The sequence below is a fragment of the Sesamum indicum genome, linkage group LG10 (assembly GCF_026168435.1).
Source record: "Sesamum indicum cultivar Baizhima isolate 11 linkage group LG10, ASM2616843v1, whole genome shotgun sequence".
NCBI lineage: Eukaryota > Viridiplantae > Streptophyta > Magnoliopsida > Lamiales > Pedaliaceae > Sesamum > Sesamum indicum.
This window is the reverse complement of record NC_142666.1, coordinates 6810098-6882186: the sequence shown is the minus strand read 5'-3', so window position 1 is coordinate 6882186 and position 72089 is coordinate 6810098. Positions and strand designations below refer to the sequence as shown.

General features: G+C 34.7%; 2 protein-coding genes across 3 annotated transcripts; one reads left to right on the top strand and one right to left on the bottom strand.

Annotated features, from left to right (window-relative positions):
- The first annotated feature begins 17993 nt into the window (after positions 1-17993).
- Positions 17994-34629, top strand: LOC105172265 (uncharacterized). Its single transcript, XM_011093639.3, has 9 exons — positions 17994-18309; positions 20148-20212; positions 24430-24478; positions 29615-29709; positions 29865-29950; positions 30030-30089; positions 30244-30325; positions 33961-34074; positions 34292-34629. Exons 1-9 carry the CDS (start codon positions 18123-18125, stop codon positions 34460-34462), a joined length of 909 nt encoding a protein of 302 aa, XP_011091941.1. The 5' UTR covers positions 17994-18122; the 3' UTR covers positions 34463-34629.
- A 6474-nt stretch (positions 34630-41103) lies between these two features.
- On the bottom strand, positions 41104-64896 carry XRN4 (exoribonuclease 4). Of its 2 annotated transcripts, none has more exons than XM_088885766.1 (22): positions 64425-64896; positions 63757-63859; positions 63606-63682; positions 63326-63517; positions 63031-63150; positions 62817-62879; positions 62559-62711; positions 62281-62445; positions 61972-62049; positions 60575-60661; positions 59321-59401; positions 58550-58645; positions 56189-56259; positions 55644-55772; positions 55470-55546; positions 55353-55393; positions 55188-55262; positions 44289-44428; positions 44080-44184; positions 43922-44018; positions 42435-42517; positions 41104-42200 (listed from the first exon to the last, which is right to left on the bottom strand). In XM_088885766.1, exons 1-22 carry the CDS (start codon positions 64629-64631, stop codon positions 41468-41470), a joined length of 2973 nt encoding a protein of 990 aa, XP_088741892.1. In that variant the 5' UTR covers positions 64632-64896; the 3' UTR covers positions 41104-41467. The 2 variants fall into 2 exon arrangements, with proteins under 2 accessions (XP_088741892.1, XP_088741893.1); XM_088885767.1 differs by having other exon boundaries at positions 43922-43997; positions 64425-64894.
- Between the last annotated feature and the right edge of the window lie 7193 nt (positions 64897-72089).

Here is a 72089-nt window from a genome sequence, read left to right as displayed (position 1 = left end):
GACTCGGTCTTTAGTCGTTAGCTTCTCCCACTATTTTTTACAAAATCCAACCACTCTCAAGTGGGGTTTTGGAAAATCCCGTCCTAGTGGGCGTGGAATCCACAAGAACAATTTACGATGCTCCGATTTTACGATTCACATGAAAAAAAGCTTTGTGGGAAGCAACCTTCCATGAGATTCCCAAGATAATTTGCCTTACCTCTTCACATGATCCCGAGGACTCCAAGCAAATCATGTTACTCGATGCTAAGTCTGACCTATCAACCAAATCATACCTCAATTGTCGCTTCCCACGACTCGTGAGACAGGGAGACAATGAGCGTATTCCTTTCCTCATAACAACAATGCAGCTTGCCTTCTATTTCGAATGTCCCATGACTTGTGAGACCACATATAGATAGCGGTAGCTTCCTTATGATATTATTATGGATGAAATGCATGAACAAATCGAAATGCCATTTCAATCCAAATTCATTTATGGGCTTAATATTTAAATAGTGTTGGGCTCAAGCCATCAATCAAATCACACCTCAACTGTCACCCCCCATGACTCGTAAAACAGGGAACGAGCAAGCGGATGCGGTAATATAAAATACGTAAATTAAAATAAAACGTAATAAAACCATAATTTCAAAGGGTGTACCCTTGGAGTTCCCGAGCGTTCGATGTAGTTAATCATAACAATAATAATATAAATAGGGCTAATGGTTGAATGAAAAATGAGAGGTACATAGATCATAAATCAAGAATTACCTCTTTGATTTGATTTACTTCAATTTGCTAGAAAAGAATTGGGGAGAAAAACACACCAAGTGTTTGAAAATGGGGGTGTGACGCCCCAAAAATTATAATATATAATTGGGGGATTAATTGATAAATTTTTGTAAAACTTAGTTAATTAGTACATAAATTATGGGCCATAATTAGAATATAATAAAATTTGAATGGATTAAATTGGAGTTTGTTATAGTATTTGAAAACAAATTATATTAATTAAGAAAATTTAGGAAGGACGTAATGGGTATTTTGAGAAAAGTCTAATAAATATATATATATATATATATATAAGAATAGTATTATGTATATATATTAGTAAATCATATATTCATATATTAGTATATGTATATATATATTAGTAAATAATAGTATATATATACACATATATGAAGAGAAAGAGAGAGAGAATTGGGTCCCCTCCCACCGCCTCACTCTCTCTTTTCCTTTCTTTCATTTTTGTTTGTTTGTTGTTCTTGGTATACACACAAACATATACACACAACACACACTTTCGGCAAAAAGAAAGAGGCAGAAACAGAGGTACAAGTTCTAATTTTAATTTATATAATTATATTATTTAATTAGTCCATTTATTAAATATTATTTGTACTAAGCGATGTACTATTTAACCGGAATATTTTGCGAGTTTGGCTATTTAAAATAATATCGAATTAAATATCAAATTGGATATAAAAATGATATCATTGGTCAATTAGATTATTAAATTTATTAGATTTGAATATTACTATAGCTAATTTATACAATTCCATCGGAATTGTTAACCAAATACGCAATTATATGTATTATTGTTCAATTAAAGAGTATAATAGCAAGAAATTGATAGAAAATTCATAGAAATATTCTGAAAATTATATTTAATAAATGGTATGTTAGTAAAGAGGAAAAATGAAGATTTGTATTTCGATAGAAATGAAATATTAAAGAATTATAAGAAATTGTACAAATGATATTGATATTATATTTAATATATTAACTATATGTGGTATAACTCATTATAAGATATGGGGGTAAAGTGAAAAGACCGAACCCCTACTATTGGATAGATAAAAGCGTTGTAAGGTCGAGGTAAGTAAATAATTAGTATTATCTATATATGTCCCCTTTATTTGTGGTTTTACTGTTATATGAATTTATGGTTCATGCTGATATTGATTTATCTGAAAGTATATGAGTGGTGAATGATTGATTTGATTGACGATATTGTGTACATGGAATGAGGAAATGCGTTGAAATATTATGTTTGTTGTTTGATGCGTTGTGGATGTTTGGAATGAGAATATGCCGATATATTATTTTACTTTACTAGTTGTTTACAAGAATGGTGATATATGGAAATGAGGGAGCGGTGGAAATTGAATATAATTGTGGTATGAATACCCCTTGATGTGTTGAAAAACCTATAAGGCGAAAATATGATATGAAAAGAGCTATGTGCGAAATGAAAGAGCTATGTGCGAAATGAAAGAGCTATGTGCGAAATGAAAGAGCTATGTGCGAAATGAAAGTGCTATGTGCGATATGAAAGAGCTATGTGCAAAATGAAAGAGCTATGTGCGAAATGAGATTGATGAGCCGGCTGTCAAGGGAATTCACTTGAATTAAATAACGGTGAGATTGAGTTGATGAAAAAAACACAATATCACCTTCTAGTAAGCAAACTAGGAAAAAAATGAAGTTTGATTGATTGTCTTGTTATGAGATAGTCATGTGGTGTAATAAAGCTAATTATGTTGGAATTAAATTGATTGTATTCCATGCGTGTTGCCTGTTCATCTTGTTTGGGCTGTGTTTGATATGTATATATAGATAGGGCTGGTTATTTACTTACTGAGTGGCAGGCTCATCCTTCTGCTAACATTTTATTTCAGGAGTAGACTTTGAGGTGTCTGACTGTTGAAGAATAGGTCTACGCGCTATACTCGAGCAGGTCGGGCCAGTATGCAGTTTTCTCCTCTTGGTTAGTTAGAGTACAAATCACATTTTATTTGTACAGAGAGAATATAAGTGTACGAATTACCTATGACGAATCAATTTGTGATGTGTGATATGCATATATATATATATAATGTTGTGAGTTGATAATGCCTATTATGACGTGTTGGGATTACGTATGCAAATTGATTAGATGGTTATGTACAAATGTATACATATGAACACAGGGATTACTATAAGTATGACGTTTAGGGTATATATAGCCCTTGTAGCGAAGAAGGTGCTACAGGAGGGGTAGCCCAATTTTTGGAGGCTCTAGTGTAGGAAATTATTTTGCATTGTTTGTTATGTATTCATTTGTCATTCCAAATAACTAATATACATATATATACCTTGTATAGATGTATTACAATGTGTCTAGCTTCATTCTATAATACATAAGGTAATAAATCCTTTGTTCCAAATAAAGGATGACTAACATGACGCTTTTCAAAAGTGAAATTGTTAGTCAATAATTTTATTTTCCTAGAATTTCCAACAACTTAATTAGGGCTTGGCCAATTTTATTTTAAAATAAAATACAAGGCCCAAATAATTTTAATTAAATCTGATTTAATTAAAGCCCACTTAATCAAGCCCGTCATATATTTAATCCAATTAAATAAATGAGCCAATGAGCCTTTATTCATTAATAAGTCCAACTTATTAAATAATAAGGGCAAACTCAATCTAAATTAATCCTATTATTTATTCTTGGGCTCCTCCATCCAATGGATCCCTCTCGTTTATAGGTAATCCAATTACTTATGGAATTAATTCCTCGTCCCTTCTTGGTGATTTGTGAGTGACTTTTTAAGTTTACCTTTTAGCTAGACTTGGGCTAGTATCAAACACTATTATTAATCAAATTTAATTTAATTAATAATTTTCGATCAATCCTAGATCAAGAAAGCCCGTCACCATATGTGGTCATCTAGCAACGGTGTATGGCACTAGAGACTAGGCGAATATTCATATGAACTTTTAGGCTCTCGAGTCCATACGGGTACAATCTTTCCATCTATCATCTCTCGGCCTTAGTTTAGGGCATGGAATTGGGTGTCGGTTCTCATCTTGGACTAGGCGTCTGTGCTTAGTACTTGAGATCGCGTTACGCCAAATTGCTAGACATAGGAACCTCTTTTTCCTATTCGATCAACGACTGTGGCCATTTTTTTTATAGAGCGTTAACGCATCTCCAAGTGTATAGGAGATACCTCTATCATATTCTGACAGGGGACGGATCCTCTTCTTGGAACTCACGGTCCTCGCTACATACTCCGACTGTACTGGATAAAGCTTATGATGATCGTGTCTATATAACTGTATTTTGGATATGTGTGAGAGGTGATTGCGTCACAAACATGATCATCATAAGCTTTGTTTAGTGCAGTCAAAGTATGTAGCGAGCACGATGAGTTCCAAGAAAAGGATCCGTCCCCTGTCATTTTGTACATATGATTGATCAGGACAAGCCTTTTTTCTTTCATTAGAAATGTGAGCCTTCTCGGTTATTTCAGCTTGGGTTTGCAAATGACTTGCTGCTATTCTGTAAAGGTGACATAGACTCTATAGGGGTCTTCAAATAGGGGCTGGACCAATTGGCTTCCTTGTCAGGTTCCGGCTTAATGTCCACAAAAGCTACCTTATTATCTCTCGATCTGCAGACGGGATGAGAGAGTAGATGTTAGTGGTGCTCGGCTTTCAGAAAGGGCATCTTCGGATGAGGTACTTGGGACTTCCTCTCCTCTTATCTAGATTATCAATAACTGACTGTTAGCCTTTATTGTTGAAAATTAATCAACGCATTAACGGTTAGGAGGGTATACTCTAATAAATATTGGCCCATATGGCATTAAGCACTTAAATGTCGTGCTTTGTTATCCAGCATTTCATGAGAACATGATCTGATATCATATCTATGACCTTCATTTAGGTTGTTGATACTTTTCCCTTTTTGGTTACAGATATGTGATGCAGTGGCGGTGGCAGGTTTGCTGAATGCTGAATGCTACCCTAGTTATTCACATATTTCACTTAAATAGTGTTTGGCAAGATTCCAAGTCAGGATGAAAATCATAAGCGAGAGATATACTCCGATGACTGGAACTGATGGCAGTTGTGCATTTTCCAATATCTCTCTTTTGCTATAATGAGCCAGCCATGATTTGTCTTGTGAAATTACTATCTTGGGTTTGGACATCGAATGCTAGTGGTCTGGATATAGGACAGTCCCAGATTGTTGTTAGTTAATATTTCCTGTTGACAACCACATCAGTCAAATATTGCAACTGAATAAAATTTTGAAATACAAGTTTACTGGTATGCAAGCATCTTTTACTGTTGAATATGATTAGTGAAACAGAAAAGAACTCATTCTTACCCAGAATCATCAAGGAACTATTTTCCGATCTAACGATCATTAACATTTGGGAAAAAGTTTTCAAACCAGATTCTAGACAAAACACAATTACAGAGGTTTCTAGGTAGCCTAAATTATGTTTCAAATTTTTATTCAAATCTTAGACAAATATGCAAACCATTGTACGATAGGTTAAACCTCCTCCAACACCATGGACTCAAGATTCACACAGATTTAGTAAAAAAAATTAAAAATGAAAATTAAAGAAATTCCCTTTTTATGTATTTGTCATCTTTCTGCACCTAAAATTGTTTAAACTGATACATTTGAAATAGAATATAGGGGCATTCTTAGTCAAATTATTGATGGAAAAGAAATGATAGTCCGTTATTATTCTGGAGTGTAGAAAACTACAATCCAACAAAATTGTCCTATTATGAAAAAGGAAATATTATCTATAGTCTTATGCATCTTCAGATTTCAACATCATTCACTAAATCAAAAGTTTCTTTTAAGAATAGATTATAGAGCTACAAAAGATATACTGACCAAAGATGACAAAAATTTAATTTTAAAACAAATTTTTGCTAGATGGCAAGTTTTATATCTGTTTTTTATTTTTGATATAGAATATATTAAAGGAACTCAAGATTATATTCCTGACTTATTTACTAGAGAAATTTTGCAAGAATGTCAAAATAGACAGAAGAATTAGAACTAAAGGTAAGTCCTTTAGCGAAAACACTATATAAATCCTCATATTAGAATATCCTTCCCTCAATACCCCAAAAAATGCACCAGAAAAACTCGAATAGTTAAAACCTCAAAGTCCTCAAAACCTGAAACCATTATTAAGGATTTGACTCGCTTCAATTCAACCAAAAACTCTTAGCCAGATAGCCTAAAATCTCTGACTCAACCAAAAACTGTTGTTCAAATTACAAAAAGATTTATCCCTTCGAATAAACCAATTCTCCTCGTCCCTTCAGAACTCACTCAAACATACAAAGACATAGTAGGAACCTCAACTACAAGATCAATCAGCACGCTAACAAATTCTTCAAATTCACGATATATTGAAAAACCAAATTTTCACCTTGATTGTGTTATCGAAGATGAGTGGATCAATGAACAAACCCGAAGTGATTCAGTTGAAATAGAAAAATGGTTCTCGATCAAAGGCACAACAAGATCTATGAGGATCCACAAAAAATCCAACAATTTTATGAAGATATCCTCCTTTCAACCAAGTCTATTTTCATCCAAATTATGCCACCAAAAAGAGCCTACAACCAACTCCTCACAAATTGGCTACCGAAAATTTTTCATAAATTTCATCCTCTCATTGTCCGATTGGGGAAAAAGTCCATATGAATTCAAGAATATTCCCAACAAAAACTTTTATCTAGTGTCTTATTGGGATTATATCAAAACTTTTCAACATTTTCTCCTCAAACAAAATAAAAAGAATGCCATGTCTTTGTACTTCCTGTTTGGCACCAAAGTCGCTCCAACCAAAATTCCAAACTAGTTTGTTAGATGGTGGTAGTACTTTGGCCTATAACCACAAATTCTTCCAAAACTAGTATAAGAATCCTTTAAATTCTTTTTAAAAACTTTACAGTTCAACTCATTTCCAGGACAACGTCTTCCCAATCTCCTCAAGTTTTATATTCAATTCAATCTTACGTGGATACTTAAAATCGAACCACAATTCAAATTCCTCTAAATTGATGAAAACACTCTAATATTTTCCCTCGAAAAAAAATATTATGTCAAATGGTGGGACAAAATGAACGCTATTAATTTTGAACGACCAGCAATTCTTGAATGGTTCCAACAAAATCTCACAATTTGCAAGACTTCTACAATCCTCTAAAAGAAATCAATTCCCAACAGGAGCAGTTTTTTACTCAAAAAATAGAATTTGACTACAAGATTGGCCAAAGCCTAAAAAGGAAGAAATGAAAAAGTTCTCCAACAAATCTATTATGACAAAGAAAATCCCCATCTCCCGTCAACCTTGGAGACAAGAATGAAGATGATTGTTTGGGGATATTCAACCCAATTCCATAAAATCTTTACTGTTGTAAAACCTCATCCAATAAAAAGGTTTTTTAATCTCTATTTTGTATCCTAAAAAATTATGTAAATAGGAATTCCAAACTTAGAAAGAAAATAAGAAATTCAAAATTCTAACACACGAACAACAAATATTATCAACTATGACAATATGATGGACAGCCACTAGTTGCATTATTGACAACATGATGGACAACCACAACATTCAGCAAAGCAATCATGTATATGGAGTCTATCAAGATTATTGAAGATCAAAAAATTCTATAAATAGAGGCAATTGGAAGAGGAAGGACACAACTCATCTTTTGAGCTTTTCACACTCACTCTTTACTACTCTTTAGCAATTATTTTTGCAAGTTCTTTTGTAATATCTTAGATTACAGAGAAAGAATGTCTTTGATAATTCATATATTTAAACATCCCTTCATTTTGTAAATATATTCAAGTTTGGAAGTTCCATTGTCTTTATCTCCAACTCTTGTTTCATATTTTGTTTCTTATTCTACTTTTATTTCATATTTGTTAAATTTCTTATTTCTATATTTCTTTCTTTTGTGATATTTCAATTTCCTAACATTTTTTCAATAATAGTTGTTATATTCCATTTCCTTTTGGTTGTGATATCCTGGTACTGATATATAAGTATATATATATATATATATATAAAAATTTAATTATATATATTTATTATTATTATTTAGTTAGATCTAAATCATTGATTCGCATTAGATGAAATCTAGTCCATTGATCTATTAGTTAAATTTGGACCTTAGATTAAAATCAAGATCCAATGATTTTTAAAGAAAGGTATAAATATTATTTTAAATTAAAAAAATAAAAAGCCCGTGTAATTCATAAAATGCATTACGGGGGTATTTTGCTCTATCTTTTATAAAACAGGACAGTAAATTATGTTTAACCTATTGCTTAACGTAGAAATTTTACCATGCAAATTCTTGAGCTTAGGGTTACTTTTGGGTCAAGTTTCATGGAATTCTGAAATAGTCCAAATTTTAGCGTTTTTCTTTCTAAAAAAATCCACCCGAAGGTGAGAGGAGCTTTTTGGGATCCCCATCCCTTCTATATTAAATTCTTAAGGAACCCAAATTTAAAGTGGGGAGTATTAACTCCCTAATATCATCTAGAAAGCTGTAAACAAGGAGTATTACTCCCTTCCAACTGTAAATATTAAAAGCGTAATAAGGAGTACTACTCCCTTACAATAAATGTATATAAAAGCATAAATAAGGAGTATTACTCTCTTACAAAAATTGTTTCTAGGCCTAAGACAAAAGTTAGTGATACTAATGTGAAGGAACTTCTTCATTGTGCTAAAAAGAATATGCCAAGTCACTGGAGGCGCTAATTTCATTTTATCACCTGCAACAGATTGCCATGCAATATTTTCCAAGTAAAACATATAGAGGATTGCACCTCCTTTGAACTAAATAGCAATCAGGCAATAAGCATAGGTGTAGGTAACACAGCATGTAAAAGGTTAGATTAGTACTAGGAATGATCCTCTCCCAAGTAATAGTTGCAGCCAAGATAGGTCAAAAGGGGAATGGAAGTTAGGAGCACAATAGTAGGCATTTATAAGAGCGGCAACTCCTTTAAGATTATATACAGAGGAAAAATTATCAGGGGCAATAGATAGACAAAAAGTTAGGATCAAACACCATGCTCCCTCGAGAGACAAAATAGGCATTGAATACATTCCAGTTAAAATCAGCAGATAGAAGGAGAGCAACTCCTTAGAAATTATGTACAAGAGCTTTAAATATATAGGATCGAGTTGGAGGGTTGAGCCACAACATAACATTAGTAATGAAAGAATATTTTCCAAGTGCTGAACACATTGGCAATCAAGTTTAACAATACCTGTAATCTTACCTTGAAGTTGGTCACAGCGAGAATGATAAGTTCATCAGTTGAACAGCCACAGCGAGCAAAGAGATCTGCAGCCTGATTTCATTCCTTGAAGATGTGAGAAGCTTGGGGTCCATAAGGGACAAGTATTTCGTAATTTTGTTGAGGGGAGTTTGGAGGTGCCAAGACCCTTTGGACTAGCTGAAGATCTAGTGGAGAGCATACATAGCATCTAATTCAGTCCAAATAATATGAAAGCCTCTGTTAAAGCAAAGTTGAAGACCTCTGAGTAGGCCGTGCAGTTCTACCATCATATTGGTAGAGTGGCCAAGAGGTACAAAATATGCAAATATCACCAGCTCAAGGTGGTCTCTAACAATTCGTCCAGCTAAAGAAACTCCAGGATTGCCTCTGGAGGCCCCATCTGAATTTAGTAACCCATTCAGGCCAAAATTTTTCCTACTGAATACTAATGTGAGAGTGAACTTTAGGGTTGGCAGGGGAGCGAACATGAAGTAGCCTTGTTGCAGTAAGGTCCCCCTTAAGGTGTTCTGTTCTCGATAGCTTGTTTCTACTTAAAATTTGGAGATGATTTAAGGTCTTGAAGATGATAACATGAGCATTAAAGTCCTTCTTTCTATGTTTAGCATTATTTCTGGAAGTCGAAATATGCCACAGGATCAACATAGGGATCAGGCTTTTGAGAGTTAAGGGACTGATTAGTGTTGCAAATCCAAGCGCTGAATGAAAGATGATATATTGGATGTGTGTGGCAATGTGAGGTTATATATGCTGGCAAAAAATCTCCATGCAGACCAAGAATTCACATTGTTAATAAAAAAATGTTCTTCAATTTCTTCTTGAGAGCAGCAAAAGCACTTGGAGGCCAAAAAAATGCCTTTCTATTTAAGTCTGGCATCCACTGGAATCCATTTATTAATGAGCCTGCAAAGAAAGACTGAAGCAGTTGGTGTAACAAGAGAAGACCAGATATGTTTAAAGATAGGAACGACAAGTTTATGATCTTTGACTTCCTCCCATGTTGATGCTGTGGAAAATTTGCCATTGTGGGATGCTTTCTAAAAAGGTTGATCCTTATGTTCTTAGAAGAAAGGTGTTGCGTCAATTTGTGTGACCACCTCTGTTGGAACAATTCTATTAAGTGCTTGAAAATCCCATGTGTCATCAGTCCAGAACCAGTTGGTGGGAATATAAGTAGAGTCAGGGTGGTTGCAAATAATTTGGAGTGAACCTTCTGGTAGCCAGCAATCATTCCAGAAAGAAACCTCCCTTAACCCAAAGCTCGAAAAAGTGTTGGCTTGAGCTCCCTGTCTTACTTTGCAGAGCCTTTTCCAGATAGCAAAATCATTTATGGAAACTTTAGCTGTGGCTAGGGAATTTCTTTTGCAGTATTTATTCATTGTGTAAAGAGCCCAGAGTAAGTTAGAAGTTCTGAGACTCCACCATAGTTTGTGTGAAAATGCCTCAGCCACATCTCTAAGGTTTCTAATTCTCAAACCACCTTCATTGTAGGATAGCAAACATTAAGCCATTTGGTCCAGTGGATTTTTTTCTGTGAATTAGTGGTACCCCAGAAATATCTAGCAAAATGTTGCTCCAGTTTTTCAATAATAGCAATCGGAGGGTCGAGTATTTACATCAGATAGATAGGCTTAGCAGAAAGGACATTCTTGATGAGCTGAAGTCTTCCTCCATGTGAAAGGTGAACATGCTCCCAACTTGAAATCTTAATACGAACTTTGTCAATGAGCTCAACATAAAGAAACTTTTTCTTCCTACCTATATAGAGTGGAGCTCCAAGGTAGGTGATAGGGAGGTCTTTCTTAGCAAAGCCTATTATGCTTTTAATCCTCTAGGTAAGCAAGTTTGCTTTCTTGCCTAGATGAAGCACTTTTAGAATGGTTAATTTTTTGCCCAGAGATTGCTTATATTGATCCAAAAAAGATATCAGTTTCATGAGGCAATCCTCCTCAGAGTTGGTGAAAATGATGACATCATCTACATAAGAAAGGTGTGTAACAGGAATTATGTAGTTTGATTGGTAAAGCACGGAGGGATTATCTCTGAATAAGCAGTCAAGCCCTTTGGAAAAGGCTTCAGCAGCCAAAACGAAAAGTGCATAGGATAAAGGATCACCTTGTCTAAGCCTCTGGTAGATTAAAAAAATCTAGCAATTTCACCATTGATCAATACAGTAAACCAACAAATTTTCAACAACATTTTTTATGAGAAAAATGAATCTATGTGGGAATCCCATTGCATGCAGGACAAAGTATAAGAATTTCCAACAAGTTCTATCATATGCTTTACCCATATAAAGTTTAACACAACATTACCTTTATTACACCTGTGATTAAGAGAGTGAACCGTCTCCTAGACAAGTAGTATGTTATCTCCAATCACTCCTCCAGGGATAAATCCACTCTAGGATGGGGATATGAGCTGGGGAAGTCCTACAATCTTGTTATAAAGAAACTTAGATAAAATTTTGTTAGTAACATTACAGCGAGAAATTAGTCTAAAACCATTCCAAATTTGAGAGGCTTCAGGTTTAGGGATGAATGTAATAGTAGTAGCAGTGAAGCTCCTAGGCGTAGGTGTACCATGGAGAAAATCCTTAACAACCTCTTCTATCTTAATGGAAACAAAGTCCTAGCATGTTTGAAAGAATTTTGAGGAGAATCCATCAGGTCCAGCAACACTCTCTTTAGAGATATGGAAAATAACTTCCTTGATTTCCTCTCGAGAAGGAATTTTGCAAAGGTGGTTGATACTGTCTACAGGCATATGAGGAAACTGAAATGGGAAATCTGGTTCAAAGAAGCTTGTTGCATCTTGATTGAAAAGGTCACTGAAGTATTCTACACCTAAAGCTTTAATACCTTCTGGATTGGTGATTTCATCGGCATTGTTCCTGATTTTGTAAATTTTGGACTTGATTCTTTTTTTCTTGGTTAAAGAATGGAAATGCTTAGTATTTCTTTCCCCAGCCTCTAACCATTTACAATTGCTTTTTTTGTTTCCAACATTCTGATTTTGAGTTAAGAGCTTGAACAAGAATGTCATTACACTTGTTAAGTTCAGTAAGGTCCCTGTCGCATGTCTTTTCTGCCTCATTAGCTGCTTGCTTGGCCTACTCCACTAAGGTGGAGATATTTCCAAAAGTCTACTTATTCCATTCCTTAAGGACCTCCTTGGCTCTGTAAAGTTTCTGCTGAAGTTTGTACATGCCATATCCCCTGATTGGAGCTTCTCAAGATTTCTTCATGGTTTCCAGGAAGGTGTGATGGTTAACCCAAATATTTTAGAACATGAATGAGGACGCTGGTCTAGTCTCATAATTCTGTGCAAGGATGAGAAGGGGATGATGGTCTGATAGCCTCCTAAGCAAATGAGAGACTCTAGTACACTTAAAAGTATCAGCCTATTCCTTGGATATAAAACCCTGCCAGCCTCTTCCAGATTCTTCTATTAGTCCATGTATGTTGGTCGCCTTCAAATCCTACATCAATAAGTCCACTCTCCATGATCATATCACTAAAGTCCTCCATTGGTCCAAATCTATTCAATGATCCTCCCTGGTTTTCCTCAATATGGAGGACAGTGTTGAAATCTCCTCCAACTAGCTATGGAGTCTTATATGTTGCAATGTGATTGAGCTCATGCCAGAGAGCTCTTCCAGGAGTCCTATAGCATTTGGCATAAACAAAAGTGCAGAAGATGCCTTCTTTAAGCAAACCGTTAAACACTTTAACATGCAAAAATTGACTATTGTCCTTGAGGATATGAATAGCAGTGCTAAAGAGCTAAAACACCAGATTTTATTATTAAGGTTAGAGCAGGCACGAGCATAACCAAACTTTCTAGAGAAAAAAGAGCATTAAAGTTCAACAAATGGTTCAAGTAAAATTGAATGTCAGGTTTATTAGAAGCAAGCATATCAAGCAGGATATTTTGTTTTTCTTTCTCACTAACTCCCCTAATGTTCCATAAATTATCTTAATCATTAGAATTGGAGAGAAGATGCAAAAGAGGAGGATATTGTACTCCTTTTAGAACCAATTTTTAGGGGTAGTATTTTTACCTTTCTTACTTTTACCTTAAGCTTTTGGTGGTTCTAGATGGTGTAGGAGAATCCTCCAGGGATTTATTCCTCTTATACTTACCTGATGCCACTGAATATGAGAAAATAGCTTCCTGGACCAGCTCTTGTGAGACAGTGTGGGTTGAGGTGGTGAGATCTTCATGAGTTTGTGCCACAGAATCAGTGGATGAAGGGTCAGTATCATGAGTGGTAGTAACTTCAGATTCTGGCTGTTCTACTTGAGGTGTTTCTTCCTCTTCTGTAGTGCTTTGGATAGAGATGGCAACGGGGTGGGTTTGGATGGACTGAAGACCTGCCCCGCCCCAGACGTCTATGTGTTCCGCTCTGCCTTGCTAAAAAATCCATCGGGATGGGTCAAACCCGATAGACCCAATTTCTACATTCTAAAAGGAAAGATAAAGAAAAGAAAGATGGAAGAGAGAAAGGCGAGGGGGCAGAGAACATCGACATCAAGGTGAGCAGTGGAGCGGAGAATGGCAATGGCTAGGCGAGCAAAGGAGGAAAGCAACGATGACGATGCGAGCGAAGGAGGAGAGCAGCGACGGTGAGGTAAGCGAGCAAGGAGAGCGGCAATGGCGAGGGCATAGCGTGGGATAAGATCAGCGATGAGGAGCGGCAACAACAAGAACTGATAAATATAGAAGAAGAGAACAAAGTAGAAAGAGAAGAAATGAGAAGAAAATGAGAGAAGTGAGCGACAGAAATGAGAAGATAGAAAGAGAAGTGAGGCAGTGGTGGGGGGGGGGGGGGATGAACAAAGATTGGGGCAAATATAAAATATAATATATATATATGTTCATACATTAAATTTAATATAATAGGACCGAGACCCGTCCCGGTATCTATTTTATGGACCCGAACCTGGCTCATTAGGGTCGGGTCCGCAGCAAATTTTTGCGGGTCCGAGTTGAATTGTCATCCCTAGTTTTGGACAACTTTGGTCATCATGTTATGCTCTTCCAACTCAATCATCAAAACTTTGGAATCTGTTAGAAATTGGTTAATCTCCGCCTCATCTTCACTAGATTGGCAAAGCTCCTGTATTTCCAGGATATCCATATCTAAAAGATAATGTATATTCTTATGACTTTTACTGCTTTCCCCTCTAAAAATGGTTTTTGTCTTTGTAGTTCCCTTAGCTGTCTTGGTAGGATTTGGGATTAGTCTTTCCTCAGAACCAGCAGCTTTTCTTTGATTCTTTTGTTTCTGTTTGCTTCTTTAGAGGGTAAGTGTGTTTCAATCTGTTCTGCTGCAAGTGATCTCTGTTATGGAGTATTCCCAATGTTTTACTTCTTTTTCAGTAATTCAACAAGAAGAGGATCTCCATAGTTAAAATCATTTCGACTATCTGAGTTTGAGGATTCATTTAACTTACGAGCTACTTGTCCCTGCAAGTTGCTAGCAGGCCAAACCTCTGCTCCACTTACTCAAGCACGTTTTTATATTATTATAGGAAAAAATACAAGCAACCCCCTTGTGATATCGCAAATTAGCAAATTACCCCCTTATGAAAAACAAATAGCGATTTATCTCCCTATATTTTTTAAAATACAACAATTTATCCCCCTATGATTTTTAAAATAAAGCAATTTACCTCCCTATATAAGGAGGTAAATTGCTTCACTTTAAAAAGTATAAGGGGGTAAATTGCTATATTTTTTTCATAGGGGGGTAATGTGCTCATTTCCAATATCATAGAAGGTAAATTGCTATTTACTCTATTATTAGATAAATATGTTATTATTTAATTTTATTATTACATATTATTTTCTCCAATAACGCATAGTAACAAAAATGTTAGGCGTCAAACCAACGCTCTATATTTCTTTTGTGTTTTCCTTTATATGTTCATGAGAGCACAAAATTTTTTCCACTTCTTTTGTTCCCAAATGGTTATCACGTTTTTTTTTCGTTGCAGCCATTGATTTCACAACTCGGACCATAAAAAAGTACACCGACCAAACACCAATAGGGCACAATAATGAAAGCCAATTAACCAAAAATATAATTATATATATATATATGATGAGGTAATTATTAAAAGACCATAATGCCTTTATTTTCTAAAGAAATTTACTATTAATGGCAGGATCCATGCGTGAATATCCGACCCAGTTCCACGGAGCCCACCCGCCTATCTAGATGTTGGATCACCTGACGTCAGATCACCCAGATGATGCCACGTGATGCTCAACCATGCGGTACCGCACCACTATAAATACTAGCATTTATGAATATTTCAGCAAGTGCATTTTATTACTTTTTCTTGATCTCATTCGTTCTCACTTGATCGCTTTCGACCCCACATTTCTAACTTAAGCATCGGAGGGCCTTAGATGGTGGCTACCCGGCAAGTCTCACGTTTGTTCTGTTATCAGGATCTACTCGTAGGGAGCTTAAGAAGGGATTCAACGACCCAACCCAAGGTACCAGGTTCAACGACCCGATTCCAAAATTGTGCTACCTGCAGCAATATAAAACTAATCATGAATAATAACCAAGAAAACAAATGAATAAATAAGCAAACAAATGACACAAAAACCTTCACTGTGTTATGCTCGTCGTCAGCAGCCATGCTCTATGCTTTTTTGCTCTTCTAAACTACTACAAACATGGATCTTCGATGATATTGTCATGCAAAGACAATGATTTATCTTCATCAAAAAGTATACTGAGCAAACAATAAGGCATTATACCCAACTCCGATTAACCAAAAGGATATGCTCTGCAAAGACAAAAAGATTGAGAAGGGATAAGATTTGGTAGGCGTTGGACATAAAACATCCTCATCATATTTGTTCGTAGAAATGATGCAAAGTTGTTCTTATGCTGGTTCCGACTCATTCAAATAAGCCCTACCAAGATCTCTCTCCTTCATGTAATAAAACATAATCTATTAATATATTTTATTCAGAAAAATAATTCTTGCAAGTTGGAAACTTTGAAAATAATCCAAAAAATCATATGCATATACTAATAAAAGACTGAATAGCAATTTATCTCCATGGGGTATTGAAAATTAGCACATTACTCCCTTTAAAAAAAATATAGCAATTTATCCCCTTGTACTTTTTAAAATGAAGTAATTTACGTCCTTGTATAAATTGCTTCATTTTAAAAATCATAGGGGGGTAAATTGTTGTATTTTAAAAAATACAGGAAGGTAAATCACTATTTATTTTTTCATAAACTGATAATTTACTCATTTATAATATCATAATAGAATTGCTTGCTTTTTCCTACTAATAAAAGGTTGTTTGCATGCGCACTTTGTGTGAAAATGGATGGTTTGTTTTTATATATGTTTTCCACACCGTTGTTGACTTTAGATTGATTGAAGTACCCTTCTTTTCTCTACTAAAACACTTTCCTTTGAAATATATTTTGAGCTTGTTTTTTTTTTTTGGCTTGTTTTTTTGTGTTTATTTAGTTTGAGTACTTTTTAATAAATTATATTTATTTGTAAAATATATTAATTAAATATCAAAACAACTAAAAGTATATAAAATTTATTAGAGTTAAAAATTTAAATTAAAAAAATATAATACAAAAAGTAATATACTAAAATTCGCTTTTCAAAATTTAAGTATTTATAAGAATATAAATGAAATTCAACTATAAGAATTATATAATATTAACTTAATTAAATTATTATTTATTTTAAAATATATTTCAATAAATTATATTTATTTATAGAATGTAATAATTAAATATCAAAATACCAAAAAGAATATCAGTTTTTAAGTTATTTCATTTACTATAAATACTATTTTAATTTAAATTATCATTATATGTATTTAAAGTGTAAATTTAATACTTTTTATTCTTTTTAATTTTGAAACTTTTCAAAATTTAAGTATTTATAAGAATATAAATGAAATTCAACTATAAGAATTATATAATATTAACTTAAAACTTAATTAAATTATTATTTATTTTAAAATATATTTCAATAAATTATATTTATTTATAGAATGTAATAATTAAATATCAAAATACCAAAAAGAATATCAGTTTTTAAGTTATTTCATTTACTATAAATACTATTTTAATTTAAATTATCATTATATGTATTTAAAGTGTAAATTTAATACTTTTTATTCTTTTTAATTTTTTTCAAAATTAAATTATATTTACTTAATTTTTTTCAAAATTAAAAAAAGTAATATTTTAGATAAAATTATGTATTGGTTAAAAAATAAAAAAACAATATTTTTGGTTAAAAAAATTAAGCAAATCATCGCATCGCCATCTATCGCTCCCACCACCACCTACAAAGTGTTGCGTGTAGTTAGGAGGGAAGCCTGGGCAACAACAGAGAACTGAGTCATTAAGCGATGCCACCTAGATCTACATCACCGTCTACAAAAGAAGGGGATGATGAGGTCGCCCCTTTTGCGTTGGTTGATGACAACGCCTCCTTCTGTCCTAGCCGACGTTGACGGTCACTTGCAATATATATGTTATATTATGTGTATAGTGCATGTATATATATAGTAAAAAATATATTTTAGATTACTTAAATTTGGGTCTCTCACTTTTTAAAAATTGAAGATTATTATAATAAGTGTATAATGGACAATTCAATAAAAATTTTAACACTGTTAAGCTTAAATAATGAAAAAGGAAAATATGTTTTACTTTGAAAAATACTAGAGACTTTTACCTATATTTTTAATATAAAAGGGCTTTTAGCTGATTTTTTTACCCAATTGCATCCAAACACAATATTTACTCTTTGCTCGGAATTTTGAGGCCGACCCTTTTTATCCCCTACCTACTTTTAACATTAGCTGGGAATTTAAAAGGTTTTTGGCAGCTAATATTTGCTTCGTTGCCTTCAAAGCGAGTAGCAGATCCTCCCACATCTCTCCAGATTCAAGCAGCGATAAGACACCTACACGGAGAGGAGACATGGTGAGCAAAACTGAGGAAGAACAAGTGAATAGATTGGAAAACCAAGTGGAGAATGGGGGAGGGGGAGCATGGGAGTACCTCTGCCTTGTCAGAAAGCTCAAGCTCCGCCGCGCAGATAAGGTGTTGAAGTACGGCTTCTCCGTTCTTAACGACCCCTCAAAGCGATCTGCTCTTGGACCAGAAGGTATATATATGTATGTTCGAATATGGGTCCAAAAGACGATCCGGATTTTCGAATATGCGATGTGGGTAGATAGATCTTTTGTTAAATTGAGATTCTTTATGAAGTTTTGAAATTTTGCTGTTTGCTTTAGTTGTTATTTGGGCGACAAGGGAGGAAGAAGATGCGTGTTTTTTGATTATGTTCGAGTACATCTACTTAGACAGATGATGTGTTCAGTCACAACTACTTACAAAAATTTATTACTATAACGAATTTCATTCTTTGTAACATGTTTGTACCCAGGGCGGGTTGGATGTTTTTTTGAAGTGAGATAGTGCATTGAAACTTGGAGTATGCCCTTCTTTTGCCACTTTTATAGGTGTATGATTAATACATTGATATTTCTTCTTCAAGCTGTTTTCTTTATATCTTCCTATGCGGCCTTTTGCCTATTGATGAAAAAAGCTCGTAGGAAAATCAGTTTATGAAATTCCAAATCTCATTCACTGGTGGCTGCCATGCTTTCTAGTCAATGTTGGATAGATTGCCTCAAGGCAGAAAGGATTTTAGTTACATTAGCACGAGATTGTTTGGTCCCATGGCTTTCACGATTCCTAGACAATTACAATATTTTGTTGTAACTCTTAGAATTACGACGAACAGTGAGGTCTTGTAGTTGAAAACTGAAAAATACATTGTGGTCCCCGATTTTGTTTCGTTTAAAACATTGATTTTATGACAAAGTCTGGTGGTTGGTGTCTGCAAGTTAGTCTTTTCATATGGGTTAAACACCAATTTGGGTGTAGTTCCACTCGATGACTAGTTCTTTCTTGCTGGCTTGGATTGTTCATATAGTATTAGCAATGCACAAGTGTAAAAACTATTGTGCATTAATGTCAATTGTCAGTTTTTTCTTGCTGGCACTTGTATTGTTCATATAGTATCAGCTACTCAGATAGTTTGAACTAGCATGCATTCCACTGCAATATGCCCTCTGCTTGGTTGGATGACTTATTAATTTTTGACTGCCTAGTAGATTGTTACTTTGTGGTATAACCCTTAAGTTCCTATAGATATAACCCTGCAACCTTTTCACATGTTGCTCCATTTTAGCTTCCACCATGGGGAGATCCCTTGTTAGTCAAGTACATAAAGACTCCTCAACACCCAAAGTGCATTAGAAGTTCCTTTTCTGGGTTGGAAGTAATGTGCAGGCATGTTTAGAGTGTTGAAGTGGATGTATTCGAATCAAGAATACATGTTAAGTTGTTAACCATTATACTTACTAATAGTTACAAACCTATCAAATGGAAGTTCTTTGTGGGTTCTATTTTTAATCTTGGTTGTGCTATGAACTTTTGGGATGTATTTCTGCCTCTGTGATGGCAGAATGACTACTCACTTTAGTGTTGATTGCTTTTATTTTTTTAAAAGGTTCTAATCTGTGTAATTATGTGGTATTGTGGTTAAATTTAGACAATTACATTTTGAATGAGAACTATTTCCTACTACTATTTCCTGTTGCTAGATATGAAAGTTACATATTCCTATGATCTTTGATCTAGATAATGATTGATTCTCAATGATGATCCTGACTAATAACAATGATTAAGCAATTTCACAAAAGCTTGCTGCTGTGCAATTGGCTGTTGCAGTATTCCTAATCCTAGCTAACTGGCTAAGAATAATAGTTGATGGTCTTGTTGCTAATTTTTTTCTACGCATTTTGTTATAATCTCAAATCATGAATTTTTAGTTCCCATTGCTTGTGTGACAACATAGAAATGCGAGTGCAGCCCTTTCTTTTATGCTATTTAATTGTTAGATTGATCATGTTCTCTTGTTTCTGGATTATGTAGAATGGACCTTATATGAGCAAGTAGCTATTGCAGCTATGGATTGCCAACGTCTTGATTTGGCGAAGGTAAATGCCTTCTTTTCCATATGAATTTAATTGAACTTTGTTTTATTTTGTGGAGGTCTGAAAATCCATCGTATTTGCATTGTGTGATGACCACCTTGTGGATTTTCTTGTACTTGACTTCATCCTGTGTACATTTTTCTTTTTGATTATTTATGTTAAGTAAGCTTGTCTCTGTTTGAGCTTGTAGAAGTGCTATGGCCAAGGAGCTTAGGCCCCCAACTTTGCCTTACGCGGGTACCACCAGGAGAAAAGAATTAGATCTTCTCTGGGCATTTAGAACCTTATGGAAAACTGAAGTGTTATTTGCTGACCTCTCCTTCTTTTTCTTTTCCTTTTCCTTTTTGTTTTCCTCCTGCTTGAGTATATGAAGTATATCTTTATATGAAATGGATCTTATTAGCAGGCTTGGTTTAGCTTGAGTGCTCAGGTGAGTAAGAATATTGTCTCCTCTTTATTCGTGGTCAATAAACTCTGGATATACAAAATAGTATATGAATGTGACAGTGTAATTTCAGAATTCATTCTCCTCTGATATTCTAGTTGCCTTGTATATTTCACATGTTAACCTACCTGGCAGAGCTTTCTTTTTGTACTCAATGGGCTTGGCTCATACTTCCTCCTTTCTGCCTGCTTCACTCGAACAACAGTTTATGCTATGGCTAATCCTGAAGATTGAAAAAACCATTTCAAGATACCCGATTGCATGTGTGTTCGGTTTTTTCTTATGCTCTCAGTATGTCAATATTGCATTTCCTCTGCATTTCTTTCACATCTGGAGCAAGCTTCGGTAAATGCGCTCCAAATGACCTCAAATTGTTTGGGGCTATATATCCCTTCAGTTTTTGATGTCTGCATGACATTTTCCCTCTGATGACTAAGGTTTTGTCACTGTAGATATCTGGAAGTCTATTTGACCTAAGCTGGAACTTTACTTTTAGAAGTTGAATCCATGATGCGAAACAAAAATAATTTTCATTCTTGTACTTATTTAGATGGTGCAAATGTGGTTTTACAAGTTTTTTTGACTAGTGATATTTGTAAAAATATAGGTTTTGTTTGGCTTGGGTGTAGTAGATGAGATAGTGATTGTTTTTGGGCTCATTAAGTTGGAGTAGTTGATTTTGACTTTGGTATTTAGAAGTAACTAGAAAATATATTAGACTGTTTCGCTATATTTCCTCCTCGCCCTTCCCCTTCATCTTAACCATATTACTGCTGCTGACTCAATGCCATCACTAGCTAATTCTTTCTTGTCCACATCTGAACTGCCTTAACCTTTTTATTATCTTCTACGCCTTTCTTTTTCTACGTGCTGCATGACACATGCTGCCACCCTTTCCTCTTCTCCTTTCCGTGTCTCCTCACTGTCACCGTCTATTTTCTTTTGTTCTTATTTTTGCTCCCTTACTCTTCTCTCTTCTCTTTTCTAGATTTGCAGCGCCCTATTGCTGCCTGAATCAGCTATCTGTACCCCCTTCTTTCTTTTCTTCTTTCTCTTTTCTCCTTTCTCTTCTGCAGACCTGTAAACTCTGCTGTGTACTCCATCTCCTCTGCGTATCTTGCCTCCTATTCCCCACTGCTATTCTGTCACTCCGCTTGAAGATGAAAGTAAAGAGCAAGGGTTAAAGGAAATGGAGGTTGGAAACATTTTAATCATGAAGGTCAAATTTGTGGTTTCTCTTTATCTGGTTGAAATAATGCATGGTTACACCTCTTTGGGCTTGATCCTTTGTCATGTATGAACATTGATTTGGACCAGGCCCATTATTTGTCATTGGCTTTTACCAGTAAAGATAAAGAAGCATGTGATAAGCTGGATTCGGCTGGATTCAGCAATTTGGGTAAATCCCCCAAAAAACCAAAAAAACACACGGCCGTTGTCATGACAGACAACTGGATAAAAATACAAATATTATGTCATGAGTGTGTTTATGAACTTCTTACTGGGTGGGGTGGGGGCTTCGTGTTGCATGGGAAGCTTTGTGTTTCCAGTGTTTCTCTGTATATAGGAGGCAGCAGTAAGGTTTTTTGGTCTTTGATGTTATATCCATCTTTTTCTAAGTTTGTCCAATCAACTCTTTCCTTAATCTGTTAGTTTTTGGTTTTTGCTGGTGAATCATCTCCTGTTGATGTGAATATAGCTTCCTGGTCTACTGCTTCATTTGTGTAACACCGACTTGTGCATAATTTTTGGACATCAGAAATTTTTGGTGGGCTGAATAGCTTAATGGATTTTCCTTGCACTGGGTTTCTTCTTGCTTAACTTTGCCTTCTCATTAGCATCTCTCTTCAAGACTTGGAGTATGTTATGCATATAAGTTCCTTCTTTATCTAGTCACTTCATTGTTCAATCAGGTAGAGCGCTTCATGCCATGGCATATTTTGAAATGGTTGCCTCTATTCCACATTGAAACTGTTTCTTCCACCAAGCAGGTTGTAGGCCTTATAGGAAGGGCTATCTCCTATAATAGAATAGAGACTTGATAGCAGCTTTTGGATAAGATTTCTCAGTTCATTGATAACTCTGCCAGTGGACAGGGCACTTCTGTAGTGTAGGGACTTTGATGTATTTTCCTGGAGGCTGAAGGCAATGGACTTAGAATTTAATGAATTAAATGAAATGGTAATAGGGTGATAGACGAGCCACATAATAATCCAGAAATTTGAAAAAAGAAGAGAATTAGAATCCTATTAATGGAGAAGACAACATTGGTTCTCTGGTTCAATTGTTCCTGGCCTCCCTAACAAAATCTTGCTATGAGAGCCCCTTCTGTATAGGCCTTGTTGATGACTCTTCCTTGCGCTAACTGATTAAGAACTGAAGTGCACCCGTTCTATAACTTTTTAAACGCAGACCAAGTGGAGTTGAAATTCTAGTACCTAAACCTGTCAGTTGAGAACTCCGTGGCACTGGAAATGAAAGCACACTGATGGTTGTCAGGTTAGGATCGAGCACCTCCGAATGTGCTAAAATCTGGCTGATGCAATACTCAACTGAAATCTTTGAACCTTCGTAGCATCCTAAGCACCATGTTTTTTGTGGCTGGCAAGGACACACCTGGAGTTGAAATTCTAGTACCTAAACCTGTCAGTTGAGAGCTCCGTGGCACTGGAAATGAAAGCACACTGATGGTTGTTAGGTTAGGATCGAGCACCTCTGAGTGTGCTAAAATCTGTGCTGATGCAATACTCAACTGAAATCTTTAGACCTTCATAGCATCCTAGCACCGTGTTTTGATTGTGGCTGGCAAGGACACACGTTAGCTTCCGCAATGAGGAAAACTGTGGTCAGACAGGTCAAGAATTAGACCATTGGTCACTCCACCTTGCAATCATTTGACCAAACAGATAATTACTGATTCATTTTGGACATACAGCTTTCCACTCTTTTATTTTATCTTATCAGTACAGGTTTTGTCCAACAGTCAAGTCTGGGATGGCCATTGCTTTGAAATGATGTCAAATACAAAAAAGAGTTGGATGGAGAGAGATTTTTTTCTTTTTAGATTCTTTCCTAAAATTTTTGTAGCACTCTGTTAGTCAATCCATAGCATCAAACTCATTCACTGAAATAGCTTTGAACCCCACCTGTTTCAGATATCCTTAGTGATGTGATTCTGTGTATTTGCGCTTTTATCCAACTTTCTACTTTACATTATCATTTTGAGAGCTTTCAATCAGTTTAACTCTCTTCTATTTCAACTATCAGTTTGTTGATACTTGTTTTATCTTTATCCTTGTTTGTATCTGTGTTTCTGGATGTGTTTTTTTGTATATGTCTTATGTGTGCATGCATGGTATATCTGTATGACTATTGGTATTCCTTTTTATATTTTAGGGTCTTGGGTTAAATAGTCTAAATATGTAACCATTTTAATATCTTCACAATCTTAATTTTTTGGGCAATTGAAAAGAAAAATATGTACAAAAAAGAGATTATGTAGAAACCTATTCATGTGCTCTCTGCCATCCATTTCTACATGTGGTTCTTTTTCTTTTTGTATGTGCATGTGCTAATGTTTAAGTTTGGCACTTCATCAATCATGAACTAGCAATGGCAGCTCAATAGAACCCCTGCGAGGTCATTGTTCTTGTGTTTAGTGTCTGAATTTGTCCTATATCGAGTCCAAAAAATATGAGATTTTGTGGTTTGTATGTAATTCCCTTAAGGCAGATCTTCACAGTACTTTGATGTTAATCCAATGGCCATTTTGCAGGAATTTATCAAGGTCTTACAGAGAAAGTTTCCAGAGAGTAAACGAGTTGGTGAGTTTAACTAACAGATAATATATGCTTCTCTTTGTATGTGAAGTTCAATGATCCTTCACAAACTCAATGTGGTGGTGATAGTTTGATCATAGCTTAACAAAAAGCAAGAAATTTTATGGATTCAGCGTGGTTATCACTGAAGCTTCTCTTATGTCTGAGTTAGTTTATAGATATGCATGACTTGTATTGGATTCCTAAATTACACATTTCATTTATAAGAGCCTGATATATGAGTGAACATAAATGGCTGAACTGCGGATGATATGGACTTATATGAGGCCTGAATGATGATAACTATGCCTAACTGAAAACATTCAATCCTAATGACATAACTAAGAGGGTGCTAGAAATTCGAAGGAAAAGATATTTTTAGTTTATGTTGAAAGCAATGCAGAAAAAGATGGGCTGAGCTTCCAGTTTCCCTGATATAGTATATTATCTGCATTGTTTGTATTAGTTAAGATTCTCAACAGATTAGATGTCATAATGACACCATGATTATTTCATACTGGTTGAACTACCTTAACCAGTCTCCATGAAACCTGCTAATATTATTTGCTGTCTGGTTTATTGTCTTGAGAAGCAATCTCTGGATTCACCCATGCGTGGTGACAACCTTGTCCGAGTGATGCTTCCAGTTTTCCAATAGCTTGTAATTAACGCATCAGGTCAATCTTAACAACAAACAGTAAGAAGCACTGTTGGATTTTATTGCTGGAGTTTGTCATAATAATGCAACTTGCATATTTGTAGCCTAATCTTGATTATAAAGTATAAAGTAAACTAGACTTTGGTCCTCACATATATTTCCTGTCTCTCAATGTGGCACTTATTCTGGATCCCAGACAAACGCTCTAGACATGCATGCACTCATATCAAACTTCCTTTGATAGAAACCTCCAATCTCGACAACCCTGTAAGCAATTGTTTAATAGTAACTGCTAGTGGATGCATGCCCTTGTTCTTTTTCTTTAACTGGTATCTAAATAATGGGCATTTGTCATGCTTTTCCGTGCCACCAAGCTTAGGACACCTACTATCAAGAGCTGGTATGCAAATGGTTGTGCTTTGAAGCCACTCTTTTCTTCTAGTTGCTTCTTGGTAGTGCCCAGGGACTATCTACCTTTCGCTCCGATTCACGGTAAAATTGTTGTGATAGGACAAGATTAAACTTAAGGATCTGTAACAACAATTAATGAAAAACTAAAATAATCCAAAAATAAAAAGAAGAGACAAAATTTGCTTGGTTTTGACTGATATCTAGCTGTGTAAGAGAACTGATTGTCTAAAAAATATAAACATGGAGGCTGCTGTTGGAGTCTCGTTGTTGTATAATGAAGATGTTTTTTACAAGGTGTGGTTGGATACTTTCTTAGTCAGATTCTAGATTTTAGTTATATTTGTAAATAAGAGGGAGTTTTGTTAATTCGTTCCTATAGGTGATTAAATGTTTGACGAACCATTTTCTGCTGCTTTTGGTGTATATTTCCAGGAATGCGGAGAAAATTCATTTAATTTATGTGACCCATTTTCATTCAAAGGCCTAAGATTATTTGTCTGGATCTTGAAGCCTGGGAGTTAATAGGCTGGAGCAGTTTGATGAAAGAGGATAAATTTGTAGTTTGTGTTACCTAGTTGGAAAGGATCAGCCCAAAAGAGAGAGGAGCTTGCTAGCCTATCAAGCTGCCAATTATTGCCGAACAATAAATCCTACTGAAGGATGGATTGGATTGATCCTTTTTTGGATCACCTAATGATGTTTAACTGGCATACTTTAGTTGAGTTTCTTGAATCAGACAGATGACCATATCAATTTGGAATATGCAATATATAAAGTGAACTGTAATTGAAGTTTATGTCAGGTTTTCAGTTTGAGTGTTCGTCAATTTAGTAAGATTGTGAGGAATGGATTGGTTAGCTTGTGTCCATCAAGAGACACTTGGTCTCTAAGGCTTTTATCTTTTCATTTTTTTTCCATTATGCTGTTGGAAATTAGGATCCAAGTTTTAGGAGCTCCTGTTGCGTGTAATAAAGGGTTGGGAAAATGTCTTTTGATGAATTAAAGCATAAAAGAATAACTGGTAGATAAATCAATGATTTGAGTGAGTCCAATAGAGGGGATAACAATTTATGTGCTGCTGGAGAATCCCTTTGTATGGGAGTTTTGAGGTTGGAATTGGTCACTAAACTTGAGCATGTAAAATTATATCTTATCTCTTCATGGGCGTTTGCTAATCTTATCAAATCTGTAATATCATTTATTTTCCTCATATATTTTGTTCGTTAGATAGTTTGGTGTTTGGGGATCCTATCAGTTCTTTCTTGCCTCGTGTTTACAAGCCGTCACTCCCCGCCTGTCATTTTATAATGATCACTGTAGTTGTGTTTGCTACTCTTTTAAGGTTTTTAAGCATTACAAACTATTGGGCTTGTCATTGTTGTGACCACTTTCTCAGCCTTATCTTCTGAATGATAAATGTGATCGTAAGATTGAAACAATCTCACTTCAAGTAGTCAAGATTTTAGGAGGTTCTTTTGATAAATAAAAGAAGCTTGCCTGTCCACATGATGAAGCCTTCAGTCCAGTTACTTTTTCCTCTTTGAAAAGGTAGACCACCTTTTCCTAATGATGGAAAAGATGACACTCTACTTTCTTTATTCCTATTGTTCCTTTAGTCCTCCCTGGCAGATGGACTTGCTAACCTTTGATTTCTGATGTTTCGTTAAGGCAGCTTTGACAGAAAAGCACACTTTGCTTTCTTCTTCTTGCTTCTGGTGTCTGCCATAAAGGTTCATGTATTATCTGTAAATCCCATAATGGGCCATTTACTTATTTAGTTGGGATAAGTGGTCGACACGGCCCTGTTGGATAGGATAATTTGATAATTTTTAGGCAATGTTTACCATAATGGATGATTTGAGTGATTCAAAAATCTGTAAAGTGTGTTGTTTATATTGTATGATAAATTTGGAGTTAAAAAGTATGAATTTCCCAAACTGCCGTTATCATGTTATATGTTTACAGTTAATAGACTTGAATTCTCAGCAAATTACAACTATAATAATATAGATATAGATTTAATATTATATTTTGAAATGCATTTTACATATAGGCGTCAACAGTCCAGGACCCCAAGTACATGAGTAATGTATATGCAACTACTGATAAGTATATATACACATACGTTATATATATATACATACATATATCTCCATTTGTATAGTGTCCTTTTGCTCCAGTTGCATTCAATGCACCTGGTATTCACTCTCCAACTCATCTCTCTGTGTGTGACTGTGTGTGTGTGTGTAGAGAAAACACAGACACATCTATATAGAGACGCTAGTTTTGGAGGAAATTCCGGTGCTACTTTTGGAGGAAATTCGCGAAACCTTTTTCATGTAATCAACGGAAAGAAGGAAAAGTTAGCAAGTCTTAGAAGAAAAGCTTTTGCTTTGTGGAGAAAGGCGATCGGACACCAGGTGTGGTGTTTGAGTAAGGGCGTATATATGTATATATATAGGTATGTATACGCTGATAATACATATGTAACATAGAAAGTTGGGCAACAAGTATGGGAGGAGAGATAGCATATACTGAAGAGGAAGTAATGGTAGAGTTGAGGAAGAGGAACTAGGGAGAGGTGGAGAACGACAAAACGGGGGCGGCACAAATGATGTATGTCGCTTGGTATTTCTTTCATTTTCAGGCATGAGGTTGGCTAGGTCATTTCCTCGCACAATTTAGGGACAAAATTGTTAAAGAACCTACATGGAAAAAAAGTTGGGTTGGGCCGGATAACGCTATTAGATCTCCCAGATCTGATAAGTTAACTGGGTTAATCATGCATCAGTACCGGGACCCCTTCATCGTTAGTGGGCCGTGGTCCATGAAAGTAAATGCCTGTTAAGGTGAATTTGGGCTGGTATCCACCCCTTAAAGTAAACGGCCCCTAAATATCTCAAGTCATGCACTGGCCCTGGTGATGCTTAACATGCAGAAAAAGGCTGTGTTTGGTCTCAGATTTTCAATTTTTAGGTCTGAGTTTGATGTACGTCTTCCCACACGAGTAATGTCACCTATATGGTTCAAAGTGTGTCATATTATGATCAGTGAACTCTGCTTAGGATATTAAGACTGTTTTGGCATGACTTTGCTTGTAACTTGCATGGTTTCCTGGTTAATTTGTTTTGAGGACATCATTGGTTCTTAGAGGAGTGATTCTTTTAGCAGTGAATTTGATTATTGCAGATACGTATTTGATGAAATGTTTTGGTCGCTAGTAAATCTAGGATTTGTTTGAAACTTAAAATTGGTTTAATGCTGTGTTGAGCTATTTTTGGAAACAAGAATGACCTGAGATTCTCCTTGATTAGTGGGTTTCTCCATTTGTTCAGACTGGCCTGGTTATTGGCTTGTTGGCTGCTGATTTGCAATTCCCCTTGCTGGAACTATTAAACCTTTCTCTGTCAGAAACTTGTTAAAGAACCCTTGAGATTCCATTGGACTTCTTTGAGATCTTCCAAAAATAAACGCCTCCGGCTTCTTATTGGCTACGAATTTTTGGAAACAAATATTTTTGGGTTTAGGCACAGAATCTTAAGATTATGAGGGTATTTCCAACTTTCCTGATGTTGTTGAGTCTTTCATATACAATGCATCCATTGTTTAAATACCCAAAAGGATCATGTTGCATTAATTTGTGTTTGTATTATGATGTAAGTTCGATCATCAATCTTTGGCCGTGTCATTGGGCTAATGTTGCTGGTAAGGTTAAATGGGTATCACGTTGCTGTTTTCACGTGGACTTGCTCAATGAATCTTCCCAGTCTTGGTTAACCTGTAACTGCCTCAGATCCCCATGCCCCCCAAACCCTGAAAACTAAAAAAAGGGTAGAAAAGAAAAGCCCAATCACCCATGCATGTAAACACGCACAAGTAAGGTTCAGGGTTTTTGAGAGTCCCCCTGCCTGGTCTGGTGACTGTAAGGAGGTTAGCCAGCCACTTTGTTGAGTTCAATATTGATAGTTTCTTGTTGTTTTCTCTATATGCTTTCTAATATTTCAGCAGGATCAGTTCTTAAATCAATAAAGTTCTTTGCAGTGCTCTTCCTTTAAGACCATTTGTGCTTGCAGGTAGGTTGGAAGCGATGTTGCTTGAAGCCAAGGGGTTATGGGCAGAAGCTGAGAAGGCTCACTCGAGCCTTTTAGAAGATAACCAATTTGATCAGGTAGGTGGAGGAATTTTTATTACATAGTGTTCATTATCGGTGAGAGTAAGTTCCAGGATTCATCTAGAAAGCCTATTTACATCTTATTTTTGCAGTTACGAAAAATGGTAGTGTACCTGCATAATGCATTCATTATCTTGTAACTTAATATGCAGGTAATACACAAAAGAAGGGTGGCAATGGCGAAGGCGCAAGGCAATCTTGCAGTGGCAATTGAGTGGTTGAACAAGTATCTTGAAATGTAAGAAAAGCCAAAATAATCCTTCTTGATTCATTTCAAAACCTTCGACTGATATGGTGACTGTTTGGCTGCTATCCAGATTCATGGCAGATCATGATGCATGGAGAGAACTAGCTGAAATATATGTCTCTCTACAAATGTGAGTTTTCCTTTGTCATTCCATTTTTTTGTTTATATTAGGTGAGACTGGGCTGCAGGAATGGGAAGCTGTCCAAATATTCGTAGGTGATATTAAATTACCCATATAATTGATCTTGATTTCCTTATTCTTCTGTTTTTCTGTCTGTGATTAGGTATAAGCAAGCAGCGTTCTGTTATGAGGAGCTGATATTATCGCAGCCAACTGTTCCGTTATATCACCTTGCCTATGCTGATGTGAGTACTACTTGGGAAACTTTTCTTATTCTTCTCACTGATGAAAAATTGAGGGCTAAAATGCTCTCTGCCAAACAGGCATGGTTTAAATTTTTTTGTTTTCTTGATTTTCTTTGAGGCATACAGATTAGTAATTTTTTTAGCTATGTAGTGGTTGAGGGTGAATGACCTGTAGAAGGAGATGGAGTTGTAGTGGAAAATGTGATCTTGGGGAGGGGCAATTGGGCTTATGAGTCAGATCTAAGCTTGAATCTAAACAGGTCTGGGCTCTATCGGGTGCTGAGAGAGTTAGGTTCGTCACATCCCTGCACTATCTATATGGTAATATGCTTCAGCAGTTTCCTCTCTACTTTGTGCAATCGGTAGACATATTAAAATTTGGGATGAGCATGTAGCGGAATTCGAGATTGACCCATTTTGTTTACTTGCTCATAAACATGGGAGCTTCTTGAGGAGATTGTTGCTTTCTATTAGGGTTGGCATTAGCCAAGTACTATCACTATCTTGAAATATATGCTTTATTGGAGAACAAAGAAGTTAAATCTAAACGATTGAGAACCTATTGAAGATCAAAATGTCTTCTTGTCTTGCTACTAATGAAGAAGGCACCAACGCAAAAATTAGGCAATGACATCAAGACTTTTTTGTTCATTGGGTATAAAACATCCATGCATTATGGCATTAGCTCAGACCAAAAGAGAAAAGAAGAGCGGGGCCAAGCAGAAACTATTCCTCTACTTTTGAGATAAGTATTCCTGTTACCTAGTCACATGAAAAATTATGCTTTCGAAATTGTAAATCCTCTGCAAGCTAAAGCTATATAATACACACATGCTATAGTAAAGCCCAACGTCCCCACCCCAAATTATAGATCTGTTTTTTTTTTAGTATAAAGTCAAACTGTTAAATATTTGGAGTAACTTGTCATGTTTTTTTTATAATTTAGTTTTAATATATTACTAAAGTTTCAAAATATTAATTTTATTCAATTCGATTTGTAAATGATTTGACTAAAAGTATTTCATGTTACACTGAAGCTTGATAGACATGCCCACTCCATACATACTTTTGTCAGGGAGGGACTACTACTTAGTTTAATTAGTGATTTTGCTGAAGCATGCAAATATATGGAAAAAGTAAAAGATCCCGCTGCTAACAGCTAAGTCCTTGTTAATGCCCTCCCAAATTTAGCCTATCTTTGTACCATAGTGTTTACAAGCACTCTCATTCTTTGTTATATGCTTATTGAGGATAAAGATTTGAACTAATACTCTAACGGGGTGATTGGTATGTAGGAATGAATTGGGCGGGGGGGGGGGGATAGGATGAACTTAGGAATGGAATAAAAGTAGAAATGGAATGATTTTGGTATATCATTCCTGTGTTTGGTATACCAAAGGAATAAAAAAAGGAATTGAATTAAAGTTTTTCAAATTTCTAATTTATATATTTTCTAAATAATGAATCTTCAAACTAAAACAAAAAACAACTAAGCTGGCTCATTACATAAGAAATATTGTTCTGAAATGTTAAATCAATTATAAATTGATAATATAATTTGTTGGATGTTTTCATATATATTTAATTTTTTTAATAAATACTTTTTGTTTTCATACTTTAGGATAAAAATAAAAAATATAGAATACAACAATGCATGGTATATATGCTCTTATATATTATTTTATGCTTATGGTAATATTTTGTAAATACATATGAAGATGTTAACTTTATATTATATTTAAAATTTTGATTTTTTTATATTATATATTTTTTTAGTAAAACATTTAAATATTTTATATTTGATGTTTATTTCATTTGATGTATTCAAAATAATATATAACGTTCTGAAATTAAATCTTGCTAGTATAATTTTATTAAAAGTTATTTGAGCAATATATAAAAATAAAATGATCTATTTTCAATCTACTGGGAATTGCTAAAAACCATGGGTAAGTGGGCAATGCCTAATCCTATACTTATGGTAATAATCCCCTACTTATGAGAATGGACATTCCAATGGGAATGGGTATTGCTATTCGTAAGGTTATACCAAACATGTGTTTGGAATGAGTTTAGGAATGTTTCTTCTATTCATAACTTATTCCCTCATACCAATCATACCCTAAGGGTAATCCTCAAGTCCTTGCTTTTTCTTGGACACCCATGGTTGATGCCTAGTTAAATCAACTAAATGTGTACTTCTCCTGTTTTAATTGCAATGGTTTGGTTAGGATACATGTTTGTTGCATAAGATGATATGGCCCTTGATTGTCCCAGTAGATAATTAAACTACCCTTATGGGACGTCCTCTAGCTGGACATTATCTTTAGACATTAGTTGTCCTGACAGTTCACGACTATGTCAGTATTTTTGCGTATTTAATTCATTTTTTTCTGGTTCTTAAATTTTCTTCTCTACTTTGACCTATCTTGATCATAATTAATTAATTAATTAATCGTGGTTCATCATTTGGCAAAAATTAAGATATTATTTAGATTTAATGACGGTCAATGTGCACTTGTTGAACATCCGAACAATTAGATCTTTATTTCGACCGAAAGCTATATAATCTTATTACCAAGTGAAAGTAGTAACATATTCTTGTGATATTGTTACTGAAAATGCATGAGAGTTGCTTCATTTGGTTTAAAACATTTTATTGTTTCATCTTAAAATAAATTTGAAATTTGGGAAATTTTATTTTTTGAAACTTGTAACAACCCATTGCATACCTGATTTTTTTGGATATACCTGGTAGGACTGAAATAAGTATTCTATCAGGTAAGGTTGGGTACAGACAAAATGAATCATTTTCAGTATTTAATATGAGGGTGGGTAGGGACAGCCAAGCCTAACTCTACTTAATTTCAAATGTCTAGTAGCCTGTAGCACATTGAGCAACCCTTCTTGTCATTCCACACATGCTGTTATATTGGATAACTGCTCAAATATTGTTGTTCAGAGTGCCCATGTACTTCTCGCTCGTGTAAGTTTACTCAAGATTTTTAACTCTTCCTTTGGTAAGAGACAAAAGAATTATTGATATTGAAGCGGATGTAATCAGTTTTTCCTTCTTACTCGTGCTTTTTGTCTTATCTGAGCCTGCCTTGTTGGACACTTCAATTTTCCTCGTAGTACAACTTTAGAAATGGCCAGAGTTGTGTTGTCAGATGTATTGGGCAATGTTGGCTTGTATGCAGCGAGTGTAAAACACTGCATGATGCTGTTTTTGGCATATGATCAATATATGTTCCTTATAGGTATTTATAAAAGGAGTTCTATGTCAATGATGTGCTGATTGGGGTTGCTGAATTGTTCAGTTAATTGCTTAGCCCTGGAAATGGCTTTCAGTTTCCAATGTTTTTTAGTGAGTATTTCGAGATTATCTTAGAGAGAAGGTAGCCGTTTGTCACAGTATCTGGATCTACTCATGCATGAAAATTTCTACTCTTTCAGAAGTCTACCCGCTGTACCATTTTAAATTGTATGCATATTAATTGGATTGTGAATGAATTGGCTCTTATAAAGTGCAAATATTTATGGAAGAAATGAATTGCGTTGTGTTGGAGTGAAACTAGAGCCACCTAATAAAAAGAATTGACTCTTATATCTTATCTGGTTCTGGCTCAAATCAGGTGCTTTACACACTAGGAGGACTTGAAAATCTTCATGCATCAAAGAAATATTATGCGGCAACCATAGACTTAACTGGTGGAAAGAATATCCGAGCTCTTTTTGGCATATGCCTGGTAACTCTCTCCCCCTCTCTCTCTTCACACGTGTGTGAACTGGCTTGTTGCAGATGTTTATTCCATTTACTCTTACTAGTCTAGTTAATTCGTTCTGTATAACGCTCCAGAAATTATGGCACTCCTGTGTATGGATTTATAGTGTTATGTCATATCGAAGCTTTGGTAGTGGCCATATTGATCATAACCATGTTACTGAGAAAACCTATTCTTTCAGTGTACCGCTGCTATTGGACAGCTGACGAAAGGGCGTAACAAGGAGGACAAGGAGAGCTTGGAGCTGCAATCTCTCTCAGCACTGGCATTGGAGAAAGCCTACAAGCAACGATCCCCTGCCAAACTCTCGCTTCTTAGTTCCACTTTGAGAAGCTTGAAAGTCTCATTGTGATTAACATATCTATTGTAGTAGCTGTTAATTGAGTTCGGCCTACTCGAAACCTGTTTCATGGGCCTCTTCCTATCTGATGAGATCTTACGTATAAGAGTGAGATTGTGCCATGTTAGGCTGACTCTTAATGAGCTTATATATTTCAGTTGCCACATTTTAGAAAATTACATATGATTCTTTTCATGTTTGTTGCAGTGAACAGACAAAACTAGTCATTAATTTCAGCATAAATATTGGACGACAGCCAACTTTAGCCTTGAATTCATACATTCAACTGTTTGATAATTACAGTCCCTTGGGACAGATTTGTTTGGCAGGGGATGATAATTTTTTTTCTACACCAAAATGGTATTCCACCATGTGGATACTCTAACTACATAAGTTAACGCTATTGGTTAAATATATACATAGAAACAAGATTCTTCCATGCCACTCTAAAAGGAATGAGCAGACATGTCATTTTATTTTAATTTACAGTCGGAATCATTCAAGAACAATAATCTGTAACAGAAAAATATGAGAGAAAATGCAAATAATTTTTTTGAAATATTACAAATGAGTAAATTATTTTTTTAGAGAAAAAAAAAAAAGCAATTTATCTCTCAATATTTTAAAAAATACAATAAATTACTTCTAGTATTTTTCAAAAAATTAAGCAATTTACCTTCCATAGGGTAAAATGTTATTATTTTTTCATAAAAGGATAATTTGTTCATTTGCGATATCATATAAAGGTAAATTGCATTAAATCCAAAAAATACCTCATGTAAGTTGTTCGTATGTGCTCTTTGCTAGTAAGATCTGTTAATATTATCTCAAAATTTTACAAGTAATCTATCTTTCTATTACACAATGTATTTAAACAAAAAAAGAAGCGTCGCAAGAAATTCTTTTAATTGCAAATGTTCAGACATCAATATATATAGCATCAGACCACACAATTCACCGCTGCTAACGGCTTGTGTTGTTCTAGAAATGAATTTTGCGTTGACCAGTAACCCCAGACCACTAGATTTATCTAATGTTTTAGTTTGCTTGGTATCGACTATTCTGGCATTTTTCTTGGTAGTTACATGTATTAGAACTTCAGATAGTTTGGGTATTACTTCCTACGTTTTTAGCAAAGCAGAAAGATAGGTTACAAGTCCTTTTTTGTGTTACTATAGCTGTTTTATGTAACGACCTCAACTGTTTTGGGTAAATTCACGCCATCTGTTTGGATAAATTACAACGATTCCATGAGATTTTATTTAATTAAGAATAATTTTTTGTTATTCGAAAAACTATCAATACCTCCCTGATTTTAACGACCGTCTAACAATTAGCCTAATTCGTTAGATTTCCATCTATTTTTTGTGGTGAACTAATTAAAATGCTCTTGTGGATTGAAAAGTATAATTTAATTTATTTTTAAAAATTCTTTGATTTTTTATGGACTAAGTGGATAAATTTTTTTATAATTTTTTAAAAAAATTTTCATCCACCCCATTTGACTTCTTTTTATATGTTTTAATATTTTAAAAAGAAAATAAAAAAATATTGTAAGGGCAAACTTGTAATTTATACATACATCCAAGGATTACATAATTTCATCAAACATTAGGGGAGTATTTGTAATTTCTCAAACAATAAGAGGAATATTCATAATTATATCAAACCTCAATAAAGGTCGTCGTAATTTACCCTTGATTGTGTCTCCAAACATGATTCCTAGTCCTCTTTACTATGTAACTATAGTTGTTTTTATCTTTGCTGTATATGGTAAAAAATATTAACTTGCAAGGGTAAAAAAGTAATTTAATATATATGAGACACATGTTAAACAAATGCAACCCACCACACAATATAACTTCCAACCCAACTATAAATATTAAAAATATTAATTTTTCAAGCCAACCACTATTCATTGATAGTGACCAAATTCTCTTGCAAAAAGACCTCCCTCGAAAATTGTGTTTCACGTGCATAATTGTGTCGTAGGTAAAATTCTCAATTTTATCCTTTCATAAAAACCTCGACTACATCATTGCGTCGTCTGTGGAAAAATTTATCTCGACATTGAGTATGCAAACCAGGTCGCAAGTTCTGGCGGAACAAGACCTGCCTCGCGAACAGTCACCACCCCAGGAGGTAATCCTCCTGAACCATGAGCAAGTACCCCTCAATAGGGAGATTCCTCCACCACATCGATAATTTTCTCCCGGGAGAGCACTCCCCCCGGAAGCTCCACCCCAAGAATCGATGATCCAACTGACGCAAGAAGTTTTGCTTGCCTTGATACGCGATGCATCTACTCGAGCTGCGGCACAAGCAGTGACCCAATTTATAGCGCGACAACCTGAGAACCCGCCCCCTCCTTCCCCTTGCAGAAGTCGAGAATTATCTTCAGCTCCTGAAGAGGAGGAGCAGAGGCGGGAGGAAGTGAATAGTAAGATCTCTAGGCCTTAAGTTGCACAGACTCAGGGTTAGAATCTCCGCAATCAAGAATCTTCCGCTCCTCCACCACCTAAGGGAGTCGAGGATTCCTACTTGTCATTGGTCGTAGCTCCTGCAAGACATAGCCCTTTTGTCCCCAACAATCTTGCCGAAGAGCTCCTAGCAGGCCTCAAGGTCTCGAATCTATCAAAATATGATGGAACGGGAGACCCACAAGAACACTTAGATAAATTTTACGCCAAGATTAATGAATAACAATTGAATAACTACAGTAACTACATTTATGAATATGGAATACTATCGAGTTACCTACTAAATTTTCAACCGTACGAGTGGTGAAAAGATCACCCCAAGAGGCAACGTCCTTGAAAAAAAAAAAAGAAAAGAGAATGCGCCGCTTCACCTACTCCAAAGTCTCGGGGGGCTTCGTCACCACATGTAAGAAGTGTTTACGGGGAGTCTCATCTCTGGAAAATGACATCGAATTCCTAAAAATAAATGAAAGAATTCGGCGCAAAGAATGAATAACCTCTACTAATAGATAATGGAACAATATTGACAAAAAGTACATAATGGTGTATTGGTTGGAGTCACTATTTTATATCCTTTTGACCTGGGTTCAAAACCCATGGGACGCAACAATAGACACCTCCCCCCAACACTTCGGGACTCGAGGTGGGCTCGAGGGCGCCTCGAGCCGCAACACCGGAATTAGGATGCCTCAATTCTCTTTGTTAGAAAAAAAAAATAGGGAGAAAAATACACACCAAGTGTGTATGCAAGAGAGGTTTGGCCGAGTGGTGGAGAGTGTGTAGAAAATTATTTTGTGTATTGTGTATTGATTCATTAGTTATTCCAAATAACTAATACACATATATATACTTTGATTGATGCATTAAAATATGTCTAGGTTCATTTAATCATCCATAAGGTAATAAAATTATTTATTCCAAATAAAGGATGACTAACATGGTACTTTTCAAAAGTGAATTTGTTAGTCAATAACTTCCTTTTCTAACAATTTCCACCAATTTAATTAATGGGCTTGGGCCAATTTTAATTAATTAAAATACAAGGCCCAATTAATTAAATTCAATTTAATTAAAATCCACTTAATTAAGTTCATCATATATTTAATTCAATTAAATATATGAGCCCAATAATTCTTTATTAAATAATAAGTCCAACTTATTAAATAATAAGGGCAAATCCAACATAAATTAATTCAATTAATTATCTTCGGGCTTATCCATCAAATGGATCCCTCTCATATATAAGTAATCCAATTACTTAAGAAATTAATTCCCAATTAATTCTTTATTCCTTTCCGGTGATTTGTGTGACTCTTTAGGTTCACCTTTCGACTAGACTTTGCCTAGTGTCCAACACTATTATTAGTTAAATCCAATTTAATTAATAATTCTCGATCCACCCTTGATCAAGAAAGCCCGTCACCATGGATGGCCGTCTAGCAACGATCCACGGCCCTAGAGGCTAGGTGAATTACCGTGTGAACATTTAGGCTCTCGAGTCCCGTACGGTCCTTCCATCTACCGTCTCCCGCTTTAGTCTAGGGCATAAAAATATGTGTCGTTTCCCATCCTGGACTAGGCATCTATGCTTAATACTTGAGATTGTGTTACCCCAAGTTTCTCGACATAGGAACCTCCTTTTCCTATTCGATCAACGACTGTGGCCACAGTTTCATAGAGTGTTAACGCATCTCCAAGTGCATACGAGATACCTATGTCATATACTGACAGGGGACGAATACTCTTCTTGCAACACACCGTCCTCGCTACATACTCTGACTAGACTAGACAAGGCTTATGATGATCATGCCTGTGACACAATCACTTCTCGCACATATCCAAGATACAGTCATCGTATGTACATGGTTATCGTGATTCCTCAAGTCTGAGGACTACTCCCGTACTATCGAAGCTGGGGACTCAAATCATACTGACCAAGCCTCTAAAGCTTTCATATGACGATCCCCACGAGTCAATTTAGTTAGTTGAACACCTTGTTAACTAACCAACTGAAATTGCATAGACGTCCAACGTTTGTCGCCGATGAAACGCGCTACTCATCTAATGAATGCAATGCTCAGTGCAAGTCTCAATAGGACTCTAGATACCCAATTTCGAGGTCCTCGACTTGAAACATTTCAGACCAATCCTCGAAAATTTTTAAAAATTATAACTTTTTTTCCCCTTATGGTGTCATAGCCGCCATCGAATGTGCAGCCCAACTACATGAGTTATTAAGCAGTCTGTGGATATCTATTGTGACATCAAAGCAATATTTGACATAATTTAGTAATCACAACAGATATATGTGCCAAAGACGAATACTTACCATATTTTTCGAGACAATATTGTTTAAATAAAGATTGTTTGAATAGTTTTCAAAACCGCCAATCTAATTGGCTTTTGGTTACGTATTCTAACACTTTTAGCCTAGGGTGCCTCCTTCTCTAACGACCGCCTCGGCCTCCATGGAGGTTTTCATAGGCATGCGCATCACTGTCATCAATTGCTCCCTAACTACTAATGCGATTATCTATTGAATACCCCCCCCCATCAATCCTGGAGACAACCTCCATAAGGAGCTGTTTGACAACATGCTGTTCAGTGGGGGATCCACTGAGGGTTTAGAGGACCTGGAGGCTCTTGTGACCGTTGGTCCTCCAATAGGGGCTAAGGAGGTTTTTGCCATTCCTGAGAGAGTTTGAGTGTTCTTGGTGACCTCCACAACCTTCTGTTTGTTGAGATTGTTGTTGGGAGCTTTCATTAACATCTTAGTTTTGTGTTCCCATAGACGGCGCTACTTGATGCGTGCAAAAAATGCATTGGTGGAACAACTTGTGGACTTGAGCTCCTTGATGGGCCAAACTTATTTCAAGCCAAAAACATGGGAACCTGAAAGAAAAAAATATTAGCACTCTAACATCCAAGTCAGTATGTAATATTGAAATAATAATGTTAAAAAGAGATAAACGAAACTATTCGAGCAAGTTATGATGAAAAATGGTGAGTAAAAATGAGTGTGTATAGCAGAAATTGCTTATGAGTGCTTAGAAAATTATCACCCTACTTGAGGAGGTCAAACCTGATTTTATAGTCTAAGTCCCCCAACGATGAGGGAGTCTAGTCCCTGAGGGAGTCGGAGAGCTAGTTGCAGTGGACAAATCTCCTTAGATTCTTGATCTGTTGGTTGGAGGAATCTAAGGGAGTCCAATTCAATTAAAAGTCCTTAGCATAGTATGGGGCTTGCTTCCCCGAGTCCTCTCTCTCGATACTCCTCTTCAAGTTCTACTCTAAAATCTATCCACCTAGACAAGTACTTTGCTGATTGTCAGGATAACATTAGGGCCCCTGAGCTTCCAAGGGAGAAGTCCTTCTAGGCTTGACTCTCTTGGGGTCATAACTGGGGGAAGGTCCATTAATTCTTCCCAAATCTCTTCACTCCATTAGAGTCCCTCAGCTTGTTATTGGACTAACAGATTGGCCTCACTTTGAGTTGCCTATTTATGACCATATCACATATAATGACTTCTATCAATAGTTGATATATACTTATTTTTAGAGTAAATTACAACTACCTCCTCTAAGGTTTGACATTGTTACAAATACCCCCTCGTTATTTAAAAATTTATAAATACCCCCCTCATTTTAAAAAGTGTCTAACAACAATTCGTTATGGTTTTATCTTTTTGTGGTGAACTAACCAAAATGCCTTTGTGCATTACAAATTATAATTTTATTTATTTTTTAAATTTTTTAAATTATTTTTATGGACTAAGGGAAAAAAAAGTTATAATTTTTAAAAATTTTCCATTCACCCCCATTTTATTTTCAATAATTTTTTTTTAAAATAAAAAATATTGTAATGACAAAATTGACAATTTCATACCTCCGTCCAAAAATTACATAATTTTATCAAACATCAGAGAGATTTGTAAATTTTCAAACAATAAAAGAATATTCATAATTATATCGAACTTCAAGGGAGGTCGTTGTAATCTACCCTTATTCTTAATTATATTTTTACGAACCATTCAATTGTTATAACATGTTTATAATTATAAATTGTAAATATATTTTTAAAGTTTCATACATTTAAAGATAAGACAAATGTTATTATCCAAACACAACGCCCGTTACTTTACTAGGAGAAATAAAAAACGATGAAGAACGAGAAGCATAAAAAGCTGCATTCTTTCCAACGTGTCATTTACACTGCGTGAACAAGTTAGTGTAACAAAATGTGTATGGGTCATCTGTAAGCTAAACAGGAGAAAAACTTCAATACAGTATGGTGATCAGCCTGTAGTCCTCTTGTAAGCCCCTATAATTAAGTAGAAAACAAAGGTCGACTGACGCTGTCTCGAACGATACTACTCTCTAAGAAACCAGCGTAGTTAACTTGAAAAAACGACATCTTCCGACTGAACCCGAGACAATTACTAGATAGAAGATCAGTTGATATTTGTAGTTAACAACATTCACAATCCTTTTTGTTAGTTTGTAACAGTATCTTCAGACTGAGACATTACTTTGCACATTACTGCTGATGTTCTGTATTCTCTGAGGCCTTATTTTTTACCTGGTAGACCAACCTCCCCTGTTTCTCATGGCCTGCAGGCACTGAACTCTGTTGTTGGCTAGCGTACATCACTGCATTCCCGGCAGGACGTCTACCAATCCATTTAGGAGGTGGTGAAGGAATTGGACCAGATATCTGTGCAAGCTGCGGACGTCCGTGTGGTACCTGACCAACATTTGATGATCTTTGAGATATTCTAGCAAGTGGCATGGTTCTAAAACCACCTTCTATGGTCAATGCTGACATGCCAGTTCTTAGGTCACGATGCTGTTCCTGATATGCATATCTGTCTTGGACAGAAAAACTTTGCCTGTTGCTTTGCATGTCATTCGAGGAGACACCATATCTAGCATTACCCGCTGGTGCACGAGGGCCGTAATATCCATTTGGAGAATACAATTCATCATAATATCCTTGTTCCTGATAACCATATCGACCAGCTCCTCTATTATACCCAGATTGTCCAGCTGGTCTTTCCCTATACAGGGCTTGGTGATTCAAAGAATTTTGGCTATCGGAAACACCCCTTTCATAGCCAGGTGGTCCTGCTGGCCTCAGCCTATTTGTACCGTGATTCCCCTGGGTATTGCGATAATTCACCCGCTCTGGCTTAATGTTCAGTGTATTGTGAACCAGACGATAAGCAGCTTCTCCCAATATAGGACCAGATATGGCCCCAGATACTCGTGGTCTGTGAAACACGAACAACCCATATAAGCATGCAAATTATCCATTCTGGAAGCTAAACCATCTCTGAGAATAGCAAATTTATGACTGCTAGTTTAAAGCTCAATGCAAACTAAACTTTATAAGGATTCTTGAACTGGTAAATTAACCTGAATATTATAATCAAGAATTCAGTTATTCCGAAATCCAAAGATATCTAGCACGAACATTCCATGTTACCTAGGCATAATTTCAATACCTTTCTTTGCCTAGCTGGTTTCTTCCACCATTGTCTTCATGCCATAGTGTTGGGAGTGGCTTTATATCAATAGGCCGCAAAATCTGCAGTTAGAAATATAAGGATCTATATCATGAAATCCAACAAAACTCTACTACTGCAATGATAAATCCAAAGTTCAAAACAGCTAGTTTGCTAATCAAAGCTATATGTTAGCTTGACCTATCATTCCAGCACGTCATATCCATGGCTAGAACAACTTCTTATACAACACAAGCACTGGTCTGATCATTTGGTACAGCACTTAACAATTGCCCAATCATTCAGATATACTGTGGCACTTCAACCCCTAATGCTACTAGCAACTTTAAATCACAACTGCTTCTTGTTTAGAAAAAGATTTTTGCCTCTTCTCTCGCATCGCGCTTTGGTTGTTATATATTCCCTTTAAGAATAATTCATAGGAAGAGTTTCAAGAATCAACCAACTCAAAACAACCTGCCAAGCCCTATGGATTACTATCACAATGTAGAAGTCTGGTGTCTGTCCACATTTTCTGACAGAGCTCTCATGTTCAACGGGTATTCTAACACCAAAACCCAAGTCCAAGCATCATAGCATTTTGCTACAAGAATACACAATTATTCCAGGATGTGTTTGGTTCTACAAAACGTGCGAATAGAGAAAGAGAATTTTAATCAGAAACAAATTTAGCTTAGTTTTTTATGCGTATGGTGCGGCACTATCACATTTTCCAGGAATGCGGTAACCTTCATTAAAAAATTCAACATTGAATTTGGGCCGGCTTTCTTCACTAGTTAAATGAACAGAACCAATTATCAATCATCAGACATACACAGAGATATACAAAAACACAAAAGTTTGTCTTTGTTTATAGTATATTTTCATTAAAATCTAAAGAGAGTCCAAAAATTTTTAGCACTTCATGGTCCTTGTTTTGCCATTCCATTCAATATTTTACTCAATATTCCAGGGGGTTTTAAAACAACTAAGTACAATTAAGTAACTTGCCTCTCAGCAATTTCAATTAACATAAGAATTACAGGCTTTGATGTTTAGATAATAGTATAACCATGTAAAACAAACTAAATACTGTAATTTGATGGATTACAGTTCAAACAGAAACATATTTTACTGGTTGTGGGCATGAGAAATAGTCAAGCGAGAAATCTCAGTTCAGATTTATTTAATTTTACAGCACTTGCACCCACTTTCTCTCATCATGGTAGAAGCATCTATAGCTGTTCTGTTGCCAAATAGAGAGATTTTCAAGAGTCCTCATGATTTTGTAAGATTTTCATGCATTTTAAGTAACTTCAGTGCAGTCAAACAAAAATATTTTGTTCCCTCATCTTTAATGTTTTCCTGGGAATCAAATGGAGCCTCAGGTAAAATACCAATGATCACATATTCACAGGCGGGCATATATGACTATCACAAATTCAACTTATTATGACAAAAGGGTTGAAAACCGGAACATTTCATACCTTTTCAGGCATATTTACACCTTCAAGAGGCTTCGGAATGTGAACATGTGGTGCTGGATTAAGATACGTGATATTTCTGCAGAAGGGATAATCCAGTCTTTTTCTCATTGAATAATTGTAACATATATTTTTCTGTGTAAGGGCTTCAAGTAACTTACAGAACTTGATTATTTGTGATGTCTTCCAACCCATTGACTGGGGAAGTGAAGACTTGTTTCAAGCCATTTCTCTTAGTCAACCACATGAATCCATTCATTCCTCCACTAAAAGAAGCAGAAAATGGAATGAAGTTACATTGCAGAATAATCTGCCATTAATAACAACAGAAAAAAAGGTAAAGTTATCCAAAATAGAGTAAATAACCAACCTAGCAACACTGTCAATCGTCCATGGCAACTTTTCCATGTCACAAAGACGATAGTAAAGTGTAATTTGGGCTGCCAAAGGATGACGAGGATGAACATACAGCAAATCAAACATGACACTGTTTCGGAATTGCTCCTCCTCCTACAAAATTCAAAACATGGGCAAACATAAAGTTAAGAGAAAAATTAAACTACAACTAGTTATTCTTTTTTGCGCTTTCAGGAAAAATAGCAAGATGGCAGCTTTGTTAAACGCGGTATGCTTGAGCTTTGCAGTTGTAGGACCAAGAGCCTATTGTTGAATTAAAAACTAGGCTGCTGATAATAGCTAGAGTGCAACTAAAAGCACTACACTGTACAGCAATCCACGCACAGTGTTCCAATTGTGGCCTATTACGCTAATAATTGTTACTACACAGGTAAACACTCTCTTCTCTAACAATTGCAATGACAGTTACTGTTGCCACATAGGCCACTAATCCTTTCTCAACAATTACACTCCTGAAAATCAAACCCATGACTTTAGCTCTAATATCAATTACAGAACCTAGCAACACTATTCTAAATGCATCTTTAAATCATTCAACAACTCAAAAGCCATGTTTTGACTATACCCAGGCACGAGTAAATTGCGGCTATATGAGCCAACAATTTCCCATCCCCAAGCATCTAATACCAACTTCTGCCGCCACAAATTATAAACAAAAATTTTTAGTTTTTCTCAGGTACTTCAGTTATACAATGCTCAAGAACTCCTCGCTTGATCGGACAGATATCTAATTATAAAAATATAACACTTAAAGTGCACATAACATGAGGCTTTGTACATAGCATAACACGCTTTATTCTCCTAATAGCATAAGCATATGGTAAGACAGCATCCTTTTTCTGTCCTTTGGACTCGAGAGATAAACTGAGAATCTAGGGAAGAAATCAACTCCGATATCCATCCAAGCTAAATATCTTTAGTATTTTGTTTTCTTACATGAATAAGAAAACAAAAGTATCAATTTCGATTTATCTCCACATATCCTAATCACCAAATTCTTCATGAAGAATTATGCAACCAACTATACTTTAGTTTACTAAGACATTCCCAATGATTAGAATGTTGTTGACATTAGCACCAAGAATGTCTTTTACACTTAACATTTAGGAAACTAAAAAGCATTCTAAGGAAAATAAGTTTTGGTATCATATTTTGGTAACAGCAAATTACCTGCTAATTTAAGAAAAATAAATTATGTTATCATATTTTGGTAACAGTAAATTACCTTAATCCAAAATTCCACCACCAAAAGAAAAAGAAGAGAAGAGTTGGTAAATCATATGGAAAACAAACATGTCCGAGACTCCGAATCTAGAAGCTTAAAAATTCAACGGTGGTAGTGAACTCAATAATTACAAGTTAGAAACAAGAGAGACCATTCTAGAACTAGGTTTTATAAGTTGCTCTCAGAAAATTCTACTATGAACTGAATAGGTAACACTTAAATTTTTGTGGTTGTAATGTAAAATGGTCAAGTTAGAAACAAGAGAGACCATTCTAGGAATAGGTTTTATAAGTTGTTCTCAGAAAATTCTACTATGAACTGAATAGGTAACACTTAAATTTTTGTGGTTGTAATGTAAAATGGTCAAATATCACCTCTACAAATCATATTTCACGACTAATACTAAAGTTAGCCTCACGCTCCCCCCCGCCCCCCCCCCCCCCCCCCAAAAAAAAAAAAAAAAAAACATATCTTGATCCATAAATGTTGACATTATCAAAAAAGACAATGATAACTTTTATAAGTGAATATTATAAGGCCCCGTTTGATTCGTGTGATTAGGCGTGATAAACTATTTATCATGTCTAATCACACGTTTGGTTAGTATTATTAGAGCCCGTATTAATACTGAACCCGATCTTATTACTCACAATATATGGTATAATAAATCACGCCTCTTTAACTGATATAAGTAATCCTACCAACTAATATTAATTTTTTTCCTAATTTACCCTTGGACTCTCTCCTCTATCTCTCTCCTCGTCTCCACTCTCTCCCCTCTTTCTACCATTTTCTCTTTATCCCATTTACCTTTTTTGTTAGGGGAAATTGCATAATAGCCCCCTGTTTTATCCAAAAATTGCTAAAAATTTAAAGACCATCTATAATTATAAATCCTGCAAAAAGACATTCTTTGTTAAAATAAAAAAAAAGGGGTTGCTTACATGCGCTAGAAACAAGAGTAGGATACCATTTTGACCTATTTTTAGCCTTTGACCATTCTGAATGGAAAAAATTACCCCTATCTTATGCCATTATCTCCTCTCTTTAGTTTTTTATTAATTGTTTACCTTTTTTCACATTTTATTAAAAAATATTACAAATACTAAACAATTAGTATTCTGAAATATTTATATGAAAAAATATCATTACATCAAATTAAGTTATTATACATTTTTTATATATGAAAATATCAAATATTTAGGATTATTTTAATATTTATATGTTTTTAAAATTAAAATACATGATTTTTTTCATAAAGTATTATTAGTTAATTTGATTTTGTGTTGAATATATTTTGAAATTATATTATTTATATAAATTACAAAAAATAAAGTTTAGTATTTTAATATATTTATATTTAAACACAAAAACACATAATTAATGTAATTCATATATTAAAATTTATAAAATTAAAAAATATTAAAAAAAAAGAGAGAAAAAGATGCACAGCATCATTGTCTTCCCCAAGCCCCCTCCTCGTGCCACACCCCCCCCCCCGCCGCGCACCTCTGCTTTCACCTCACGGGCTCCGCCTCTGCCTTTTTTCACTTATCCACAACAAATTTGGACACTCTCATTTCCGTGACCCATATTTGGACGACGATTTTGTGGACGACAATGCCCTGTCGCCTAGCAGTGATTGCTAGTGAAGATTTTATACAATACTATATTCATGATAAATTTACATACTTTTATCTAATATATTTTTGAAATACATAAAATCTGGAAGGTTTATTTTTAAAATTGATTAGATTTTATGGTGTTGATGAGATATAGAAGATCCAACTGTCATTATAATAACAATCATTTATAATATATAAGGGTCTCATGGGAAATCACAAAATAAATTAACGTCGTTAAGTCAAATAATCGGCAATGAGGGAGTGTGCAAAATTTTAAAAAACACAGGGGGTTTTTAGTTGGATTTTCATAACATAGGGAGATTTTATGCAATTTTTTCTTTTTGTTATTTGTGAAACTTGTGCATGATTAAAAAAAATATTTTTAATTATAATAATCTTTCTTTTTTGGACATTTGAAAAATACTTGAGTTTTTAGTAACTAATTGAATACGTGTTTCCAACTTCGGCATTATACAAATATAGACAAAAAAAACAAAGAAAATATTTCACAAATTAATTTTATTTTAAGCAATTGTATTTCAATAAGTAATTTAATGGTTTTTTTAATTTTTTTTAAACCATTCACAAGCTACAATATAAAAATATAAATACCTTAAAAATGGATGCCCTTTATAGTCTTTTTACGTTTAATCATACGTTATAATTCTTTCAACCAGATATCATGTTATATTATCAAACCAAATATCCCACATGCAATACCTCAAACCAAACATCTATAATGTAAAATGGAATTAATAATTATTCAATTTTCCATCCTATCTAATCATGTCACACCTAATCTTATCACACAAACCAAACAAGCCCTAACTTAATCCTACTAGAAAATGTTACTATATACCTATATTCTCTCACATATCAAGTCGAATGGGCTTTTCTTACCTTTTAATGATGTTTAATTATGTCTTCAATTATTAATTAACCTATTAATCAAGATTATAATACAGATTCCTATAATTTAAAATTTATTTACTTATTAAACTATTTTTAATCACTAATTAATTTTATTAGTTGCAAAGTGAAAAGGAAAATCAAATCCTTTTACTTAATTTACTTTATTAGTTATATATTAACTCATACCTAATTAGTTTACTAGTAGAAATATACATTTTACCTTCTTATTTATTTACTTGCTTAATGTATAGCAAATTAAAACTCAACTTTTTATTCAGTCCGTAATTAAATTTTAATTCATTAGAGTATATTATTACCCCTATCTTTAAGATTTTGAACCAAACCTGCTATAGTGGCAAAAAGTTTATGTCAACTTTCGATGTTGCCTTTAATCAGCCAAACGTCCTTATATTTTATTGATAAAAATATCTTTGGTAATGCTTTGAAGCTTGTAGGGCTGTGAATGGAATGTCATTTAGTTACAAGAGTAAATGTAATCAAATACTTGCAAGAATTATACCAGATGAAATTAAAAAAAGATAGTAATTCTTGTGTATTTTTATATATTGAGAGTGAGGCTACATTTATTCTTGCATCTATTGCATAAAGATATATTGTTCAAACATATCTTCTACTGTTGTGCAATAGAAATATAAAAAAGAAAATGTGTACAGAAGAATATGAAAAATAAATAACTCTGATAATTTCTAAAACAATAATAAATCTAAATCAAACCTCAAAACGTTGTTTGACATATTGTTATATAATTTGTGGGGAATAAACCTAATGATGTTAGTAACTAGATAGTACCAATTTGTTAGTACCAATTTGTTAAATTATTCAGTCAGCAACAAGTAGGAATTAATCTATTGATTATCTCAATAATTCTCTATATAAAAGAAAGAGCATGTTATGCTTATCTATTGAAATATTTGTTCATAATTATAAATATAAATCTACATCTACTAACAACCAAACACACCTCCCACCAGTAAAAATATTAAAAACAACTCAAAATAATATAAACTTTACATAGACAAGTCACATCATAATTAATTAAATGTACACTGACAAGAATGTAAGACTTAATTGCATGCACACTAAAAACATGAACATGATGCAAGAAATATAACTTGGAAAGTACATTCCATCAACCCAACATACAGTTCCCAGCACGTCTTATTTGTATGTGAATTGCATATCGTACAAGATGTTGTCAGAATAATCAAAAATCAAAGGGAATGTTAAAGGAATTACAATTACCTCTATAGTTCACTGATCAGCTTCTATTAAGGGTCAGATCCTTACTAGAGATTATTAAAGTAACATATCTTGCAGACTCCATGTCAACAATGAACTTCTGACCAAGACAGACAAGGAATGTCACTCAAATTCGTCTAATCTAATCATGGTCTTTGTAAGTTAGACTAGCTTTCTGTCAAATCATTTCATAAATCAACTAACCTACCACGGGTTGCGCAAGTTAGACTAGTTTTTGTTTAACCCCTCTGCATAACGGACACAGTCTCTTAGATGAAGTGGATGATAGATTAAGATTTCCACAAAAGCTCTGATGTTGGAGAATAAGGTATGTCATCGTTTTTGGAGGCAAAAACATAGGTTAAAAGCAACATGAGGCCGAATGGAATCAGTTGCATTCTCCATTTTGTACATGTTACTTTTTAATATGCACACAAAACCCATACGTGTACATCTTATGATATAAGTTGTATCTTTTACTCGATCCCTCATGCTAACCCTATTTATAAACTATCTTTAAAGAAGCCTATTATGTAGAAATCAGAGGGTAAGCAACACAAGGAAGCTTGTCGCATCTCGAGTAACACTCCTTTTCCCAAGTATCTGCCTTCCATTTGGCTGACCTTGTGTAAAACAAGGTTAACTTCGTCTTTTTTAGCAGGGCTACTTCCAAGCTTCACCTTGCGTGGTCATCAATTACCATAATGATATCTTTCTCTCTCATCACCACTCAATCTCAGGTAAGTCAGCATAACACTATTAGACCTAAACAATTTACTAACTCCGAACCAGTGTGGCCACCATCATAGAATCATCCACAGATAGCCAGAGTCAATTGAAGACTTTACTTCACCATGTTGATATGCTACTAGGCTGTGTCACAGTAATGGCTTTTCTGTCTAAGACAGTTCATTCAATGCAGCAATTGTAAAGCATTAGAGATTTCTACAGTATCCAAGCCGCTTATATTACTCTGCTTGACTACCAAGACCCCGTGTTCCTGAAACATTCACCCTTAGAAAATGAAATCCCCCCCATCTTTGCCATGAAATGTTGTAGTATAGCTGCTCTTTCCATCAGATATGACATGCATCTTTCTCTTGGCTTTGTTCCTTAAACCTTAGTTTGACTTCCTTAGTTTTATGCTCTCTTTTTTCTTTTATCAATAAATCCACATCGGCAATCTGCAAATTTATCAGAAAGACAAAAGACCCTTCTGAGCTTATCACAGCTTTCACCTTAGCACTATAGTATTTTCTAGTTTTGTCACATCATGAATTGCCAAGTGATAACCCCACACTATTATCATTAAAAAATGGTTGCAGGCAGATATTTTGAGCTGCATCTACAAATATCCTGCATCAGTAAATCCAGACACACACCCCAACCCCACCTAAATATAACATGAAAAGAGAAAACAGAAAACAGCAAAGTTAAGAAGGAAGAAAGCAATAAAGCATGTTGCGCTCGCAAGATAATCAGCTTTCTTTTTTCTCTTCCTTTCCCTGAAATCTCCAGTACACCCACACATCATATGAGATATGACAACATTTTAAGCTAAGAATTGGCAACTGTCATGATGAACACTCTCCTGTCAATCTGCCATTGATAAGCGGCACAACAGAAAAAAGAAAGGATAATTAACTGGTTGTATAGGCGGCCGCTTACCTCAGTTTCCCAATTAAACTGGCAAGCTTAAGCTGCCCGATAATCCAAACACCAACAGTTCCAAACAAGATGTAAGTGGGAGGGATGACAACAGGGCCCCGCCTTGGACCCACCCCATTTGGGCGGGTTTGGGAATTGGGACTTTCATAGGGGGGTCCAGGACGGGTCTAGGGGCCAAAAAAGGTGAACAGGCCAGGTCCAAGGCGGGTCTTGGGTTTTACCCCAAACCCGCCCCCAAACAGCCCCAGCCAATTTTTTATTTTTTTTAAATTTTTAATATTTATATACTTATATATAATACTAGTTATTAGAAAATTATTATATTAAATCGAAATCCTTAACAATGTTGCATATATCCAACTCTAAAGAATTCATTGAATGTTTTGTTTTTTTTATATATTTCATCTTAGATAAAAGACTATGTTAAAGTACCTAAACATAAAATGATATTACTTAATTGAAAAAATAAAGAAAGAATATAAACTTACATTAAATATTGAATTGTAAGAAAGACAAATTATGGGTAAAAGAAAAAAGCTAAATCAAATGTAGTTAAAATAATACAAATATAAATATAGTATAAGACGTTTTTTATTGTAATGAAAAATAAATATATGAGGAATTTACATGGAGGGTAAACAATAAACTATATAAAATATAGTTAAAACTCATGCAACACTTTTTTCTGTTTTCTTTTTCCATCCAATATTTAGTATTAAGCAGCCATATCATATTATGCAAATATGTATGTTTTAAAGATTCAAATACGTACCATGTTATTAGAGACTTGGACTAAAATTGAACTAAAATGCAGTACAAATAACTCAAGAAAATAAAATACTAGATTCAATTATTTGAAGTGAATAGAAATAAAATACTTATTAATAATTTATTATCTTTATTATATTTATTAATATTATGTCTCTTAAATTTAAGGTTTTAGGTGAGACGGGTCCGGGGCCATGTGAGGTCTTGAGATTTTATCCTGGGGACCGCCCCAGACCAACCCTCGTTGCCATCCCTAAAGATGTTTTAACAAAACCAGACATTTCAACCCAAAAACAAGCAATTCTAATCTTGCATACAACACCAGCATCAACTCTAACATTAGCTTTATATATATATATATATATGTGTGTGTGTGTGCGCGCGCGCGCGCGCATATGGAACACTAGGGTGCAAACAAGCTGAGCTTGGTCAAAATTTCAGGCTCGAGCTCGTTGCTCACTTAGGAGGTGATTTTTTGATTTTTAACTTTTCACCACTTTTTAATAAAAACATATTATTATAAATATATAATATTAAATATTTATTATAACAATATTTTAATGTAATGTTATGAATATATGACTTGATAATAGCTTATTATCAATCTAATATTAATATACTAGTAACACAATTAGTAAAAGCATAGAAAATATACATCAAATTATCCAAATACTAGACATAATTTTGTATAGTTATATATTTAACAAACAAAAAGTATTAATAAAGTATTAAAAGAATTCAGTAATACTTATAGTATGTCATTTTAAAAATATATTCTTTTGTTCTACTATACAATATATTAAGCTATTTTCTAAAAGTAAATTGAGAACCGTCACAAAAATATGATGATGGCAATTTAATTTTTATATATTTCAATTATACACAAATAAAGAAAAAGAATTCTTTACACCAAGCAATAATTAGTCTCATTTTAGATATATACATATATATCTTTGGATTAATTCATGGGAATCATCAAAATTCAACAAAAGTTTATATGCAGTAAATAGAAATCTTACATATTATGCATCCTGGTACACATACACTCACAAATAATATAAAAAATTAAGTTAATCGTTAGAACTTGTTAATTTACCAAAGAAAATATTACAGATCGATATTGAAATATACAATAAAATTCATATGCATTATTAAATAATTATTTACAAAAACAAATTCAAAAATTACTAAATTGTTGATTAAGCTTACTTTTAGTTGGATCATAGATATTAGATGATATAAATAAAAATACCATATTTTCTTATTATCTAAAACTAAAGTATGAGATATTGATTAAATATAATTCTAATATATGGTGAATTTTGAATATGGACTTGATATAATATTGAATATGTAGTTATATAAAAATCCTTAAAAATAAAAAAAAAATGCTAAAATAGAAAAAACCTCGCGAGCTTTCGAAAACAAACTTGTAGGCTCGAGTTCGGCTCTTGAAGGAGCTCGAGCTACAGTCAAGCCAGCTGAACTCATCTTGCACCCCTATCACGAAGACATTAGCTCTGAACTAACATATTTGAGGCACAAGTCTTTTACTGTACGTTTCGTATTTCAAGAATTCATGTTGCCAGTGTATTTGATTTCACACTAATTGCAGTCACCAAAGCTCCCATTTCTTTTAAAAGATTAACCAGGAATCACTAGGCCATCCTCAAATCAAACTTCTACTTTCACCACTCATACAAATAGATTTGTAATGCTAAACTTGCTGACTCAAAATTCTTTCCCATAGATTCCCTCCATTCCTTGCTCTTGTAAGCACAAGTGCTAAACATATGACCTTTGACAAGGTAGCTGTTTTCACATCCAGGTTTCATCATCATCACACTTTTAAAACAATCAATTGCTTAAAAAAATAGAAGAGCTCATATTAGACATGTTTCAGAACCAACCAATCACATAAAGTAACTACAAATGCACCCACTAGCCCCCAACGGCATAAATCCTCAACATTACTGCATATAATAGTTCGCAATGAAGCAAAGCTTCTCTTATATTGCCGTACGTGCTTAGAATTCCACATCTTCCCTAAGGAGTCCATGAAGGGATTCAACACAAAAAGTCAGTAAGATATACCATTTAACATTATAGGGGAATGCTAGTCTATTAAAAGTGAAGATAGAAAAGAAGCTAGACACATAGAAAATAAGTACCTTGATCATTGGTTAGTTTGAGAACAAGTAGTGGCCACCTTCAGACAGCTATCAAGTTGATAATGTGGGATGAGTGTATGTTTTACACCTAGCCATTGATTCTTCTAGGGCTACCAAGTGCCCAGAACCAACAAGAGGTTTAGTGGTCTCTTTTGCATGTATGACACCTAATGTGTCCTTGACTCCAAGTGGAGTGCACCACCCCTCTCATCCTCTTTGCAAGTGGAGCACCTGCTTTGTTTGTTGTCTAAGGGCTTCCAGGGTTATACAAGGTTTTCATCATGGCAAACAATCCAATCCTCACCCAACAAGAGTGAAGCTTTAGGCCTGATGGCAGTTAGATCCTCCATGTTTGGCATAATTATTATATGAATCTTTTTTGGACATGATATGTTAACTCAATAGAAATAACACAATGGATAAGCATTAATACCTACTCGCAAATAATCACACTAAATCACCATATAACCTGCTTAAAACCTAATCAACCATAGTATTAACTCAATAATTATAATTTAGGTAGTCAGATATCGCGCCCCTCCTATTTCACCTAGCAAAGCATATATTAGCACACCACAGCTTTTAATTCAAATGGCAACATTAAAACCATTCTCATGCAAAAATGGATTCATTTATTATACAACTGTTGTTAGGAAACTACACTAAGCCAAAAGAAGTACAAGGGCACCCTGGACTTGGTACAAGATAAGAGATCTCAGAAGGCACTCTACCCACAGTGGTATGGCATATATAAAAATCACAAAAGAATCATGCCCATCTGTATTTGCATTGTACTTCTCTGAATGGATATTGGAACAGAATCTATATAAAGAGAGCATTCCAGTTCCATTTGCAGTAAATAAGATCTTGTTGTGGGTTCCAGGGTTCCAAGGAAGCCAAGAGACTAAGTTGTTTCGGGGAATCAGTTGGTTTTGCTGTGTCTTGTTGCATTTGTATTGAAAAAGTTTGCATGCATCTGTATATTACTTGACTAATAGTTGCTTTTATAAAAATTCATACACCTTTTGCACCCTTGGCAAAAGGCTCTAGTTTCATAGGGTTTGAAGATTTCCAGAGAGATTGGCACAGATCCATGCAACCTTTTTTATGAGGTTTGTAATCTCTCTCCTAGTTCTCTAATTCTCTTTTGACTAAAGTTCATAATAATACCAAAACAAAGAGGGGGGGAGGGTGAGGGGGTGAGAGGTTTTCATCTTTCATACCGTCAAGGTATCCTCAAGCTTCTTTGTCTCAGCAAGCAATTTCTTCTCATCAATGAACGGCAATTTTGCAACACCCTAACAGTTTTTGCAAATGAAAGATTGGTCATTCTTATCGGTCAAATGAACAAATACTGTTATAATAACACTGTAAGACATAGGAGATACCTGCCATGCAAAGCGCTTCCCATTCATGTCAATTTCAAAATCTGGTCACACAAGATAACTAAATTATGTCCAGAAAAATGAAATAATTATAAGCAAGCTTCAGCAAACTGACCATACCAGTGGGATAGAAATCAAGAATAGGTGATTCAGGATCAGTCATCAACCTCCTGTAATGTTCAGGGAGCGCAGCGGAACTGTAGAAGGGAAGCGACATTCATTAGAAAAATACAAAGGAACTGAATTATCAGACTCAACTGAAGAGGTTTCCACCCCAGAGAGAAGGTGGCTTACCTTGCAGCTGGTAGGGTTCCTAATAGCTGATCAAAGGGTTTGAATGGCTCCCCAGCAAAAAATGTTATCTCTAAATCAGCTAAGCCTTTAAGATCAGATGCAAATGGAGCATAATGATATGGATAGTACCTGGAGAAACAAAACATGAGCTAAGTTAAATGACCATGGAATTTAGTCTACAACTATTGTTTATTCATAATGCAAGTGCACAGCATTCCACATCGAAAACACAAAAGCTTCTCCATAAAATCCATATGCCTTTCAGTCTGAAATTTGAGTTGACATGATGAGGGATAATGAAATAAATTTTCCACTAATTACATCAAGAGTAAGGTTTGTGTACATCAAGAGTAAGGTTCAACAAAATGGACCCTTTTTTTTCCCCACATGATGACATCAAATGCCATGTCGGGATTCCTCTTGCAAGAAAAACTTGTGCATTGCCATGTATTTTCTTGCTTCAACAAGCATTAGCAAACATCAACGAATGCAATGGCAAAGCAAAATAAGCTCTTTCTGTTCTGTATAGGAGACATAATACATACCATTGCCACGAGCAGACACCTTGGTAGTAATAGCGGCAAACCCAACACAACCCCTCCACATACTTCAAGACCTGCAAAAAAGAACCAATATCCTCTGTTGTCAAAATGGCAGTTGAATCACACAAATTATAGACTGCCGCTGTTCATGTGTGCACCGTGCCACAGGGTTGGGAGGTGGAGGCTAAAAGGGAATGATGCAGAATATAATTTCAGAATAAATGCTGTAACGAGCCAAAGTTTTCATGTCACATGGAAATAGTATGTGGCCATTCTGAGATGTTTTCATGAAATTTTTGTAATATAACGTATAAATAATTACATAGTCAGCCTTAAGGTTTGAACCAATTATTTGGAAATTACAATGACATCCCCATCAAATTGCCTGCCAACAAGGTGAACAGAGATAATGAAAGGCAATATTTGCCCCAAAAGAGAACCCCAAAAAAGTATCAAAATTGCTTGGGGTTGGCAGGGAAGGATGGGTTGGAGGCATAGGGGTTCGAGATGGGATCTGTGGTGGGGAGGCAAGGAGCTAGTGTGCAGGAGTGGTGGAGACTGGCATCTGAGTTGGTTGAGATCCATTTGATTAGGTGGTGGGTATCAAAGTCGGGGGCAAGGAAGGAGGGTAAAAGAACAGACAGAAAAAGTAACATAACAAAGTGCGGAACAAGGAAAAAGTTCAAGAGGAAAGGAAAAGCTACTTCATTTTTATTCTTTGAATTGTTAGTTTGACTCAATGGAGAAGAATTAGAACAAGGATTCCATAACGTTTTCAAATCATTTACTTGACTAATAATCTAATTATAATAAGTCATTTCTTCGATAATCAATTAATTAGTTAAAAAAGCAAAAGGATCTTGTATTCCATTTAACTAATATACTCTATGAATTATATAGTTAATTACAGTTAAGTTATTTCTGCATGACAGTCATATTCAAATCAGAGCTAAATACCTAAATCCATGTTTATGAAAAATCGTCAGGATTAAGATCTTATTTTTTCATTCATTAAATACCACTAAGGCAGGACAGAGTCCTACAGTGCTTCCAAAATTAAAACACATAAATACTTCAAGAATTGTAGTGTCCGGTTCTTAAGCCCAAATAATAACAATGTTTTTAGCAAGAAAATTAGTCATTCCAAAATTTTAACAGCTTTCATGCTGAATATTCCTTTGAAAGTAAACTTCAAAACTGTTCCAACTATTTTCGCCACTGCTGAATGTTTATAAGTTTGGTTTCATTCCAAAACCACTTTTGATTTTCAGTTGGAAAAAGTATTTGCCTTTTTGAATAACCTTATTTATGCAGAGCCCACACTATTTTTTCAAAAGCCTATATGCTTTTTTTTCAGAAATTACATATATATAATCTGGAAAAGCCTTTTATTTTTATATTTGTAAACAATTAAACTGAACTTATTTCTCAAAATGAAAAGCCAAATCAACCTCAACTGATCAACTTTTGTGACACACTAATCCAAACATATTTTCATTTTACATTCCTCAAAGTGATCATCTCAAGTGAATATCCAAACATAGCTTAAGGCTTTCAGAAGAGAGTCAATCTGGCACATAGGAGCATACACATACTTGCAGGGATTCCTCAATTAAAACATGCATTTCTCACTTCAACTTAAAAATCCATATGGGGATTTTCTGTGTGGAAAACTGCAGCTATTAATAGTTGACATGGCCAATTAATTCAAAACTAACCCAATTGCTAATTTGATTTAACATGTATGGACCTTTTAGTTCAACATGTCCTTAACTAAAAAGAAATTGAAAAGAGGGTTAAAAAAGAACAGTTCAAAAACTTGGGTCATCATGCAATTCTCTTATTTGAAACATATAGAACAAGCCTCAATCTCAACACCATTCTAAATACAACATACTAGAATTGAACAAAAGAAAAAAATTTACTCTTAAATTTCAATTTTAATCTTCAGAACCATGTTACCAAGTAGATATCTAGGCACTGGCATCTCAAAAATCTCAAGTACTGCGCTCATGAAGTTTTAGTGGTAAGGAGGGTAACTGCGACCAAACTCACACAGAAGTTACCATACATATCCATACAATACTGTAGAGATCCATTCTAATAGCTTATAAATAATAAGTAGATCCATCTAGAAAGCCAGATAAGGCAGGAACACATGCATCTAAGCTCAAGCAGGTGTCTGCAGGGTGTGCATGTCTTAGTAAAGAAAGAAAATGCAAACTCGTCCATGAAGAAATTGATGTTTTCCTTGAAAAATGCTACATAAACATAAGGTACTTGTAATTTGCAAAGAAGAATGCTATAGTAAAAATCTAACACTAAGCAAAAGCTCAATGTAACAAATGTTATGGGTGAACTTACCACTTCCATTCTGACTTCATCAATCTTCTCGGGTTCTGATATACCAAATTTCTCAGAATAATACCTTTCTTTATATCCAGGTTCTCCCAACTTCACCTGAGAGTATTAAAATCTGCATATTACTCATATAGAGCCACAATCTAGGTTCATTTGCAACAGATTGATCCACGAATATATGTGCAATCAGCACAAACATGTTTTTTTATGAAAAAATATTAGACAAAGAAATTGCTAAGTTGAGTTCAATGAAAATGATAAGAATATAACCCACTATACAAATATAGGTAACTGAAAGTGTCAGTAAGACATCCAACCACATTCCACTACCTGTGGCAAATGAAAAGAACACCTGTTCTTTAATAGTCAATAGATTATGAAACAATAATGAAACCCCTATGTCCAATTTGCTGGCGCTACAAAGTTTGGCAATATAAAGTCAAACTCTGTAATCTTTTCATTAAGGTATCACATCGATTTCCAACAATATTGATGTTATAGAAGCTTCATACTTGGTTTTTTCTATTTTCTATATTACGCAAATAAACTTTGGTTAAAATGACTAAATATCAAGCATTTCACAAGAAAACCTAGACTAGTTGACAAGACCAACTAGGCATTCACTTTGTCCTAAAACAGAGCTAATAATAGAATAGGTTGTGTAGCTATGATGCTGACCATCACAGGCAACCCATGGGGACACATAATACTGGCTCAAGTCATGAACTGCGATGGATGTCAACTTTGAGCTAATATTCCGAAGAGAAGAAGCACCTTGTCCCCTGCTAAAGTATGAACCTCTTTACTAGTCTCGCCTCTTGCTCTAAGTTTCAGCTCTTCATTGTTCTCATATGCCTGAAGCGACAAAAAGGAAAAAGCCGCATTATTACCTATGAGTAACAGGAAGGCTCTACATATGGCACCAACGAAACTTGCAATAACACCATTGCAGAACATCATAGTTTGTATGATTTTCTTTTACATGCAGAAAGATAATAAAGCTCGATGCTCAAAAAGTTAATGGAACAAGACAACATACTTCCACTCTATAAAAGAAACAAAGGAAATTGCTAAAGATAATGCCAGAAACATATCAACTCTTAAATACATGAAATTTTTTCACATAAAAAACTCCAAAGGCTCCTCATTCATGGACAATATATTGAATATAAAAGAGCACAAAAAAAAAAACAAAAACCAGACAAACATTTACGAGAAGAAAAGTTACCACATAAATAACCTCTATAGATTCAGATGGTAGGCTTATAAAACTGATGTAGAACAAGCTTGACCAGGCTGTTCAGATTCTGTTCACTGGGCAGTGAACTCTACTTATGAACAATTTTAGGTTCCAAGGTTATTAAAGTCACTTATAAATGAGAAAAGGCACGCATGTAATTTATGTCGTTCGTTGGTGCAATAAACAATTGAAGACATAAAAGTTTTAGGAAAAGAATTAAGAGACAAAAGAAGATATCCAACATTGGACCTATGACTTGAAGGCATCAGACAAAGAATTTGGAATTATATTGCACAACTCAAAAGAAGCTTAAAAGCACTCTGAGAAAAAAATAAACTGAAATCTGTTCATAAAAGTTATGTTGGTTAGCCGCAGTAAATGTTAATTACTATAACAGGTTTACGAGTTCTCTTATCTCAACTAGGACAGTCTTTTATCATGAAACGATAAGCTAATCCTACTAAGATTTAACTTATGCCTCCTAATACTGTTCAATGATATAAATAGGCTATAAAAAGGAGAACCAAATAGCAAATTGCAATTTAAAATACCAGCCGACAAATGAATAGGACAAAACCAAAAATTTTAGACAAATTCAAACATGATTATCTTAGATGTTACTTGTAATCCCCTTATACTTGTTCATCATTAACCTTCTATGGTTTGTATGATTCCACCCCAGCTTGAGAAAATTCAACCTCAATATTCAAAGTGTTGAAGAATGAAGACCTTTGACAATATGAACCGTGGATGAGAAAGGTCAGGAAAAGAATAAAGCAGCAAACTACCTGCTGTATCCGAGTTCTCTTTTTAAAGATTTGATCTTCATACACCGCAACTGCCTGAACAAAGTGTTCAACACGGTCCAAGAAGACCTGAAAAGTTCAAAAATCAAAAGCAGAGATAAAAGGTTTTACACATCCAAAGTATCAGAAAAGGACACAATGAATAACAGATTATCACAACTCATACCAGCCTCTGTATTGGATTAATAATTTTAGACAGTATATGGCATTCTAAAAATCATGAATAGTTTCATGATATATGAGCCAGAAGATGTTGACAGATTCCCAGTGATCTTTATCAAACCCTACATTTTTAGGTCTTGACACCACAAAAGCAGCATCCAGAGAAAGTGATAACAAAGTTTAGAAGTTTATCAGACCATCCATTCAAGGAAAACACTTCATTAAGGAATAAATTTTAAGGGGAAAAAAACCCTAAAATTTTAATTTCTTGGTCAATCAATATTTCAAAGTATATACCCATCAGTCAGAACTTCTCCATATTTACTGCAACATCAGCCTTACCAGCCCCAACCCCTCCAGCATAGCCCAAACCTCAATGTCCCTACCTCGCCACCCTAGCCACCACCCACACCTCCAAGAAATCCCTTATTTAGGACAACAGCATAGTGTGCATTTATGTGGGCAACCGTTGGGCAGCCATTGACAGAAAAAGCAGTTGCTGGCGGTGCTTATCTCTAAAGGCAAAACTCATCCAAATGTGGTGAACAAAAGTATCCAAATTATGCCAGTGTTAGCAAAAAAGACAGCGAAAATTATGGTGACTTAAGTACCAAAAACCACGGTGGCTCATTTATAAAGCCCAGATCCACTCTCCAAAGAGCTATTGCAGCATATTCATCAATTTAATTGCAGTTTGGTTTCTGTAGTTTAGTCAATTCACAAAAGTGTGGCTAGGCATTCATTAAGGCAAGAGAGATGGACATAAAGAAAAAAGCCAACGATGATTCATTTCATGCATTTGGGAAAAAGAAAGTCGATGACACTGATAATAGTATAGCATCCATCACAAGGACCAACAAGTATGTCAGAGGTAACTGAAATAAAGGTGGGAGAGCAGGTCCTCAAGCACAATGTGGTGGCAGCGGAAAGGGTAACAGAGATGTCCCAGTAGGGCTTCGAGCAGGAGGAGGAGGGCTGGGGGAAATGTGGTGGATTGGCTCATCCATAGTCAAAAACTGATGCTATGAGGATCCATTATAACATGGTGATAGATAATGAATGATGTTTTATAAAGTCTTATACTAGAGATTTAAGTATTAAGAGGCAAGCATGGCCACGCATATTCTTGAGCTAGTACTAAATGATGCATAACCCATAATCAGAATCACATCTCCTAACTACAACAAGTTTAAAATACTGAAAGACATTAACATTACCTCACCAGCATCAGTAAGGTAACCACCCATTGCTGCAAATTCCCTTCTGTATACAAACATGAGCAAATTTATGGCACCCTACACCATTGAAAAAGTGAAAAGGCAAAATCTTAATGTTCAAGAAGAGAAAGGGTAAATAAAGCCTAAGTAAACATGTCCAATAATAACATAGAATATATGAAAGAGCGGATATGCATGAAACTCCAATTTATGTCAGTGCAAATGCAAAAGATAATATATATTATATAAACTAGATATCCAGCAAACTGCAAAATAACTAGATTCAATTGATTGTACAGGCATATATACCTCTCTAATTTCTAATGTGGGCATGTGAGGAAGAAAGTCATTGCCAACAAAAAAACATAGAAACACGAAATCATCCACCAGCCTCTCGAACTCAATTGGGAAAGGAGGATTGGGAATATCCATCTCATATCCCAAATATTCACGCAAAACCCAGATGTTGAGGAACTGGCAACAAATTATAGAAGTATCAGAAAGAGAAATAAGAACAAAGAGACAAACAGAAGACCACAATGAAACAATAAGAGTAAACAAGTCTCAACAACATATAGTGGATTAACCTGATACTTCTTCTTATAAATGGGTATGTCATTTAGAGGCTTTCCACTTGCATCTTGATTTTGGCCATTGGTTTCCCCGCGGCAGTCAGCAGCCAGATGACCAACTTGACCACAGAGAAAACATTTTTCCTGGTGACCAGGAGGAGTAATTACCTGCAAAATCACAGAAAAGGAAAAAAAGGCAAAAGAGATACATTAAATGTTGACAAAAACGTATCCATTTTGTTGAAATTTTGCTCTGAAACAATGGTGGCTAACCTCCCTTAGTATTGAGAAGTGAACTTCGTGCGTAGCTAGTGAAAGCATAATCAGGTCTGCATCCTATTGAAAATATATATGAATTAACTGTTTTAGGACATGTTAATTCTAATGCATAAGCCAAACCCAAGTGAATAATAATAAAACACAACAGGAAAAGACAAAAGAACAAGAAACGTTTGGTTAGATATTTCACTATTTTTCTTATGCTCACCAGACCATACAGACAGTGCCTGGTATTTGGATCAGAACCAGGAAGGTTGCGTTGCAAACGAATGTAGGACATAATTTTGTGCTCGCCCTCACCGGGAACATTTGCATCAGAAAGAATAACCTTCAAATAATCACCCAATGCATCCTCATAAATAAATTAAGAGAGACAAAGTATCCTGAAAACCAGAAATATAATGGAAAAACCAAAAACAGAAAGGATCACTCCACAGGACGGATTCATCCAATGCCAAAAGAAAACCAGAAGTGAAAATCCTGTAAGATGAATTTAACCAGACCTTGAGAAAACGCCATCCAGGAATGTGGTTTAACCTGCTTTGTACATAATATTGAAGAGCTACAGAGAGCACTGCCATAAACGGAGTGCCAGGGGTGATGACATTTGAATCAGATGTTTCAGTCTTTTCTTTAGGTAATAGTTTTGCCCCCTCAAGCTCAAACTCTTTCCTGAGCTTTTCTTCTTCAGCTTCCTAACATGAGAAAATAGGGGAGAGGATTGCTTGAATTACAATATGGACTACACAACTTTGGATTCTTTTAAATATACAGAATACATACAGCTACTGCTGCATCCTTAGCAGCTCTAAAACGACGAGACCTTTGCTGGTTCATTTTAGCCCTAGGAGCCACGCCATCTGCAGAACAAAAAGAATATTGAAACTAAAACGTGATCCTCAGAAAACATGTAGAAGATCTAAAAGCAGCTTACCAATTGCCATATAAAGGAGCTTTCTTGGACGAACCAATGACACAAGGTGGTCAATGTACTCAAAGATAGATCTAAATACATCATCGTAAGTGGCCGGTGCAGGCTTCATCAAAGAAAGAAACAATATCCAGTATTAGTGCCCAAAAAAATACAAGTGTCATGCAAGTGCACAAGAGGAGGAAGTTCTAATTTACCTCTAAATGGTTCCCTTTTTAAGTTTTTTTAACTTAATCATACCCAGGAAATAACTCTCATTAGTGCATATGCAACAAACAGAGTTAATTGTTTTATCAGCCGTGTCACAAAACCAATCAAATCCAAGCACCGGAAGCAGCTCAAAATTTGCTAAATCAATTTCTCTATTCAACAAATTCCGACAAGCTAAAGGATAACGCTAAACAAGGACAACACTAACAACAGCAAAAGTAAAAGGGTCATAATCATTCCTATGCTTTACCACATAGGAGCTACCTGCATCACCCACTGTTCAATAGAAGAAGCTATCTTGCAGGAAGATATCAAAAACAAAGAAATGAACTTCGATTTTAGCATCCAAACCATGAGCTCGTCTACACTATCTAATGTAACAGTAGTCAATTCAAATTCACGGTGGTCGATTGAAATTCATGTATATAATCGCAAAACGAAAAGAAAAACAGAAAGTTTACCTTGCCTTCCGGGTGAAAGCATGGGTGAATAATACCATTCATGTCCAAATACAAATTATCAAACTCAATGCCATTAGGGTTTGGTCTTGATACATCGATAGGAAGGGGCAAACCCCTTTCGTCCTTTCTGGGTTCTTCCTCCACCACGTCCACAATACACAAAGGGTACCGATCTGCCAACCACCGGTAGAAAGCAGGAACCCCCATCCCCCCGACACTTATTTAACGATTTTTCGCTGCGCGGGGAGGGAGGGCACCGAAATTAGAGGCGATTCAACTGAAGCTCGCGGAAGATGTTTTCGTTAGTGTGATTACTGCTTTCTCGAAGACTTGATGTCGGGGATTTGAAAGCACCCGGTACGGAAATTGCGCAAACGTTATTTACATTTACCTTATAGTACACAAATGATAGAAAACAATTACATTTCTATAATATTATCCGTAGCCCCATCATAAATTACTGAGAAATCTTCCGTATCAATTTACAATCCGCTCATCAAATGAGTAAAAGAAAAAATCACTTTGTAATATATTAGCTGCACCTCCAATATGCTCTATTTTAAATCTTTGAGAGTAAAATTTTGAATTGCATTTGAAATTTTTAAATTCATTATATAACAAATTCTTTGAATATATTTGGATTATTTTAAATTTAAAAAAATTCAAATTTTTTTATTTTAATTTTGAATTGTTTTTTGATGAATATGGATAGATTTCAAATTTTTAAACAGAGTCATTTGAAATACTTTTTTCAAATACTTCCCTCAAATCCAAATACACCCTTAGTAAAATGATGTTTGACTTAGCTTCTCAAGTGTTGGAATATATCTTTTTTATAAAATATATTGAAGTTTATAAAATATTTTGAAAGCATTTTTTAAAATGTTTCATGTTACTTATATTTATATATCTAAATATAAATTATTATAAAAGAAAATCTTCTACATTCACACTACGACAGTTTTTATATCGCTAATATTAACTTTAAAATATGATAATTATACCCTTAAATAAATTGTGAATATGATTAAATAATTTTTAAAATCACTTGTATTATTTAATATTTTTAGATGTCCACATCTTTTTAGAGAGTAATTGTTGTTTCCCCACGCGCACGCAAACACATTCATCCCCATGTCTTACCACTTTCATCTGTATCAATCTTTTTTTTTAAATTTTTTTTTTTTTTTTTTTGCAAGTTGCAATTGCTAATAGGTGGATAAAATTGATGAAATTCGGGCTCTTTTCCTACACCAAAAAATAGCTTGGCACAAGCTTTGCGGCTTTCAAGAGTTTGGCTCCATCACTCAAAAACACACCCACAAAAAAAAAAAGAGTGTAGCTCCATCAACATATTTTCAAGACCAATATTTTATGATTAAGAAGATGATAGAATGATTATTTGAATTATTATTTGTATACTTTATACTACTGCAATTTGTTGATCCTAATCTATTTGCCTTATCAAATTTTTCACTTAGCTTGAGAATTTTATGCACCCATACCATATGCATTCAATATTTAACACTTCTCTTAGGTTTATTCTTTTTCAGAGAAAGCATGTATTCAGTTTCTAATTTCGCACAACTAAATTTTAGGTATTGCGTCCTATGGTGGATATCTTACCGGTTAAATGGATAGCTTTACATATCACCCTGTGATATGACATATATGTAAAATACCTCTATGTGATTAAAAAAAATACTAAATTACCTCCTTGTGTTTATAAAATATAGTAATTAAACCCCTAAGACCGAAAAGAGTGACCCATGCACCCTGGATGCGACTTGAATAGCATCATGTTTGTACTATTTTGCCCCTTTGTAGTTAGATAAAAATATTGAATGCTCTCCAACTTCAGACCCTCACCTTTAGCACTTTTTCTCACTTTCTTTTCGGAGATTTTATTTTATTTGTTTATGAAGTTTGCTAAAAGATTAGAGAAATATCAAACCCCTCTTTCGGAAAAGCAAATCAAAACCGTGCAACAACAAGTTACCCAAAAATTCCATTGTGTGGGTGCAATTTGAAGGTTAACATTAGAGTGGTGGAATCCCAAATAAAGCCCTCAAAAGGTAAATTATATTATTGTTGCAGATATCAAGTTTATAATTTTTTTTGTTAGGTGGAGCATGAGAGAGCACCATGGCCTTCCCCTAATTTTCCATGGTCAATGACACACTGCTGATGAATTTTTGAGGAGCAGTGTGGATCTGGGTTTTAAGAAGAGGAGATCGATGGTGATGAAGTTGTTTCAAAGGTTTTCAAAGATGGTGGCTCTGTTTCAAGGGTATTGAAGGATGGCAAAGAAGAAAAATTAGCAAACTTTAGTTCTGGGTTGGAGTTAGTACTATACTATTTTTGTTAGTGTTAGTAATATTGATGAAATTAAAATGAAGCAATGCAAATTAATATTGTTCTTATTTAACTTCTAAAACTCTGATATTGCCTAATTAAATAAATAAACTATTTTGCATTTAATTGTAATGTTATGTAATAATTTGAATTGTTTTAAGCATTTGTATTTGAGAACTGCAATGGCAGGAATTGGGTAATGCAAAAGGAAAAAAAGGATGAAAAAAAAAACTTGATAGACAACAGGAATTTGAGGCCCCAAATATATAATACATGGCAAAAAGAAAAAAAAATTGATAGCCAACAAGAATTTGCAGTAAACATAAAATTGCAGTTCATTGCGAATTTGCAACCTTGTGTTCAATAATTTTGAGGCCTCAAATTTACACATTCACATTGTTTCTCTTGATGTACAATAACAACATTCAATGTAGAAAAAATGAACACAAGTTTTGATTCACTCAACAAAATATCATTCCCTTAACAAACCAATAAAACATAGAAGATTTTATAAAATCCAAAAATTCATCATAATATCATAATGATCTTTCTTTGATCCTGTCCAAAACTTCTAAAATTGTTGGCTTTGGTGTATGTTCTATTTCCAAGTGTTGAAGGACTTGTCGAAGGAGTTGCACCTCAAACATTCCTACCTAATAACCCTCTATTTTTGGGGCTTTGATTGCCAATTTGCTCCTGCAATAAAAATTATAACAGTTGAGTATCAGTTTTAAATCAGTTTACTTGAATTAAAACAGCAAAACAGTAAGACACATTGGAAGAAAACAAACCAAAAAAAAAAATAACTTGTTGAATGCTTACCTTTCTTCCTCTTGTGGCAAGCTGCTCTTGACTTACAGGGGGCTTCAGATCCATGTGGAATTTCATCACATACACTTACTTGCAAAAAACAAAAAAAAAAAAAAAGAGCGAAAGCACATATTAGATCTTATAAAGCACATAAAACCTAAAAGAAAAAAGAAAAGAAAAGAAACTTGCTATACAAACCTTGAAGAAATTGGATTTAGTATGTATTTGATTTTTGCAACGTTGCTTGTTATGGCTTGTTTTAGGCATTTGGTGCATGTATGTGCCGATCCTTTCCTTGTTGATGTTCTTGTTTGAAGCTCATCAGAACACTTTCTCCTAAGCTTCTTTGGCGCACCCTCTTTTTTTTTTTTCATAATCTTTGGTGGTTTGAAGGGCTCAAAGTTTGTTTTTATGTAATTATTTGGCCCAGGGTCAACATGAATCATGTCACTGTAAACCCTCAAATACTAATTTCTTATAACATTCATCTACATAACAACCTATTTTAGCTCTTTTAGATCCAATTGTTGCACAATCATGGCAGTAAGAGTAACCTGTCGATTGAAACATATCGCAACTGCATTTTTTTTCTCCAAATGAACCACATATTTGGACAAAAATATAAGAATAGGTGACCACAAAACCAATTAGATTGGTTGTTTTCTATTCCTCAATCTTTATCAAGATAATAATGTAATGATAATTATAGTAAGAGTTCATCAAAATGAATTAGTGTTTTGTTGTGCTTACTTACTACATTCGATGGCGTTTCATTATCACAACAAAAATCCCACAGATCAAAAAGTTAAACCCATGTAATTGATCTGCGTATATGTTTGACAACTCTGAAACCAACTTTTGAGGGCCAATATGAAATATTTCTAGTCGAGGACCTCGAGAAAGGGCTTGACACTAAGTTTGTCATTGCATTTCATTGGTAGGAGACGTAAGTTGTCTATGCGATTTTAGTGGATTAGTTAACAAGGTGGTTGACTGACTGAACTAGCTCGCGGGAATCTTTATACAGAAGCCTTGAGGGAAGACCGTGGACTCTAAGATAGAATTCATTCCCTGTCATATTGTGATAGCAATATATCCTATATGCTCTGAGACCCGTTTAAACCCTTAAAATCCGTGGCCACAGTGACTGAATGAATGGAATAAATTTTCCTATGTCAATCAGTAGGGTAAACAAGGACTCGAGTTATGAGTACAGATACCTAGTCCAGGATTAGAACCGACGCCCAATTTCATGCCCGATTAGGAGACGGTTGATGGAAAGATGGAACTTGTATGAAACTTGAAACCTAATGTTCACGCCACTATTCACCTAGTCTCTAATATCATGGATTGTTACTAGATGGTCACCCATGGTAACGAGCCATTTCTGATTATTGGTTAATAAGATATAATTAATTAAATTAGATTTAATTAATTATATTGATCACATACACCCAAATCTAGTTGAGGGTAAACCTAAAGAGTCACACACTTGTCACTGGAATGTGATGGAATTAAAATTAATTATGTAAGGAAGAGGATTAATTTGATTAGATTAAAATAATTTCTTGGAGAACATAAATGATTGAGATCATTTATGTAAAAATTCATGGGTTGGGTTTTCACAAAGATTAATTAATTTTTAGTTTGGTCTTTTAAATTAATTGAATTAATTTGGTTGGACTCTATTTAATTTATAAATTGGATCTATACATTGAGAGAGAGAGAGAGAGTGGGTTTTGGGTCTTTTAATTAGATTAAAAGACATGAATTTATTTGATGGGCTTAGAATTAAATTGAATATAATTTGACATTCGATTTTGACTTGATTTATTTAAATCAAGGCCTTGTCCTTAAACCAAGCCAATTGCCTATTTGACCTACTCTAGGTCAAAAGATAAGATGACTTCTTATAGGTGTACGGTTGGCCAAATTTTCTGGCCTAGGATGTTCCTAGAATTCGCTAGCATGATATGGAAGTATTGAGGTGGTTTAGTTAACCACCTTGGATAAAGTTCAAGTGCATACAAAGACTAGGTCTAGTATATACCGGACTATCTATCTCATACACACTAACACACATCTTTTATACACACTAAAGTCATCTCTCTTTGCTTTTCTCTCTAACCGAGTATTTCTCCAAGAACCCTAGTTCTTTCTTGAATTTGAATCAGAGAAAGACTGTAAAAGATTGATCCGTTAGTTTGATAGCATGATTTTTGCATTATTCCCATTTTCTTTCTTACTAGCACGAGGAGGAGGCAATCCCGTGACCTTGTGCACGGTTTTAGAGGGACTCTCCATTGAGATCTCCGTGAACAGTATGGAGAATTAGAATAACGAAAGAAGCGATTAAAGAGAAGTACGAGGGTAAGGATCTCACTTAAATTATGTTTCTTATTTTTCTCTTTGTTCTTGGCCTATATTTGTTTTATTGTACATCGAACTCCGAGGATAGATCAAGGGTACACCATTGATAGGGTTATATTATATTTTGATTTATCAAATCTTGATTTTTCGCTCTTCCCCCTTGCTTCCCAGGCTTATCCGCTTCCTACAAGTTGTACTAGAGGCATGCTCGGTGTATAGCCTAGAATTTAACATGTGTTATATTTTTTAAGCATGTTTACATGTATTAACCGGCTTTTATGGCATGTTTTTTGGTTGAGAATTTATAATTGTGTGTTGTTAATGAGTATGTTTAACTTTGCTTTAATTATTGGATATTAGGTGCCCGTTTGGTTGTATTTTCATTTTCATTTTCAGTTTCCAACAATTGGGTTTGTGTAGAAATGCTTTATTGGTTTTTGTGCGAAAACTGAGAATATGTTTGGATTAGTTGTTTCCAAATATAGGTATATAGGTGTGAGAATGTTGAATATAGGTATATGTATTTTTGATGTAGCAGAAATTAGTTATGAGGGTTGACCAAATTGATTGAATATGTGAAATTATAAAATAATAAAAGTGAGTCTTGCCATTTCCTTTTTCTTTTTCAGTATAATTTTTTTTGTTTGTATATATACATATTAACATGCTCCTGGTGCTATGCATAAATTTAATTTAATTATAATTAAATTATATCTTATAAAATTTATAAATTATGTGAAGCGTGCCAAGGAAAGAAGTGACACACGTGTTTAGAGAAAACAAACAAGGAAAGAAACGTGTAAGCTACTAATAAAAGCGCACAGAAAATATAACAACAACTATTTTGAGTCTTTTTTTCAGCACTTCTTTAAGCCTACTTCTTCTTCAATATATTTCATAATAATATAATTGATTAAAATATTTAACTACATAATGATTTAAATTAATCAATATTTAAGTTAATAATAATTTAAAATATATTAAAATGTCAAAGAAAATGGGTAAAATAAACATTTATAGACATGGCAAAAAATAAAGCCCACTCGCAGAATACACATATCCCAAACACTTCCGTTAGTTTTTGAATGTATTTTATAAAATATATGAGATTTTTTGCTTATAAAATTAACATAAAGAAATTTCGTGCTATTTTATCAAAATACAGGGGGTGGTATGCAATTTACCGTATTAAATAAATTTTCGTAGAACTATTTTTAGTGATTTAAAATTTTACTCAAACTTTTTTATTTAAAAAATAATATTTAAATTTATAGCTTTTTATAAATTATGTAATACAAAAAAAAATTCACAAACTTAATATATGTAAATATATTTTACAAAGTAAATTATTTAATATATATATAAATACATAGTGCACATAACTTTATAACAAAGTATGTTATAGAACTTATTTCGTTCAATTACGTGTACACATAGTTATTAGGACAAATGGTGGTTGGGAGTTAATGGTTGTTTTCTTCATTAGTTAATGATTTCCCTTCCATTAACTCTTGACATCTTCCTCCATCAAATCAAATGTCAATTGAAGGTTGCTTGTGGAAGGAAGTAATACATTTTCCAAGAATTTTGCAGCAACTTGAGTATAGTTTGTAGTGATATATTTTAGTGTGTTATTACTAGCATGCCCCTATCACTTTGTGTAATTTTCATACAACTATGCAAGTCACTCTCTATAAATACATGTACATGCACCAAGAACCCTTACTTGCCCCTTCTTTCGTGAACATTTTACCTCAAGAATTTGCAAAGTTCTCTGCACTCTTTAACCACTAAAAACTACAATGGCTTCTATAGGTTATGCATTTCAGTCCGTTGTTTTTTATAGTGAAAAATGGACAAGGGAGATGGAGGACTTGTTCGTCCAATCTCTCATCTACCTCAAACGCCTAGGTATCTTTCGGCCAAACAACCACTCCATGCAAGCCATTCATTCAGCCATATTCAATGTCAATAAGGCATTCCACACGTGACTAACGTGCGCGTGGGGTTATACAAGGGTCGACAAACTGCACAAGCGCTTTTATGTGTTCCAATGGGTGGGAAATCACCCCGGCGTGAATTGGAATCACGACGAAAGGAGATTGACCGCGGAGGACACCGTGTGGCAGG

Excerpts from the sequence above, each read along its gene's own strand:
- LOC105172265 (XM_011093639.3), top strand. The coding sequence starts at position 18,123 with ATGGTGAGCAAAACTGAGGAAGAACAAGTGAATAGATTGGAAAACCAA. Across the intron at positions 18,310-20,147 it reads ATCTGCTCTTGGACCAGAAG|AATGGACCTTATATGAGCAA; the intron begins GTATATATATGT and ends TGGATTATGTAG. Across the intron at positions 34,075-34,291 it reads CTCTTTTTGGCATATGCCTG|TGTACCGCTGCTATTGGACA; the intron begins GTAACTCTCTCC and ends CTATTCTTTCAG.
- XRN4 (XM_088885766.1), bottom strand. The coding sequence starts at position 64,631 with ATGGGGGTTCCTGCTTTCTACCGGTGGTTGGCAGATCGGTACCCTTTG. Across the intron at positions 62,880-63,030 it reads GGCACTGTCTGTATGGTCTG|GATGCAGACCTGATTATGCT; the intron begins GTGAGCATAAGA and ends TATTTTCAATAG. Across the intron at positions 44,019-44,079 it reads ATCACAAATAATCAAGTTCT|ACTGGATTATCCCTTCTGCA; the intron begins GTAAGTTACTTG and ends AATGAGAAAAAG.